General features: G+C 41.9%; 1 protein-coding gene across 1 annotated transcript; it reads right to left on the bottom strand.

Moving 5' to 3' along the window:
• Window positions 1-10812: 10812 nt before the first annotated feature.
• LOC311125133 (NACHT, LRR and PYD domains-containing protein 3-like) lies at window positions 10813-40005 on the bottom strand. The gene is made up of 14 exons (XM_084199196.1): window positions 39537-40005; window positions 38837-38953; window positions 31879-31995; window positions 31461-31545; window positions 31103-31331; window positions 28879-30676; window positions 28419-28592; window positions 26621-26624; window positions 25661-25677; window positions 25031-25199; window positions 21318-21328; window positions 12166-12339; window positions 11931-11977; window positions 10813-11484 (listed from the first exon to the last, which is right to left on the bottom strand). Exons 1-14 carry the CDS (start codon window positions 39914-39916, stop codon window positions 10928-10930), a joined length of 3879 nt encoding a protein of 1292 aa, XP_084055322.1. The 5' UTR covers window positions 39917-40005; the 3' UTR covers window positions 10813-10927.
• Between the last annotated feature and the right edge of the window lie 31200 nt (window positions 40006-71205).

The raw sequence follows: 71205 nt of genomic DNA, 5'->3' as shown, positions 1-71205 counted from the left end.
AGAATGTAAATTCATTACTTAAAAATCATACAATGTGATTTTCTGGATTTTTGATTCCGTGTCTCACAGTTGAAATGTACCTATAATAAAAATTACAGACCTCTACATGCTTTGTAAGTAGGAAAACCTGCAAAATCGGCAGTGTATCAAATACTTGTTCTAAAAAAAGTATTTAGTCAGCCACCAATTGTGCAAGTTCTCCCACTTAAAAAGATGAGAGAGGCCTGTAATTTTCATCATAGGTACACGTCAACTATGACAGACAAATTGAGAAAAAGAAATCCAGAAAATCACATTGTAGGATTTTTAATGAATTTATTTGCAAATTATGGTGGAAAATAAGTATTTGGTCACCTACAAACAAGCAAGATTTCTGGCTCTCACAGACCTGTAACTTCTTCTTTAAGAGGCTCCTCTGTCCTCCACTCGTTACCTGTATTAATGGCACCTGTTTGAACTTGTTATCAGTATAAAAGACACCTGTCCACAACCTCAAACAGTCACACTCCAAACTCCACTATGGCCAAGACCAAAGAGCTGTCAAAGGACACCAGAAACAAAATTGTAGACCTGCAACAGGCTGGGAAGACTGAATCTGCAATAGGTAAGCAGCTTGGTTTGAAGAAATCAACTGTGGGAGCAATTATTAGGAAATGGAAGACATACAAGACCACTGATAATCTCCCTCGATCTGGGGCTCCACGCAAGATCTCACCCCGTGGGGTCAAAATGATCACAAGATTGGTGAGCAAAAATCCCAGAACCACACGGGGGGACCTAGTGAATGACCTGCAGAGAGCTGGGACCAAAGTAACAAAGCCTACCATCAGTAACACACTACGCCGCCAGGGACTCAAATGCTGCAGTGACAGACGTGTCCCCCTGCGTAAGCCAGTACATGTCCAGGCCCGTCTGAAGTTTGCTAGAGTGCATTTGGATGATCCAGAAGAGGATTGGGAGAATGTCATATGGTCAGATGAAACCAAAATAGAACTTTTTGGTAAAAACTCAACTCGTCGTGTTTGGAGGACAAAGAATGCTGAGTTGCATCCAAAGAACACTATACCTACTGTGAATTATGGGGGTGGAAACATCATGCTTTGGGGCTGTTTTTCTGCAAAGGGACCAGGACGACTGATCCGTGTAAAGGAAAGAATGAATGGGGCCATGTATCGTGAGATTTTGAGTGAAAACCTCCTTCCATCAGCAAGGGCATTGAAGATGAAACGTGGCTGGGTCTTTCAGCATGACAATGATCCCAAACACGCCGCCCGGGCAACGAAGGAGTGGCTTTGTAAGAAGCATTTCAAGGTCCTGGAGTGGCCTAGCCAGTCTCCAGATCTCAACCCCATAGAAAATCTTTAGAGGGAGTTGAAAGTCCGTGTTGCCCAGCGACAGCCCCAAAACATCACTGCTCTAGAGGAGATCTGCATGGAGGAATGGGCCAAAATACCAGCAACAGTGTGTGAAAACCTTGTGAAGACTTACAGAAAACGTTTGACCTGTGTCATTGCCAACAAAGGGTATATAACAAAGTATTGAGAAACTTTTGTTATTGACCAAATACTTATTTTCCACAATAATTTGCAAATAAATTCATAAAAAATCCTACAATGTGATTTTCAGGAAAAAAAATTCTCATTTTGTCTGTCATAGTTGACGTGTACCTATGATGAAAATGACAGGCCTCTCTCATCTTTTTAAGTGGGAGAACTTGCACAATTGGTGGCTGACTAAATACTTTTTTCCCCACTGTATCTGACATATCGGTATTCTGCAAAGGCTTATACTCCAGGTTCTGTCCTCGAATTATCACTGGCATCATCTTCTTACTTGTGCTCCCTTGTCTTGGCCTCAATGTATACCTCTTCTCCAATTCTTGGGATCCTTTTTTCAGCAGTTTTTTTCTTCTGTATCTTCAGCTTCTTGAGTTGTTCTTCCAGTTCTCTTACTTCTTCTAAATTATTGGCCTTATCCAAGCATGATATGCATCGATCTATATCTTTTTGTATTTCTTCTGTGCTAGTCATTGTAGGATAAAATCCTCTTGAATATGAAGCACCTTTAATCTCCAAATCTTTATCGCTGTCTTCATCTTCACTTTCATCAGAACTCGAATCTCTTGTACTCTTCTTCTTCCAACTTCCATCACCCCTTCTTTCCGCTCTGGCCAACCTCCATCTGATCACAGGGTCATATCCACCCATGATATCTTCTGAATCTTTCTGATCATCATCATCATCATCTTCAAGTTCAATTCTCCTGAACCTCACTCCACCCTTAGTTTCCAGACATCTCGTTTTCTTCTTACTTTTGGAGTTTGGATTCATCTTTGTGGTCGTTTCGGCTTGTCCTCTCTCTATTATTCGTTCATCTTCATCTCTGATGCAATAATCACCCTCCTGAATGATCACTGGAAGCTGAGGATAGACGTCCTTAAACTCTACTTCTTCCTCGTAAGGTGGGGGTCTTTTTGCTGAATCCGTATGTGAGAAAGGTGTATTGACTTCTGCCATTAGTTTTTCTGTCACCTTCACCTCTTTTGCCATTTTCTCTATACCTCTGTCTCTTTTATCTTTTGTATCTTTTATCAGTTTTTGTCCTTCATTTTCAAACAGCTTAAGAACACCCAGCTCTCTTTGTCTCTTTTCTTTAAGTTGTTCCCCTTTTTTCCCCTTCTTTTGATCTGCCTTATATGTGGCCACAAGCACTTTCATTATCACGATGACGTCTGGGTTAAGAGTCCCTTCCACTGGCCACGGTTGTTCAATGTCAGGCCAACGTTTATTCCATTTTCCAGATAACCTTGCAATACCATTAACTAGAGGATTACTATTTTGTACTACATCAACAGGAGTAATTACTTTCGTAGTTTTTATGTCCTTTTTCCCCATTGTAACAACTCTTTTATATTCCTTTATTGTGAATCATTTTATTATTATTATTATTTTAAACCAATTAATTTGTAAACCAAAAAATACTTAAACTATGTAGCTTATGTTTCCCTCCTTTTTTTATTTTTATTAAATCAATTAATTAATTTATCAATACATCTATTTATTTTTATTAATTTATTAATGTATTAATTAATGTTTATTTTACCAAATTATTGATTAGTGGCAATCTTACCACATCCGATTAGGAAAAGTAAAGGAAAGTAGTCAACTTCAGAGCAATCCAAAAAAGAAAGACCTGTAATCCAGCAACACTACAGCACTCACAAACCAATTGCTTAATAATCACCCAATTACCTTAATTTTACAAAATAATGTCAGTGCTGGATAACCAACACAACTCTAATCAAACCAACCCATGCACAAAAAACTCCAATGTGCAATTCTTAATTACATCAATTGATCAGTCTGTTGCCAAGTCCCTGTTAAATTGTCACAACATAAAATATGCTAGGCACACAAAATATCCTCTATGGGAAGGTACGTTTTGTAAATAGAACAGTACTAGCCTTGATTTGACTTAATCCGTTGCAGCACACTCTGTCGCATGATGCACTCGTCAGCACCTCCTCTCTCTCTCTGTCTCCTCCTTCTCGTCTCTCACATGACAGAAGAACAAAGGAAACAGACAACAATTTAGTATTTTATGCATACCTATGTTCACATTCGCGCTAAGACATAAGCAAACAGCTTAACTCAGGAATATTATATATAGCGCAATAACATTTTATTTTATTTATTTATTTATTTATTTTTAATCCGTCAACATATCTCTCATTTATAAATTCAATAGATCTCAATCAAATAGTTTCATAGTTAAGCAACAGCCACTTATCAAACAGAATACTTTATCTGTGTGTATTCAAAATCTCCCCACTTTTCACATCCCTGCTGCACTAAGTCTGCGTGTCACAGCAGCTCAGTGCAGGCAGGGGAGTGGCATATTTGTCTACGTAACTCTAAACTCATAAAATCCCACGCATGCGCAGCTCATTCACCAGTGCAATTTCAGAGCGAGAGGAGCTCTCCCAAGCAGCTCTCTCCAAGCTAAACAACAGAAAGCAGACAGACCAGCTGTCCCTCCGTTATTTCCAACACAGACAAACAGTAACACTTAACAAAACTCACAAACCAACACAGAACATAGAACACAAATCCTACTTCGAAGTTTCTTAACTTTACCACAATCTATTTTCTCTCTCCTCTATCTTCACATCTTTTACTCTAATCTGTAGACTTATTTTCTTATCCATTACATCTAACATCCTCCCAGGGGCTCATAGTTTTTTAACAATTATTAAACGTTCTCTTTTATAGAGACTCATATAAGGTTTTAACCTTAACGTCCTCCCAGGGGCTCATATATAGTTAACAATTATTAACGTTCTCTCTAATGGAGACTCATAAGATTTTAACCTTAACTAACATATTTCCTTACAAAAAACTAAAACCCCTGTTGTCATATCCTTAGTCGACACACAGCAGAGACCTCCCCTTTTACACACACGCATAGGCCCTCTTCCTCTCACACACACACAATTCAAGAGGAATGCATCCGTTCATACAATACACTAAGCATGCTACCGTCGCTCCTTATTTCTCATTGTTCCTTCCTAAATTTCTGCTACCTCGAGTTGCAGATATTCAATGAGAGGTTACTTCGAACACATACCTCGTCAACTATATGTCGAGAGGTAACTTACAATGGAATGTATCTTCCACAAACTCCAGTTCCCAGATCTGACCTTAAAAATCAACCTAGTGAGTTTTCAGGATTTTCGGCCCATCCTAATGATCGCCTCGTTTGAGGGCTTCCTTAAATCAGCGACGTCCTAAAAGTATACTTTTTCCTTATTTCCTGGCCTTATTCCTTCATGCTATCCCTGGACACTCCTTTTAATTTTATTCAAGCCAAATATCCGTGTGCCCAGTGTTAACAATTCTTATAGACACTGTTGTTCCCAACGCAAACAAATTTAGAAATTTAGAACGGATTCTCATCACACAGCAAATAACAGCAAAGCGCACACACAAGTCCTTTGACGGTACATCTCCTCAACGCACACACACACACAAGCACACGAACCGACCAGCGCCCAAAGCTGTGAGAAATCTCACCTTATTTGCCGGCATCTTGAGCGGGAGTCACTTCGTAGCTCATGAATGGAACGCTGAGAAAAGACGCAACACGTCCCAAATCCTCGTCGCCATTCTGTGGTGTCGAGACAACGATGCTGTTATGCTGTGATGACAAGAAATCCGCTGACACTGTCCTTGATTATAATGGTTTATTACATCAAAGATTACAGTATCAATTTACAGATTCCTGCAGACATCTGGAGAACAACTGACCCAATCTCTAATATGTTATTCTCCCCGTCCTTTGTTCAAAAACATGGTATTTATATCCTATGTAACATAATATGGGTGGTTTTAGATAGACCAATCCCTGGCCTTTACACATCCGAATCTCCTCTGTCTTAGGGGGCCCCTATAGTAATACTTTCCAGATGTTTCCGCAAGCAGAGCCAAGTTCTGGAATGTTCAGATACTACAAGAGCAAAAACAAAACCATGATGTCGAAGGAATTGTCCATAGAGCTCCGAGACAGGATTGTGTCAAGACACAGATCTGGGTAAGGGTACCAAAACAACTCTGCTGCACTGAAGGTCCCAAAGATCACAGTGGAAAACATCAATCTTAAATGGAAGACGTTTGGAACCACCAAGACTCTTCCTAGAGCTGGCAGCCTGGCCAAACTGAGCAATCGGGGGAGAAGGGCCTTGGTCAGGGAGGTGACCAAGAACCCGATGGTCACTCTGACAGAGCTCCAGAGTTCCTCTGTGGAGATGAGAGAACCTTCCAGAAGGACAACCATCTCTGCAACACTCCACCAATCAAGCTTTTATGGTAGCCACTCCTCAGTAAAAGGCAATTGACAGCCCACTTGGAGTTTGCCAAAAGGCACCTGAAGGACTCAGGCCATGAGAAACAAGATTCTCTGGTCTGATGAAACCAAGATTGAACTCTTTGGCCAAGCGTCACGTCTGGAGGAAACCTGGCACCATCCCTACGGTGAGGCATGGTGGTGTCAGCATCATGCTGTGGGGATGTTTTTCAGCGGCAAGGACTGGGAGACTAGTCAGGATTGAGGGAAAGATGAACGGAGCAAAGTAGAGAGAGTTCCTTGATGAAAACCTGCTCCAGAGTGCTCAGGACCTCAGACTGGGGCGAAGGGTCACCTTCCAACAAGACAACAACCCTAAGCACACAGCCAAGACAACGCAGGAGTGGCTTCGGGACAAGTCTCTGAATGTCCTTGAGCAGCCCAGCCAGAGCCCCGTACTTGAAGCCAATCGAACATCTCTGGAGAGACCTGACAATAGCTGTGCAGAACGCTCCCCATCCAACCTGACAAGAGCTTGAAAGGATCTGCAGAGAAGAGTGGGAGAAACTCCACCTGTCACCAGAGACCGTCCTAGAGACATTAATGACAGTCAGGTGTGTCCTATTACTCATTATGATTTCCCTGTTGAGAGGTGTGTTTTCTGTTGTCCTTTGCAGAAGCTTGAATTGTTGTGTGCTTTTGTCTCCTGAGTGAGTTTTCGAGACTTAGTGTTAGTTGTTTTCCTGTGATCCTCCTGTTACCGTTTCTTAGTAAAGTTGTATTTATCCTTAACCACTGATTCCTCATCTGGTGTCTTCTCTGCTCCTGGGTCCAACCACGTCACAGCAAGCTTCTGCCTCCAACATGGGCCCAGCAGAGATCACCCAGATCATGAATGTTATTACCCACCAAGGAGCACTGCAAGAACAACTCTCCCAAATATCAGAGACCCTCCGGGCACTTAACGACTTCCTCAAGTCCAACCCCAACACAGGAGGAGCCAATGCCCAAGTCTCATCGCCCAGTACTACAGGCATCGCCGTAGTTCCTCCAGTGAACCTGCACCGGGAAACGAAGATCCCAGCCGAGACACAATACTGTTAAAATATATATCAGAACAAATAGCAGCAGGAATGGTTATACAGCTGGAGACACAATACTGTTAAAATATATATCAGAACAAATAGCAGCAGGAATGGTTGTACAGCTAGAGACACAATACTGTTACAATATATATTCGAATATTATGGAAACCAGTTATTGCAGGTAAATACAATTAAAATAATAAAATCAATAAGGTACACATTTGCACTAAAATGATGACGAACGGGCAATATGTTGGGTAAACAACCCACTACAGTAGTTATTTTATGGTTTCAGTTGCAGATAACCAGCTGTCAATTGTTGTTTGGCTACATATGTATATGCATAAAGGAGCCAAACGGCACCTTGATTACATTGATCACACAGAGGAGAGGTTATGATTTGTATTAAATGATGTTTTCTAGGTGGAAGGTATACCCTGTGTATGAGATTCAAATGTATCAACTGGTGATTAGGATTGTTAGATGAACCCACTAAGTTCCTGATGAACTCAACTGGTGAGCCTCTTTAGCAGCTAGTTCCATGGACACACTGATTTCAATGTCCTTTGCCAAGGTCAGATGACTTTCAGTCAACAGTCTCTTTTGTGTAGCTTCACTCCGTAGCCCAGATACTAGTCTGTCTCTAATGATGTCATTTAGAACAGCATTAAACTCAGTGTTCTGATAGTTTCTTTAATGCAGCAGCAAACATTGTTACTGATTCTCCCTCTTCCTGATGTCTCCTGTGGAACCTGAACCGTTCAGCATTAACTAGTGGTTCTGGTGAAAAATGTCCTTTAAGTATCTCCACAATATCCACATACGTCTTATTACCTGTTCTGTCTGACTTCTTCTAGATTCAGACTTACTCATCACCAATCTGTTGTTATGTCTCGTGGGTTTCATAACCACGTCTGTATAACAATTCAATAATGATGAGACAGGAAACAGGAATCAGTTCAACCATTTATCTGGAACGTGATCATCTCAACACATACAAACCCCCATGATGCTCTGCGGCACAACCCCAATATACAACAAATACATAAATAAGTAAATGGACACTAAACAAAACTCATAGAGGAATTTAAATGTTCAGTTGTAGAAAGTAGGGCCATGGGATAGGGTCAGAAAGGTCAGTATGTTTGATAACTGACATAACAAGCATAAGGTCCATTATAACACAGTGAAGTAGAGGTGGGAGCTAAAAGCAGACATGGACAGTGAGACTGTGTGAGGAGGTCAGGGGTGAAACACTAGATCAGGACAGGTAGAAATGGCAGGGCTGGAAATAGACACAGAGACACATTCTGATCATGGCTCAGACCTGACCTGAGACACCCAAACAGAAGATGCCATAGCAAAGTCCTGTCCAGTAGGCTATATGGGATTTCCTTTCATCAAAATCCAACACATGGAAATGAGGCATCTGTCAATAAAAAGTTACTTTAGAGCTTTAGTGAAAGGATGGAATGACTTAGTGTGACTAACATCATATCAAACATTTAGAACTGCTCTTTTTTATTATACTGAACAAAAATATAAACGCAACATGCAACAATTTCAAAGATTTTACTGAGTTACAGTTCATATAAGAAAATCAGTCAACTGAAATAAATTAATTAGGCCCTAATCAATGGATTTCACGAATGGGAATACAGATATGCATCTGTTGGTCGCAGATTCCTTTAAAAAAAAGGTAGGGGAGTGGATCAGAAAACCAGTCAGTATCTGGTGTCACCACCATTTGCTTCATGCAGCGCGACACGTCTCCTTCGCATAGAGTTGATCAGGCTGTTGATTGTGTCCTGTGGAATGTTGTCCCACTCCTCTTCAATGGTTGTGCAAAGTTGCTGGATATTGGCGGGAACTGGAACACGCTGTCGTACACGTCTATCCAGAGCATCCCAAACATGCTCAATGTGTGACATGTCTGGTGAGTACTCAGGCCATGGAATAACAGGGTTTTTTCAGCTTCCAGGAATTGTGTACAGATCCTTGCGACATCGGGCCGTGCATTATCATGCTGAAACATGAGGTGATGGCGGCGGATGAATGGCACGACTATGGGATCTCATCAAGTATCTCTGTGCATTCAAATTGCCATCGATAAAATGCACTTGTGTTCGTTGTCCGTAGCTTATGCCTGCCCATTCCATAACCTCACCGCCACCATGGGGCACTCTGTTCACAACGTTCACATCAGCAAACCCCCCGCCCACATGACACCATACACGTGGTCTGCGGTTTTTGTCTGGTTGGATGTACTGCCAAATTCTCTAAAACAACGTTCAAGGCGGCTTAGAGAAATGAACATTAAATTCTCTGGCAACAGCTCTGTTGGACATTCATATGGCCACCCAGACTATTTACATTGACACCCCACCCCCCCTCCATTTGTTTTTACACTGCTGCTACTCGCTGTTTATTATCTATGCATAGTCACTTTACCCCTACCTACATGTACGTTACCTCGACTAACCTGTACCCCCGCACATTGACTCGGTACCGGTACCCCCTGTATATAGCCTCATTATTGTTATTTTATTGTGTGACTATTTATTATTTGGTAAATATTTTCTTAACTCTTTCTTGAACTGCATTGTTGGTTAAGGGCTTGTAAGTAAGCATTTCACGGTAAGGTCTACACCTGTTGTATTTGGCGCATGTGACAAATAACATTTGATTTCATTTCATTTGACACACACACACTGGACACACAGACACACTGGACACACAGGACACACACACTGGACACACACACACACACACAGACACACTGGACACACAGACACACACACTGGACACACACACACACACACACACTGGACACACACACACACTGGACACACACACACACACACTGGAGAGTGTGTGTTTGTGTCTGTGTCCAGTGTGTGTGTATGTGTATGTCTGTGTGTGTGTGTGTGTGTGTGTCCAGCGTGTGTGTGTGTGTGTGTTCAGTGTGTGTGTGTGTGTGTGTGTGTGTGTCCAGTGTGTGTGTGTTCAGTGTGTGTATCCAGTGTGCGTGTGTGTGTCCAGTGTGTGTGTGTGTGTGTCCAGTGTGTGTGTGTTCAGTGTGTGTATCCAGTGTGCGTGTGTGTGTACAGTGTGTGTGTGTGTGTCCAGTGTGTGTGTGTGTTCGGTGTGTGTATCCAGTGTGCGTGTGTATGTCCAGTGTGTGTGTGTGTCCAGTGTGTGTGTGTGTCCAGTGTGTGTGTGTCCAGTGTTTGTGTGTGCGTGTGTGTCCAGTGTGTGTTTGTGTGTCCAGTTTTCGTATGTGTGTGTGTGTCCAGTGTGTGTGTGTGTGTGTGTGTGTGTGTGTGTGTGTCCAGTGTGTGTGTGTGAGTGTGTGTCCAGTGTGTGTGAGTCTGTGTCCAGTGTGTGTGTGTGTGTGTCCAGTGTGTGTGTGTCTGTGTGTGTGTGTGTGTGTGTGTGTGTGTGTTTGTGTGTTTCCAGTGTGTGTTGAGTGTGTGTCCTGTGTGTGTGTGTGTGTCCAGTGTGTGTGTGTGTGTCCAGTTTGTGTTTGTGTGTGTCAAGTGTGTGTGTGTGTGTCCAGTGTGTGTGTGTGTGTGTCCAGTGTGTGTATGTTTCCAGTGTGTCCAGTGTGTGTGTGTGAGTGTGTGTCCAGTGTGTGTGTGTGTGAGTGTGTGTCCAGTGTGTGTGTCCAGTGTGTGTGTGTGTCCAGTGTGTGTGTGTGTGTGTGTGTGTGTCCAGTGTGTGTGTGTGTGTGTGTGTCCAGTGTGTGTCCAGTGTGTGTAGGTGTGTGTCCAGTGTGTGTAGGTGTCCAGTGTGTGTGTGTGTGTCCAGTGTGTGTCCAGTGTGTATGTGTGTGGTGCATCTGAACCGTTCTCACAGGGCGCAGGATCACGGAAAGAGACAGACACAGAGTTACCATGGTTATTAGTTACAGGAATAAACTGGCCCAAACTGGTGTGTTACTCCATGTATTTAAATGTCATATTCTGATCAAACATAAAACACATGATTAGAGGTAAACATCATGTTGTGTTTGACACAGGGACCACCTGACACAGGGACACTGAGGTGTCATCATACCAAAACCTAAACCCTGGATAGAGGGGCTCAGTGAATGTGGAGTGGAATGTGTTCAGGTGGGTCAGTGTGTCAGAGGAGACTCTGTAGAAGGACAGAGTGCCGGCTGGCCAGTCCAGATACACTCCTACTCTGTGGGAGCTGGAGGAGGAGACATCTATGGTAGTGGACTTATTATTGTGCCTGGCTCCGTAACTGTAGTCAGAGCAGATCAGACTCCAGGACTTGTCATTGTATCCAAGCCCACAGTCATCACCCCCTCCTCTCCTGCTGATTCCTTTATATGCCACTCCTATATCAGCCCATCCCCCACTCCACTCTACCTCCCAGTAACAGCGCCCAGTCAGACCCTCTCTACACAGCACCTGTCCACAGCCCTCAAATCTCTCTGGGTGATCAGGATACGGCTGCTCCTCTCTCCTACATGTCACCTTTCTGTTCTCCTCAGACAGAGAGAGGTGTCTGTTTGCTGTGTTTGGGTCCAGTGTGAGATCACAGGCATCTGATGGAGGAAACCAGACACAATATTAAAAATCATCATCATTCACATTAGAATGTTAACTCACTTTTCACTAATTCATTTAATGTAGATGTTTCTAGGTATCAAAAGGAGAAGTTAAGGTATCTTGAGACTTGCTGAATGATCATATGTTATACTGTATGGTAATGTAAAACACACTTATTCCCATTAATTACACACACACTCACACCTGTATGCATGAACACACACACTCACATTTCTTATGTAACAGGAACACGCCACATACACAGACACACACATTGTCAAAGCAACTCTTTGTAAACTTTGGTGTCCCTGATTTGTGCTTCTGTAGAACTACAGCTGATATTTAATATGACCAAGTAAGTAATGATGGTGGTCTTTGACTTTGACTTCACTTGAATTAAGACTTATTCTTAGTCATATTCTTCACAGCAGTCAACACTCACATTTTCTAAGTCCAGGTTTCATTGTGTACTCTCCACCATGTTCCACACTGTAGCAGTAAGCAGAAGAACAGACAGTCATTGAGTCATACACGTGAACTCACACACACACACACACACACACAAACACACACACACACATATAACTTTGTCCAAGGGGTGATAAGAATGTTTGTCTTAACTAGCCTGATAACTCCAACATGTCTGATATGAACATTGACATAAACCCTCTACATACTTGAGTTTCTCCAGTCTGCAGTGTGGATCCTCCAGTCCAGCAGAGAGCAGTCTGACTCCTGAGTCTCCTGGGTGATTGTAGCTCAGGTCCAGCTCTCTCAGGTGTGAGGGGTTTGACTTCAGAGCTGAGACCAGAGAAGCACAGCCTTCCTCTTTGACTAGACACCATGACAGCCTGCAAAGAGTAAAATCATATTAAAATCACACTGCTATTCTTTGGTGGTGAAAATAGTGGCAATACTTTTTTTTACACATTTTCAGTTATATCAGTGTCCTGAAACCTGGCATATCTATTCATAAATGTATGTATCATTATTAAAAATGACAAATTATCAAAGTACTGCTTGTAGAGAGAAAAATATATAGTACAAATATTTGAGTAGACTGACCAGAGCAGTTTAAAAAGCAGTATCAGTCAAAAGACAGACAGTGAGGTATCAGATTTAGATTGTATTGAGTATACAGTCCACACCATCTCTATTTTGACAGTGAAGATAACATTTTAAATGTGGCTCTATACTCCAGCATTTTGGATTTGAGATCATATGAGGTGACAGAATATAATGTCACCTTTTATTTTAGGGTATTTTCATACATATCTGTTTCACTGTTTAAAACAATTAAAGCACTTCATGTATGTAGTCCCCCCATTTGATGGAAGTATTCTGACCAATTCACTTATTATGCATTAAAATAGTCAATGTTTAGTATTTGGTCCCATGTTGCTCATAATGACTACATCAACCTTGTTTTGGTTGTGTTTTGGGTTATGTTTTGCCCAATAGTAACTGAATGGTGGATGACGACTGGATTCATCTTCTGTCTAAGTGAGCATATAACATGTTTCTATGTTTAATGATGCAACGATTCATAAAAAATCATGAATGAATCATGAATAATAATGAGTGAGAAAGTTAGAGGCTACAACAAAACATGCTAACCTCTCACCATTACCAATAACAGAGGGGGTATGATCCTTGTGCCTCTGTAACGTTCTCATTCATCATCATTCACGATTCATTCATGATTATTCATAATCATGGTAGCATCCAAATGAATGTAGAAGTGTTCAGAAACATCTTCTATTCTTACTGACAATACAAGTAAAGCGACTCCAAAATGAAGCAGGAGATTATTCACCATTCAGTTACTATTGGGAAAATCTAAAACACAACCAAAACAAACTGCAAATGCAAACAACAAGTTTGTAGATTCACAAGCTTGATGTAATCACTACAGGCAAGGAATATGGGACCAAATACTACACTTTTGACTACTTTAATACACTATAAGTTAATTTGTCCTAATAAGTATGAGCTCTTCAAATGGGAGAACTAGATATATGAAGTGCTTTCATTTCTAAACGGTAAAACAGATATGTATGAAAATACCCTCAAATAATAGGTGACATTATGTACTGTAGCCTAATATGAAACAATCTCCAATCAAAAATGCTGGAGCATAGAGCCAAATGTAAAACTGTAAGCTTCACTGTCCAAACACATATGGTGTGGACTATGTGTACCTGGTAAACACATGTGGATCTGGTGAACAGTTATCACTTGTTGACCAACTACAGGAATACTGACCTCAGAGTCTCCAGTTTACAGTGGGGATTCCCCAGTCCAGCAGAGAGCAGCTTCACTCCTGAATCCTTCAGGTCATTGTTACTCAGATCCAGCTCTCTCAGGTGTGAGGGGTTTGACTTCAGAGCTGAGGCCAGAGAAGCACAGCCTTCCTCTGTGACTAGACAGCCTGACAGCCTGCAAAAAGTAAGATCATTTCAAAACCACACTGCTATTCTTTGGTGGTGAAAATAGTGGCAGTATATTTTTTCCACATTTTCAGATATATCAGTGTGCTGAAACATGCCATATATATTCATAAATGGATTTATCATGATTACAAATGACAAATTATCAAAGTATTGCTTGTAGATAGAAAAATGTATAGTACAAATATTTGAGTAGACTGACCAGAGCAGTCTAAAAAGCAGTATCAGTCAAAAGACAGACAGTGAGGTATCAGATTTAGATTGTATTGAGTATACAGTCCACACCATAACTATTTTGACAGTGAAGGCAACATTTTAAATGTTGCTCTATAATCCAGCATTTTCAACTTGAGATCAAATGTTTAATATGAGGTGAAATTGATGCATTTGCAGTTTGTTTTGATTGTGTTTTGGGTTATGTTTTGCACAATACTAACTGAACGGTGGATGATGACTGGAGTCATTTTCTTTCTAAGTGAGTAGATAACATGTTTCTAAACACTACTAAATTAATCCTGATGGTGCCATGATTGAGAAAGATCATGAATGAATCATGAATAATAATGAGTGAGAAAGTTACAGAGGCTACAATATAAGATGCTAACCTCTCACCATTACCCTCAAATAAAAGGTCACATTCTGAACTGTCGCCTCATATGAAACAATCTCAAATCCAAAATGCTGGAGCACAGCGCCAAATTTAAAACTGTAAGCTTCACTGTCCAAACACATGGTGTGGACTATGTGTGCCTGGTAAACACATGTGGATCTGGTGAACAGTTATCACTTGTTGACCAACTACAGGAATACTGACCTCAGAGTCTCCAGTTTACAGTGGGGATTCCCCAATCCAGCAGAGAGCAGCTTCACTCCTGAATCCTTCAGGTCATTGTTACTCAGATCCAGCTCTCTCAGGTGTGAGGGGTTTGACTTCAGAGCTGAGACCAGAGAAGCACAGCCTTCCTCTGTGACTAGACAGCCTGACAGCCTGCAAAGAGTAAAATAATTTCAAATTACACTGGCAGTATATTTTTTCCACATTTTCAGATATATCAGTGTGCTGAAACCTGCCATATACAGTGGGGGAAAAAAGTATTTAGTCAGCCACCAATTGTGCAAGTTCTCCCACTTAAAAAGATGAGAGAGGCCTGTAATTTTCATCATAGGTACACGTCAACTATGACAGACAAAATGAGACCATCTGACCATATGACATTCTCCCAATCCTCTTCTGGATCATCCAAATGCACTCTAGCAAACATCAGACGGGCCTGGACATGTACTGGCTTAAGCAGGGGGACACGTCTGGCACTGCAGGATTTGAGTCCCTGGCGGCGTAGTGTGTAGTACTTTGGTTCCAGCTCTCTGCAGGTCATTCACTAGGTCCCCCCATGTGGTTCTGGGATTTTTGCTCACCGTTCCTGTGATCATTTTGACCCCACGGGGTGAGATCTTGCGTGGAGCCCCAGATCGAGGGAGATTATCAGTGGTCTTGTATGTCTTCCATTTCCTAATAATTGCTCCCACAGTTGATTTCTTCAAACCAAGCTGCTTACCTATTGCAGATTCAGTCTTCTCAGCCTGGTGCAGGTCTACAATTTTGTTTCTGGTGTCCTTTGACAGCTCTTTGGTCTTGGCCATAGTGGAGTTTGGAGTGTGACTGTTTGAGGTTGTGGACAAGTGTCTTTTATACTGATAACAAGTTCAAACAGGTGCCATTAATACAGGTAATGAGTGGAGGACAGAGAAGCCTCTTAAAGAAGAAGTTACAGGTCTGTGAGAGCCAGAAATCTTGCTTGTTTGTAGGTGACCAAATACTTATTTTCCACCATAATTTGCTAATAAATTCATTAAAAATCCTACAATGTGATTTTCTGGATTTTTTTTTCTCATTTTGTCTGTCATAGTTGACGTGTACCTATGATGAAAATTACAGGCCTCTCTCATCTTTTTAAGTGGGAGAACTTGCACAATTGGTGGCTGACTAAATACTTTTTTCCCCCACTGTATATTCATAAATGGACTTATCATTATTAAAAAGGACAAATTATAAAAGTATTGCTTGTAGAGAGAAAAATGTAAAGCACAAATATTTGAGTAGACTGACCAGACCAGTTTAACCTCTTAAGTATCGGACCCTTTTTTTCCAATTTTCGCCTAAAATGACATACCCAAATCTAACTGCCTGTAGCTCAGGACCTGAAGCAAGGATATGCATATTCTTGATACCATTTGAAAGGAAACACTTTGAAGTTTGTGGAAATGTGAAATTAATGTAGGACAATATAACACATTAGACATGCGTTGTCTAATATTTTGTTTTGTTCCATCATCTTTGAAATGCAAGAGAAAGGCCACAACATAATATTGCAGTTTAGGCGCAATTTAGATTCTGGCCACTAGATGGAAGCAGTGTGTAACATTTCAGATTTATCCAGTGAAGCATTGCAATACTGGACTACATTTACCTTACATTTTAGTCATTTAGCAGACGCTCTTATCCAGAGCGACTTACAGTTAGTGAGTGCATACATTATTTTATTTTTTTCATACTGGCCCCACGTGGGAATTGAACCCACAACCCTGGCATTGCAAACGCCATGCTCTACCAACTGAGCTACATCCCTGCCAGCCATTCCCTCCCCTACATGGGTCTCCCGGTTGCAGCCGGCTACGACAGAACCTGGATTCAAACCAGGATCTCTAGTGGCACAGCTAGCACTGCGATGCAGTGCCTTAGACCACTGCGCCACTCGGGAGGCAGACTATTTTGTATCAAGTCTGCCCAAATGTGCCGAATTGGTCAATTGATACATTTTCAAGTACATAACTATAGAGAACATACAAAAATGATAAGGTAATACAAAATGTAAGTTTACACACTCCCAGGAATGTCATACATGATGGATCATTAGCTTATACACTAACTTTCACACATCTGGCGCTGACGAAGATGGCGGCCTCGCGACTAGCTCTTAGGAGACTTTGCAGTATTTTGTTTTTTTATGTATTATTTTTTACATTATTAGCTCAGAAAGTGTTTTGTATCATTACATACAGCCGGGGAAAACTATTGGATATCAGAGTGGCGGTAACTCACCAGCATTACAACCAGGAATACGACTTTCCCTAACGGAAACCTTAACGGAAACATGGCTCTCTTGGGATATTCTGTCGAAATCGGTGCAGCCAGAGGAGTTCTCAATTCATCGCGCATACAGGAATAAATATCTCTCCGGGAAGCAGAAGGGCGGAGGTGTGTTTTTCATGAATAATGACTCATGGTGTAATTGTAGTAAAATACAGGAACTTGAGTCCTTTTGTTCACCTGACCTAGAATATCTCACAATCAAATGCCGACCGTATTATCTCCCAAGATAATTTTATTCGGTGAAAGTCACAGCCGTGTATATCCCCCCTCAAGCCGATACCACGACGGCCCTCAAAGAACTTCACTGGACTTTATGCAAACTGGAAACCACATATCCGGAGGCTGCATTTATTGTAGCCGGGGATTTTAACAAAGCAAATTTGAGGACTAGGCTGCCAAAGTTCTATCAAAATATTGACTGTTGTACTCGCGCTGCCAAAATCCTTGACCATTGCTATTCGAACTTCCGGGATGGTTATAAGGCCCTCCCCCGCCCTCCATTCGGCAAATCTGACCACCACTTTGCTCCTCCCGTCCTATAGGCAGAAACTCAAACAGGAAATACCCGTGCTAAGGACTATTCAACGCTCGTCTGACCAATCGGAATCCACGCTTCAAGATTGTTTTGATCACGCGGACTGGGATATGTTCCGGGTAGCTTCCGAAAATAATTTTTGACGAATACACTGAACCGGTGACTGAGTTTATCAGGAAGTGTATAGGTGATGTTGTGCCCACTGTGACTATCAAAACCTACCCTAACCAGAAACCGTGGATAGATGGCAGCATTCGCGCCAATCTGAAAGCGCGAACCACCACATTCAACCATGGCAAGGTGACTGGGAATATGGCAGAATACAAACAGTGTAGCTACTCACTCCGCAATTAAACTGGCAAAACATCAGTATAGAAACAAAGTGGAGTCGCAATTCAACGGCTCAGACACGAGATGTATGTGGCAGGGTCTACAAACAATCACGGACTACAAAAGGAAAACCAGCCACATCGCCGACACCGACGTCTCGGTCCAGACAAGCTAAACACCTTCTTCGCCCGCTTTGAGGATAACACAGTGCCACTGACGAGGCCCACTACCAAGGACTGTGGCCTCTCCTTCTCCGTGGCCGACGTGATTAAGACATTTAAGCATGTTAACCCCCGCAAGGCTGCCGGCCCAGAAGTCATCCCTAGCCGTGTCCTCAGAGCATGCGCAGACCAGCTGGCTGGTGTGTTTATGGACATATTCAATCTCTCCCTTTCCCAGTCTGCTGTTCCCACATGCTTCAAGATGGCCACCATTGTTCCTGTACCCAAGAAAGCAAAGGTAACTGAACTAAATGACTATCGCCCTGTAGCACTCACCTCTGTCATCATGAAGTGCTTTGAGAGACTAGTCAAGGATCATATCACCTTACCTGTCACCCTAGACCCACTTCAATTTGCTTACCGCCCCAATAGATCCACAGACGATGCAATCGCCATCACACTGCACACTGCCCTATCCCATCTGGACAAGAGGAATACCTATGTAAGAATGCTGTTCATTGACTATAGCTCAGCATTCAACACCATAGTACCCTCCAAGCTCATCATCAAGCTTGAGGCCCTGGGTCTGAACCCTGCCCTGTGCAACTGGGTCCTGGACTTCCTGACGGGCTGCCCCCAGTTGGTGAAGGTAGGAAACAACATCTCCACTTCGCTGATCCTCAACACTGGGGCCCCACAAGGGTGCGTGCTCAGCTCCCTCCTGTACTCCCTGTTCACCCATGACTGCGTGGCCAAGCACCCCTCCAACTCAATCATCAAGTTTGCAGACGACACAACAGTAGTAGGCTTGATTACCAACAATGACGAGACCGCCTACAGGGAGGAGGTGAGGGCTCTGGGAGTGTGGTGCCAGGAAAATAACCTCTCACTCAATGTCAACAAAACAAAGGAGATGATCGTGGACTTTAGGAAACAGCAGAGGGTGCACCCCCCTATCCACATCGACGGGACCGCAGTGGAGAAGGTGGAAAGCTTCAAGTTCCTTTGCGTACACATCACCGACAAACTGAAATGGTCCACCCACGCAGACAGTGTGGTGAAGAAGGCGCAACAGAGCCTCTTCAACCTCAGGAGTCTGAAGAAATTTGGCTTGGCACCTAAAACCCTCACAAGCTTTTACAGATGCACAATTAAGAGCATCCTGTCGGGCTGTATCATCACCTGGTACGGCAACTGCACCGCCCACAACCGCAGGGCTCTCCAGAGGGTGGTGTGGTCTGCCGAACGCATTATCGGGGGCAAACCACCCGCCCTCCATGACACATACAGCACCCAATGTCACAGGAAGGCCAAGAAGATCATCAAGGACATCAACCACCCAAACCACTGCCTGTTCACCCCGCTATCATCCAGAAGGCAAAGTCAGTACAGGTGCATCAAAGCTGGGACCAAGAGAATGAAAAACAGCTTCTATCTCAAGGACATCAGACTGTTAAATAGCCATCACTAGCACAGAGAGGCTGCTGCCCACATACAGACACATTAGAGGCTGCTGCTGCCTATTGAAATTACTGGCCACTTTAAGAAATGGAACACTATTCACTTTAATAATGTTTACAGTCACTTTAATAATGTTTACATATCTTGCACTACTCATCTCATATGTATATACTGCATCTTATTCTATAATATTCTACTGTATTTTAGTCCATGCCGCTCTGTCATTGCTTGTCCCTATATGTATATTTTCTTAAATTCCATTCCTTACTAGTTTTGTGTGTATTAGGTATATGTTGTGAAATTGTTAGATATTACTGCACTGTCGGAGCTAGAAGCACAAGCATTTCAACACACCCGCTATAACATCTGCTAAACACGTGTATGTGACAAATACAATTTGATTTGATTTGATCTAGATGGCCGGTCGGGGTGGGTGTGGAGCCAGAGACAGCAGGGGTTCAAACTGTAGAACCCAGTTCCTACATTTGAATATAAAATGGATTTTCTCAAACAAGACTATGCTACATTTTATCTCTGGGACACTTAGGATGACAAATCAGAGCAAGATTACTGAATGTAAGTACATTATTTACCTTCAGAAGTGAATGTATCAAACCACTTTCCATGATAAATTATTTTGTTGTTGTTCACTCTCCTCAAACAATAGCATGGTATTTTCTCACTGTAATAGCTACTGTAAATTGGACAGTGCAGTTAGATTAACAGGAATTTAAGCTTTCTGCCCATATAAGACATGTCTATGTCCTGGAAAGTTTGCTGTTACTTACAACAGTCATGATAATCACTTTAGTGCACGTTATCTCAACCGTCCCGTATACGGGACACTGATCCCGTAGAGGTTAAAAAGCAGTATCAGTCAAAAAACAGACAGTGAGGTATTTGATTTAGATTGTATTGAGTCTACAGTTCACAATATATATTTTGACAGTGAAGCCAACATGTTAAATTTGGCTCTATACTCCAGCATTTTAGATTTGAGATCAAATGTTTCATATGAGTTGACATTGATGCATTTGCAGTTTGTTTGGTTGTGTTTTGGGTTATGTTTTGCCCGATAGTAACTGAATGGTGGATGATGACTGGAGTAATTTTCCTTCTAAATGAGTAGATATCATGTTTCTAAACACTACTGAATATATCCTGATGATGCCATGATTAAGAAAATCATGAATGAATGATCAATAATAATGAGTGAGAAAGTTACAGAGGCTACAACAAAACATGTTACCATTACCAATAACAGGAGAGGTTGGCATTTTAGGGGTATGATCTTTATTTCTTTTTAACTTTTTCAATCATCATTATTCACAATTCACAATTTATTTATAAATGGTGAAACAGATATGTATGAATACCCTCAAATAAAAGGTGAGATTATATACTGTCACCTAATATGAAACATTCTATATTAAATCCAAAATGCTGGAGCATAGTGCCAAATTTAAAACTGTAAGCTTCACTGTCCAAACACACATGGTGTGGACTATGTGTGCCTGGTAAACACATGTGGATCTGGTGAACAGTTCTCACTTGTTGACCAACTACAGGAATACTGACCTCAGAGTCTCCAGTTTACAGTGGGGATCCCCCATTCCAGCAGGGAGAAGCTTCACTCCTAAATCCTTCAGGTCATTGTTACTCAGATCCAGCTCTCTCAGGTGTGAGGGGTTTGAACTGAGAGCTGAGGCTAACACTTCACAGGATGTGTCTGTGAGTTTACAGCCAGTAAGTCTGCCAACACAGAAGAAATACAATGACAGACAGGTTGTATTAAAATGTTACGCTTAGCTTTCCCTGTTTACACTGTTCCCGTGCACAAATAATGTGTGGGGTTGGACCTCAGAGCTGAGACCAGAGAAGCACAGTCTTCCTCTGTGACTAGACAGCCTGACAGCCTACAAAGAGTAAAATCATTTCAAATTACACTGTTATTCGTTGGTGGTGAAAATACAGTTCCAGTATATTTTTTCCAAATTTTCAGATACAGTTGAAGTCGGAAGTTTACATATACTTAGGTTGGAGTCATTAAAACTTGTTTTTCAACCACTCCACACATTTCTTGTTAACAAACTATAGTTTTGGCAAGTCGGTTAGGACATCAACTTTGTGCATGACACAAGTAATTTTTCCAACAATTGTTTACAGACAGATTATTTCACTTATAATTCACTGTATCACAATTCCAGTGGGTCAGAAGTTTACATACACTAAGTTGACTGTGCCTTTAAACAGCTTGGAAAATTCCAGAAAATGATGTCATGGCTTTAGAAGATTCTGATAGGCTAATTTACATTTTTGAGTCAATTGGAGGTGTACCTGTGGATGTATGTCACGCCCTGGCTCTGGGGACGCTTGTATGTTGAGCCAGGGTGTGAGTGTTGGGTCCTCCAAATGGACAATGACCCCAAGCATACTTCCAAAGTTGTGGCAAAATGGCTTAAGGACAACAAAGTCAAGGTATTGGAGTGGCCATAACAAAGCCCTGACCTCAATCATACAGAAAATGTGTGGGCAGAACTGAAAAAGCGTGTGCGAGCAAGGAGGCCTACAAACCTGACTCAGTTACATCCAAAATGCTTGAGCATAGCGCCAAATTTAAAACTGTAAGCTTCACTGTCCAAACACATATGGTTTGGACTATGTGTGCCTGGTAAACACATGTGGATCTAGTGAACAGTTCTCACTTGTTGACCAACTACAGGAATACTGACCTCAGAGTCTCCAGTTTACAGCGGGGATTCCCCAGTACAGCAGAGAGCAACTTCACTCCTGAATCCTTCAGGTCATTGTTACTCAGATCCAGCTCTCTCAGGTCCACAGTGTTTGTGGGATCTTGTTCCGTGTAGGTTTGTGTTTTGCACTAAGGACGTCACGTATCGATTTGTTATTTTGTTCGTGTGATTACTCTAATAAATATAAGTATGTTCACTTTCCACGCTGCACCTTGGTCCTCTGTATCCGACGATCGGGACAGAAGATCCCACCAAGACAGGACCAAGCAGCGTGAAGAGGAGAGAGGATGGACTTGGGATCAGTTGAGTAGGAGTCTCGACTGGGCCAAGCCAAGTGAAGAGCAGAGAGGTTGGACTATGGAGCAGTGGATTAAGAGTCTCGACTGGGCCAAGCCAAGTGAAGAGCAGAGAGGTTGGACTTTGGAGCAGTGGGGTGAGAGTCTGGTGAGAACTAGGGAGGCCTGGTCCACGGGGAGGAGAGACATCCAGAAATTTTTTAGGGGGGGGGCTCACGCCGTGGACGACGGGGCAGCAGGAGGCCGCGATAGAGCGGTCCAGCGGGTTGGCAGAGGAGGCCGCCAGGTTACGGGGGCCACTGGTCACAAAGGGGAAGGAAAGTGTAGAGGCACGGCGAGAGGTACTGGGGTGTGTTACCAGTCCGGTCCGGCCCGTTCCTGATCCCCGCGTAGGGCCAGTGGTGTGTGTCCCCAGTACGGTCCGGCCTGTTCCTGTCCCTCGCACCGAACCTATGGTGCGCGTCGCCAGCCCAGTCCGGCCTGTTCCTGCTCCCCGCACCAAGCCTATAGTGCGCGTCGCCAGCCCGGCCCGGCCTGTTCCTGCTCCCCGCACCAAGTCAGTAGTGCGCGTCGCCAGCCCGGCCTGGTCCATTCCTGCTCTCCGCACCAAGTCAGTGGTTGCGCTTCGTCAGCCCGGTCCGGCCCGCTCCTGCTCCCCGCACCAAGCCTATGGTGCGCGTCGCCAGCCCGGCTCGGCCTGTTCCTGTTCCACCGGTGCCTGGTCCGGCACCGGTCAGCTGCTCCACGCCGGAGCTAGAGCAATCTGCTCCACCAGTGTTCAGTCCAGCTCCGGCCAGCAGGGCCAGACCGGACCAGGGGTACTGTGGGGGGTTAGAGAGGGAGTGGGGATCATGCCCGGAGCCGGATCCGCCGCCAAGGCGGAGTGCCCACCCGGTCCCTCCCCTGTGGTGTTCTGTTGGTGCGGTCGGAGTCCGCGCCTTTGGGGGGGGGTCCTGTCACGCCCTGGCTCTGGGGACGCTTGTATGTTGAGCCAGGGTGTGAGTGTTCTTTGTGTTGTTCTAGTTTTGTGTTTCTAGGATGTAGTTCTAGTTATTGTGTTTCTATGTTGGCCAGAGTGGTTCTCAATCAGAGGCAACGAGTGTCAGCTGTTGCTGGTTGTCTCTGATTGGGAACCATATTTAAACAGTCTGTTTTTCCACAGTGTTTGTGGGATCTTGTTCCGTGTAGGTTTGCGTATGTTACCGAGGACTTCACGTATCGTTTTGTTGTTTTTGTTCGTGTGGTGAACTATAAATAAAGTATGTTCGCATTCCACGCTGCGCATTGGTCTACTCCTTTTGACGGTCGTGACAATGTATTTCAAGGCCTATCTTCAAATTCAGTGCCTCTTTGCTTGACATCATGGGAAAATCAAAAGAAATCAGCCAAGACCTCAGAAAAAAAATGGTAGACCTCCATAAGTCTGGTTCATCTTTGGGAGCAATTTCCAAATGCCTGAAGGTACCACGTTCATCTGTACAAACAATAGTACGCAAGTATAAACACCATGGGACCACGCAGCCGTCATACCGCTCAGGGAGGAGACGCGTTCTGTCTCCTCGAGATGAACATACTTTGGTGCAAATCAATCCCAGAACAACCGCAAAGGACCTTGTGAAGATGCTGGAGGAAACAGGTACAAAAGGATCTATATCCACAGTAAAGCGAGTCCTATATCAACATAACCCTGAAAGGCCGCTCAGCAAGGAAGAAGCCACTGCTCAAAAACTGCCATAAAAAAGCCAGACTACGGTTTGCAACTGCACATGGGGACAAAGATCGTACTTTTTGGAGAAATGTCCTCTGGTCTGATGAAACAGAAATATAACTGTTTGGCCATAATGACCATCGTTATGTTTGGAGGAAAAAGGGGGATGCTTGCAAGCCAAAGAACACCATCCCAACCGTGAAGCACAGGGGTGGCAGCATCATGCTGTGGGGGTGCTTTGCTGCAGGAGGGTCTGGTGCACTTCACAAAATAGATGGCATCATGAGGAAGGAAAATTATGTGGATATATTGAAGCAACATCTCAAGACATCAGTCAGGAAGTTAAAGCTTGGTCGCAAATGGGTCCTCCAAATGGACAATGACCCCAAGCATACTTCCAAAGTTGTGGCAAAATGGCTTAAGGACAACAAAGTCAAGGTATTGGAGTGGCCATCACAAAGCCCTGACCTCAATCATACAGAAAATGTGTGGGCAGAACTGAAAAAGCGTGTGCGAGCAAGGAGGCCTACAAACCTGACTCAGTTACATCCAAAATGCTGGAGCATAGCACCAAATTTAAAACTGTAAGCTTCACTGTTCAAACACATATGGTTTGGACTATGTGTGCCTGGCAAACACATGTGGATCTGGTGAACAGTTATCACTTGTTGACCAACTACAGGAATACTGACCTCAGAGTCTCCAGTTTACAGTGGGGATTCCCCAGTCCAGCAGAGAGCAACTTCACTCCTGAATCCTTCAGGTCATTGTTACTCAGATCCAGCTCTCTCAGGTGTGAGGGGTTTGAACTGAGAGCTGAGGCCAACAGTTCACAGGATGTGTCTGTGAGTTCACAGCCAGTGAGTCTGCCAACACAGAAGAAATACAATTACAGACAGGTTGTATTAAAATGTTACGCTTTCCCTGTTTACACTGTTACCGTGCACAAATAAAGTGTGGGGTTTGACCTCAGAGCTGAGACCAGAGAATGTTCTCTGTAGCTCAGCTGGTAGAGCACAGCGCTTGTAATGCCAAGGTAGTGGGTTCAATCCCTGGGACCACCCATACAAAAAAAGAAAAAAAAAGAATGTATGCACGCATGACTGTAAGTCGCTTTGGATAAAAGCATCTGCTAAATGGCAAATTATATTATAAGCACAGCCTTCCTCTGTGACTAGACCATGACAGGCTGCAAAGGGTAAAATCATTTCAAATTACACTGCTATTCTTTGGTGGTGAAAATACAACGGAAATATTTTCAGATATACCAATGACCTGAAACCTGCCATATCTATTCATAAATGAATGTATCATTATTAAAAATGACAAATTATCGAAGTATTGCTTATAGAGAGAAAAATATATAGTACAAATATTTGAGTAGACTGACCAGACCAGTTTAAAAACCAGTATCAGTCAAAAAACAGACAGTGGGGTATCAGATTTAGATTGTATTGAGTATACAGTCCACACCATATCTATTTTGGCTGTGAAGCCAACATTTTAAATGTGGCTCTATAATCCAGCATTTTAGATTTGAGATCAAATGTTTCATATGATGTGACATTGATGCATTTGCAGTATATTTTGGTTGTGTTTTGGGTTATGTTTTGCCCAATAATAACTGAATGGTGGATGATGACTGGAATAATTGTATTTCTAAGTGAGTAGATAACATGTTTCTAAACACAACTAAATTAATAAATATGCCAAGATTAAGAAAATCATGAATGAATGATGAATAATAATGAGTGAGAAAGTTACAGAGGCTACAACAAAACATGTTACCATTACCAATAACAGGAGAGGTTGGCATTTTAGGGGTATGATCTTTATTTATTTTTAACTTTTTCAATCATCATTATTCACAATTCACAATTTATTTATAAATGGTGAAACAGATATGTATGAATACCCTCAAATAAAAGGTGAGATTCTGTACTGTCGCCTAATATGAAACATTCTATATTAAATCCAAAATGCTGGAGCATAGCGCCAAATTTAAAACTGTTAGCTTCACTGTCCAAACACATATGGTGTGGACTATGTGTTCCTGGTAAACACATGTGGATCTGGTGAACAGTTATCACTTGTTGACCAACTACAGGAATACTGACCTCAGAGTCTCCAGTTTACAGTGGGGATTCCCCAGTCCAGCAGAGAGCAGCTTCACTCCTGAATCCTTCAGGTCATTGTTACTCAGGTCCAGCTCTCTCAGGTGTGAGGGGTTTGACTTCAGAGCTGAGACCAGAGAAGCACAGCCTTCCTCTGTGACTCCACAGCCTGACAGCCTGACAGAGAGATCATCATGATTTCACAAACACACTATTAATTTAACACCAGTAGTGTAGAAGGACAATGGCAGATGCATTTGGTTTATTCTCTTAAACAACATATAGATTCATCTTCTGTCTCCTAGAATTGTATGGTCATAATGTTATACTAATGTGAAAATCAATTCATTGATTAAATGTGTCCTGAAACCTTCCATATCTATTCATAAATAGATGTTTCATTATTAGAAATGACAAATTATGAAAGTATTGCCTGCAGAGAGAAACATGTATAGTACAAATATTTGAGTAGACTGACCAGAGCAGTTTAAAAAACAGTATCAGTCAAAAGACAGACAGTGAGGTATCAGATTTAGATTGTATTGAGTATACAGTCCACACCATATCTATTTTGACAGTGAAGCTAACATTTTAAATGTGGCTCTATACTCCAGCATTTTGGTATTGAGATCAAATGTTTCATATGAGGTGACAGTATATAATGTCACCTTTTATTTGAGGGTATTTTAATACATATCTGTTTCACATTTTGAAATGAAAGCACTTTATGTATCTAGTCCCCCTATTTGAAGAAGTCATAAGTATTCTGACCAATTCACTTATAGTGTATTAAAGTAGTTAAAAGTTGAGTATTTCGTCTGATATTCCTTGAACACAATGACTACATCAAGCTTCTGACTCAAACTCGTTGGTTGCATTTGCAGTTTGTTTTGGTTGTGTTTTGGGTTATGTTTTGCCCGATAGTAACTGAATGGTGGATGATGACTGGAGTAATTTTCTGTCTAAGTGAGTAGATAACATGTTTCTAAACACTACTGAATTAATCCTGATGATGACATGATTAAGAAATCATGAATGAATCATGAATCATAATGAATGAGAAAGTTACAGAGGCTACAACAAAACATGCTAACCTCTCACCATTACCAATAACAGAGGGGGTATGATCCTTGTTCCTCTGTAACTTTCTCATTCATCATCATTCACGATTCATTCATGATTATTCATAATCATGGTAGCATCCACATGAATGTAGAAGTGTTCAGAAACATCTTCTATTCTTAATGACAATACAAGTGAAGTGACTCCAAAATGACAGGACATTATTCACCATTCAGTTTCTATTGGGAAAAACATCATCCAAAACACAACCAAGACAAACTGCAAATGCATTCAACCAGTTTGTAGAATCACAAGCTTGATGTAATCACTGCAGGCATGGAATATTGGACCAAACACTTTTTTATTGTATTTTTATTTTATTTAACTAGGCAAGTCAGTTAAGAACAAATTCTTATTTACAATGACAGCCTACACCGGCCAAACCCGGACGACGCTGGGCCAATTGTGCGCCACCCAATGGGACTCCCAATCACGGCCGGTTGTGATACAGCCTGGAATCAAACCAGGGGGTCTGTAGTGACGCCTCAAGCACTGAGATGCAGTGCCTTAGACCGCTGCGCCACTCGGGAGCCCAATAAACTTTTGACTAATTGAAATTGTCCAAATAATTACGACTTAAAATGGGAGAACTAGATACGTAAAGTGCTTTCATTTCTAAACGGTAAAAAATATATATTTATGAATACCTTTAAATAAAAGGTGACATTCTGTACTGTTGCCTAATATGAAACATTCTATCTCAAATCCAAAATGCTGGAGCATAGCACCAAATGTAAAACTGTAAGCTTCACTGTCCAAACACATATGGTGTGGACTATGTGTGCCTGGTAAACACATGTGGATCTGGTGAACAGTTCTCACTTGTTGACCAACTACAGGAATACTGACCTCAGAGTCTCCAGTTTACAGTGGGGATTCCCCAGTCCAGCAGAGAGCAGCTTCACTCCTGAATCCTTCAGGTCATTGTTACTCAGATCCAGCTCTCTCAGGTGTGAGGGGTTTGACTTCAGAGCTGAGACCAGAGAAGCACAGCCTTCCTCTGTGACTCCACAGCCTGACAGCCTGACAGAGAGATCATCATGATTTCACAAACACACTGTTAATTTAACACCAGTAGTGTAGAAGGACAATGGCAGATGCATTTAGTTTATTCTCTTAAACAACATATAGATTCATCTTCCGTCTCCTAGAATTGTATGGTCATATTGTTATACTAATGTGAACATCAATGCATTTATTCAATATGTTTTTCAATAGAATATTACATACATATTATAATACATATTTTACTCTAAACTTAATATTTATTCCTGATGATTAGTACTTAAATGTCATTTTATGTACTCACAGAGCAGCTCTGGAGGCTTTGACCACTGGCAGCAGCCTCAGAAGACCTTCCTCTGATCTGGAGTATTTCTTCAGGTCAAACACATCCAGCTCCTTTTCTGAAGTCAGCAACACAAAGACCAGAGCTGACCACTGTGCAGGTGACAGTTTGGCTTCTGAGAGACTTCCTGATCTCAGGTAGCTTTGGATCTCCTCCACTAGAGAATGGTCATTCAGTTCGTTCAGACAGTGGAACAGATTGATGCACCTCTCTGGAGAGGGATTCTCCCTGATCTTCTCCTTGATGTACTTGACTGTTTCTTCATGGCTCTGTGAGCTGCTTCTTGTCTTTGTCAGTAGACCTCGTAAGTGCTTCTGATTGGACTCCAGTGAGAGGCCCAGAAGGAAGCGGAGGAACAGGTCCAGGTTTCCCGTCTCACTTTGTAAGGCTTTATCCACAGCACTCTTGTAGAAAGTAACTTCAGGCTTGTCTCTGAACAGTACAAAAAAGTTCCTGGTTGATTGAGGTTTTGACATTAGATTCTCATTGTTGTTGATGAATGAGAGGAACACATATACAGCAGCCAGAAACTCCTGAATGCTCAGATGCACGAAGCAGTACACCTTGTCCTGGTACAGCCCACATTCCTCTTTAAAGATCTGAGTGCACAATCCTGAGTACACTGAGGCTTCATTGACATCAATGCCAGCCTCTTTCAGGTCTTTTTCATAGAAAATCAGATTGCCATTCATAAGCTGTTGAAAAGCCAGTTTTCCCAGTGACAGAATGCTCTCTTTATTCCAGTGTGGACCTGTCTCTTCTTTCCCAAGATACTTTTCATTCTTCTGTTTGGTATGAAACTCCACAAGGTGTGAGTACATCTCAGTCAGAGTCTTGGGCATCTCTTCTGTCTTGTCTGTACTCAACATGTGTTCAAGGACTGTTGCAGAAATCCAACAGAAGACTGGAATGTGGCACATGATGTGGAGGCTCCTTGATGTCTTTATGTGTGAGATGATTCTTCTGGCCAGGTCCTCATCACTGAATCTCTTCCTGAAGTACTCCTCCTTCTGTGGGTCATTGAACCCTCGTACCTCTGTTACCTGGTCAACACACCCTGAAGGGATCGTATTGGCTGCTGCAGGTCGGGTAGTTATCCGGAGGAGAGCAGAGGGAAGCAGATTTCCCTTGATGAGATTTGTCAGCAGAACATCCACTGAGGTTGACTCTGTGACGTCACAACAAATCTTGTTCTTCTGGAAGTCTAGGGGCAGTCGGCACTCATCCAGACCATCAAAGATGAACAGAACTTTGTACTTGTCGTAGTTGGAGATTCTTGATTCTTTGGTTTCCATTGAGAAGTGATTGAGAAGTTTAATCAAAGTGTGTTTATCCCCGTTCATCAAATTCAGCTCCCGAAAAGGGAATGAAAATACAAATTGGACATCCTGATTTGCTTTTCCTTCAGCCCAGTCCAGAATGAACTTCTGCACAGAGACTGTTTTTCCAATGCCAGCGACTCCCTTTGTCAGCACAGTTCTGATAAGTTTGTCTTGTCCAGTTAAGGGTTTGAAGATGTCGTTACATTTGATTGCAGTCTCTGGTCTTGCTTGTTTCCTGGTTGTTGTCTCAATCTGTCTCAGCTCATGTTCATTATTGACCTCTCCTGTTCCACCCTCTGTGATGTAGAGCTCTGTGTAGATCTTATTGAGAAGTGTTGGGTTTCCTTGTTTAGCAATCCCCTCAAATACACACTGAAACTTCTTCTTTAGATTAGATTTGAGTTCACGTTGAAGAATCACAGCACGCTCATCTGAATCTAGAAACAACACAGAGGATATTAATATTACATCTGTTTTAATGCCTACAGTATTGTAAGACTGTCTTATAAAGTTTAAATTGTAATCATGTATTCTCTTAACTGTTTGTATAAATGTGTAAATGTTTTCATAATGCATTACACACTGGTGTGACTGATTTATATCATTATTGGTATTATTGATGGTATTAATAATGTTCTCTCTCTCTCTCTCTCTCTCTCTCTCTCTCTCTCTCTCTCTCTCTCTCTCTCTGTCTAAATTAATCACCAACCCACATCCCTGCTGCTAGTTGATGAGGTCACTAGGTGTTGTGTTAAGGCTGCTACAATATCATTTAGTTACACAGCTACTTTAGCTGTACTTTAGCTACAACTTTTAAATGTTTGTTATAAAACAGCATTCAACATGAGGCAGACAGCTCTTACTTTTCTCCAGTGTGTCAGCAAGCTCCTTCTGGTTCATTTTCCTCAGGACGTGCAGTGTGATCTTCAGAGCCCCCTCTCTGGCACTGCTCTCCTGCTTCTCATCTTCAGCATCCACCACTTCCTTATCCTTCTTCTGACTCTCAAAGCCTTCTGGGAGTTCTGGACTAAGAATCCTCTTGAACATCTTCAGCTCATTCTTCACAAATGTCATAATATTCTCTTCAAGCAACTGAAATAAATAAAGTCAATAAGTTAAGCAAGAGACAAAATGCTTTCTCATTAACACATTAATGAATGATTGACAGATCAACTTTACTTGAGGTAAACAAAAACAAATGTACATAACAGGACCACATACACTGAATATGGAGGCCAGGTCTGTTTGATGACTCTGGGAAGACTGACCACTGAGAATCTCTGACTCTGATATCTCCTGTTGGTTTCTGGGGACAAAACATGAGATTACATTTCCTCATCCAGGGAGTGCACACACACACACACACACACACACACACACACACACACACACACACACACACACACACACACACACACACACACACACACACACACACACACACACACACTCACACACACACACACACAGGGAGGGAATGTAGTGTTTGTTTAATATTGTTTCAGGACTATGAAAATGGAAAAAAGGTTTAGCCTATGGATTATGAAAACAACAAAAAGAAATGGGAAAATGGGAGAGGAGAAATGACTAGAGACAGTGTTGTTTAACTCACTGACCATGACCCATGAGTTCTTCTTACCTTTGTTCAGTAGAAAAGTCTTCCTCTCTGAAGTTTATAGGTTGACCCATAGACCAGTCACTCTTCATGGACACACAGCTGGGTACAGGGGAGGCTGGTCTCTCCTGCTTGATTGGGCTTCAACACAACAGAGACAAACATTACATCTCTCATATACTCTGAGCTCAGATTGGAAAACAAGAGTTTCATTCCAAAACGCTATATATCCATTTTCAGAAATGTTCGTAAATTAGCTTTTATGGTTTAAAGAAATTATGAAAGAGATAGGTGTGTTTTTTCACTATCTAATCATGGCATGGGATTGTTCAATGACAGACATATATTTGTTTAAAATCTATCACTTGATGGTTTCATTTCAGAGAGACAAATAATAATGTTTTTTTTGCAAAATGCTATATATCTGCCTCACTCTCAGAGAAATAAGTAGTACTGCTAGGTTTTACACAGTCAAATGTGCCGACCGGCTCGATTCGGTCTTATGTAGCAAAATTTGAAATTGTGTTTTTACATTGGATAAAAGTAAAGACTCAGATAGAAAAAAGTATATCATACACTACAGTTGAGGAACAATGGGAAAGTAATTCTGCTTTGAAAGATGATAAACTTGTAACCTCAATTTTGAGAAAATGACCTTTGAATGTTTTGGTTCACCTACTGGAGAGCTCTTCTTTATCTACAGTGGTATTACTTTGGCAGATAATGTCACCCATCTAAATAAATAGTATATATATATAGTTAACTAAATGTATGGTGTTTTTGGTTTATGTCAGTTTCATTGTTTGTTATACTATAAATGGTTATGTTATGGTTTTAAGTGGTAAAATGATCTAGAAAATGTCATATTTTGCAATTCTGTGTAATTACTACTTTAGTAAGGATATACTTTATTCAGTACTACTTCAGTTACTAAATAATTCCAATAGATGGCAGCATAAGACCATGAATGACATTTCAGAAGGTTAGTTTAGTTTTCTCCCTGGATACACCACCACTTCCCCTCACAGGAAAACTACTGCACACGCTTTTTACTGTCCCTTTCCACACTGCTAACGCAAGAGGAACGACTGAAAAAGCATTTAACAGATTACTGTGAAATAATATAATGATGATTCATGTTTATTATTAGCTTTTTATGCTCATGTTTTGAAATTATACTTCATTACTATAACGATTATCAATAAGCCTGAACATTAATTTAGTCTATTCCGAGGTTGTTTAATCGTAATATTAGATATTTAAAAATGCATGTATACTAGGGTTGAGGTTGGAGCATCTGACTAGTGATTATTTACCAGGGGTTCAACACCTGCTATAGTCACTATTTAATTGCTTTTCCAAAAGCATCACAGGCCTAATACGAGATATATAGCTAACTAAAGTAATGAGTGACCATTTTAGAAAATCATGGGACATATAGTATTTGGTTGCATCCTATTTTATGTCAATCATATTGCTGCTTGTAGCCTATAACTGATGCTTCGTGGTCTTATGCTGCCATCTATTGGAAATATTCAGCTATTAATTCACGTACAGACATTGGTGAGGCAGCTGAGAAATAAAGTGTATTAGATCAGTCTCAATCCTGCCCCACGCCAATTGCTGGACTTTCACACAGAGGTCACTACATTCTTATCCAGAGCGATTTACAGTTACTGAATACATATTGTTTTTTATTTTTTCTATACTGGCCCCCCGTGGGAATCAAACCCACAACCCTGGCGTTGCGAAAGCCATGCTCTATCAACTGAGCTACATCCCTGCCGGCCATTCCCTCCCCTACCCTGGACCAATTGTGCGCCGCCCATGAGTCTCCCGGTCGCAGCCGGCTAATGTCCTGTCATTTTGGAGTAACTTCACTTGTATTGTCAGTAAGAATAGAAGATGTTTCTGAACACTGGAATTGAACAAGGATCTCTAGCGGCACAGTTAGCACTGCGCCACTCAGGAGCTTAGTGTTCTAGGCTACCCTACCCTAGAATTAGGGGTTACGGCTAAAATAGGTTATAAGTAGGGTAAGAGTTTCTGTATAGCACTTTGTGACATCTGCTGGTGTAAAAAGGGCTTTATTAATACCTTTGATTGATTGTTAGGTTTAGGGTTTTTATGGCAAAAAACTGTATGGGTTTATGGCACTCTTGCATCTCCCTTTGGCCATCTGTGGGTACTACATAACTCATTCATTACATTTTTTACATTTACATTTTACATATTTAGCAGACGCTCTTATCCAAAGCGACTTACAGTTAGTGAGTGCATACATTTTCATACTGGCCCCCCGTGGGAAACGAACCCACAACCCTGGCGTTGCAAGCGCCATGCTCTACCAACTGAGCTATATGACACTTGCTAGGCTCATAATCTGAGGTAGCAACTGCGTCAGATCTACAAATCCATTAGCTAGACCACCCGATTAGACAACAATCACCCCATTATACCCATTTGGTTTGCAACTCAGTGAACCTGCGCAGCATTCGGTCAATTTGATGCCTACGAAGGAAGAGTTCGATGCATATCAAATTACCCAGCAGCCACTTAGAAACAACAAGTCGTAAAAAAAAAATGTTATTTCTTAATTAAAAAATGTCTTCTGGCTGTTTAAATCTGCCACATCTTGAAAAAGAGGACAGGGACATGCGTTTTGTTTAGATTGTACACTTTTTTCTTAAAACAAATATGGTTAATTTTGACCAGAAAATGTTTAATGTTTGATGGCTTTGCGCCAGACATCACCTCTTAGACTGTGGCTCACCACAACATGTACTCAGGTTAACATTGAGCGCGCTCACCAAGTAGCTGTAACCTTGTTAACAATTAGTTACCTGAGGTAAACCTACAGGGTTAACGCTCACCAAGTATCCATAACCTTGTAAATAATACGTTACATTTACATTACATTCACGTCATTTAGCAGACGCTCTTATCCAGAGCGACTTACAAATTGGTGCATTCACCCTATAGCCAGTGGGTTACCTGAGGTAAACCTGCAGTAGAACTAATAGGAGCTGGCAGGGTGAAAAATGCCCAAACATAAGGCCTGTTTTTTCGCGATTACTTCATAACCAGGGATAGAAGGTAATATTATGAAACTGGGCTCCATGGCGGATGCAATGAACTAATTTTATCAGAAATAAACGTTGTAAAAAATGTATCTTGAGGCGCCCCGAAAATAATATTCAAAAGGTTCAGTCCTTGGACACAGAGGGGTTGAACACTAAAGTTACCGTCCATCTAGTGAAGAGGAGAACCGGACAGAGGGATGGTAGGTAGCCAGCATCCGTCAACGAGAGAGGGAGAAGCCCTCCACCGTATTTAACAGGTGGAAGAAACAACCCGGGAGCTCCATCGGTCCACAAGAAATGCAGGCAGTCGGTGATGATGTAGTGGTAGCTAGGATAACTAGGATGCTGATGGTAGAGTAGCTAGCTTAGCTAGCTGTACCGACTAGCTTGGCTAACTAGCAGGTCGTTCGTCTGTCCCTCGAGGATGATGACGAATCCGGTGAACCACAAGATGAAACAAGGATAGCGAGTGAAAAGGATCTGGCTACACTCATACTGTCACTGACCATTGTCACGACCCGGTGCGAGAAACAGTCACTAATAATTGTCAGAACCCAGAAGATGAGGCAGACACAGCTGTACTGGCGATGGTAGTTTAATTAAAGAACAAAATCTTCAGGCAAAGAAACTAAATCCACAATGTCCAAAAATAAAGCCAAGAGGCACAAAGAGGAAAACCTCCAAAAAACAAAAGAAACTCCACAAAGTGGTAAAAACAGCAGGGAAAAAACAAACCTCAAAAGACTACTCAAACAAAACACAAGAACTAAACCAGAGAACCTCTGGAAAATCCCACCAGAGAAATATCTATATAAAACAAGGCTTGGGCTGGGGCTGGGTGCTAACTACAAACACTGAGCAAGGAACTGAGGAACACACAGGGTTTAAATACTAACAAGGGAATGACCTACAGGTGCAAACAATGATTAGAGCAAGAAAAACAAAAGGTACAAAAAGGTGCAATGGGGACATCTAGTGACCAAAACCCGAACAGTCATGGCCAAAACCTGACAGACCATTACGCAAAAAAGCTAATTGAACAATAAACTTCGGTGTCTCAACACTGTAACGAACTCCGTCGTTATTTCCCAACATCACCTCAGCCCACTCTGCGCGTAACTGGACAATATGCTTGGCGCCAAACCTTACGTGGACGCGGACAGTTCTGTACGTGGACGCGGACAGTTCCAGAACGCGGACATGAGCACTGCCACACAATAAACTAAACCAGGTCTTTAAAGTCAGGTACATTAGTAATATTCATTTTTTATTATGTAAAACAAAAATTAATCGTTTTTGAAAACAATATTTTGAGATCTGGGCCCGTATCCACAAAGAGTCTCAGAGTAGAAAATTGGTCCTCTCTCTCCCAGACAGACTCATTTTAGACCACTAACCCCTAAACAGAGATACAGCATGTTGGTTGTGGTTAACACAGTGACAACTAATTCTTGAATGTACATCTGCCTCACTCTCAGAGAAATAAGTAGTACTGCTAGGTTGTACACAGTCAAATGTAACAAATAACAAAAAAATTTATAAAGAACTGTACACATGATACATTTGTAACATCAATATTAAAAATTGTTTATAAAAATAAATCCAGTAGTATGAGATCTGTATGTAAAACATTTAGCAGATGTTTTTGTCCAGGGCCTGGTATCCCAAAAGCATCTTAAGGCTAAGTTAATCGTTAGAACCTTCGTAGGAGCATTGTTAAATCTCTGAGCTGTTTCCCAAAACCATCGTTATTAACGTTGCACTTGAAAACGCTCATAACCTAACACCTGCCTCAGACCACTTGTAGAACAGCCAAGTGCATCGTTAGATGCTTTTTTGCCCTCCCGCGTCACTTTATACACAGAATATCTCCGCTAAACATAGAATCACATGGTTTATCCGTCTCTCTGTGACCGCAGATAAATTCAGAACAAAGTTGACTACAAATACAAAGTTGCAAATGTCTTTGCAATTGATGCAAACAAGCGACGTATAAAATGATGCTTAGTTCAAATTGACAGATTAATTTATTTAACTAATTTTGAGGTAGGAAGTGCTTCTGTTACCAAGTAACCTGCTGGAATAGGCTACTGAGAATGGGGTCATAATTTCAATCAATGAATCAAATATTAATAATATGGATATGAACTGATTAGGACAATGCTTGTCAACAACAGCCAGGTAATTTCTTTTTTTACCTGTTGCCTAATATCTATCTCTCTCTCTCTCTCTCTCTCTCTCTCTCTCTCTCTCTCTCTCTCTCTCTCTCTCTCTCTCTCTCTCTCTCTCTCTCTCTCACACACACACACACACACACACACACACACACACACCTGCTGTCTCAACCTCTGAATGATCGACTATGAAAAGGCAACTGACATTTACTCCTGAGGTGCTGACCTGTTGCAACCTCTATAACCACTGTGATTATTATTTGACCCTGCTGGTCATCTATGAACATTTGAACATCTTGAAGAATGATCTGGCCTTAATGGCCATGTACTGTTATAATCTCCCCCCAGCACAGCCAGAAGAGGACTGGCCTCCCCTCAGAGCCTGGTTCCTCTCTAGGTTTCTTCCTAGGTTCCTGCTTTTCTAGGGAGTTTTTCCTAGCCACAGTGCTTCAACATCCGAACATGCGCTGTTCGGCACGAGACGACCGTTAGAGCAAATGACCTTCAAATCAAATTGTATTTCTCACATGCGCTGAATACAACAGGTGCACACTTTACCGTGAAATGCTTACTAACGAGCCCTTTCCCAACAATGCAGTTAAAACGTAAGAAAAATTAGCTAAATAAAAAAAGGAAATAGTAACATAATGATATAACAATAATGAGGCTATAAGGAGTACCAGTACTGAGTCAATGTGCAGGGGTACCAGGTAGTTGAGGTAATAACTAGACTATATACAAGGAGTACCACTACTGAGTCAATGTGCAGGGGTACCAGGTAGTTGAGGTAATAACTAGACTATATACAAGGAGTACCAGTACTGAGTCAATGTGCAGGGTACCAGGTAGTTGAGGTAATAACTAGACTATATACAAGGAGTACCACTACTGAGTCAATGTGCAGGGGTACCAGGTAGTTGAGGTAATAACTAGACTATATACAAGGAGTACCAGTACTGAGTCAATGTGCAGGGTACCAGGTAGTTGAGGTAATAACTAGACTATATACAAGGAGTCGCAGTACTGAGTCAATGTGCAGGGGTACCAGGTAGTTGAGGAGATAACTAGACTATATACAAGGAGTACCAGTACTGAGTCAATGTGCAGGGTACCAGGTAGTTGAGGTAATAACTAGACTATATACAAGGAGTACCAGTACTGAGTCAATGTGCAGGGTACCAGGTAGTTGAGGTAATAACTAGACTATATACAAGGAGTACCAGTACTGAGTCAATGTGCAGGGGTACCAGGTAGTTGAGGAGATAACTAGACTATATACAAGGAGTACCAGTACTGAGTCAATGTGCAGGGTACCAGGTAGTTGAAGTAATAACTAGACTATATACAAGGAGTACCAGTACTGAGTCAACGTGCAGGGGTACCAGGTAGTTGAGGTAATATGTACATGTAGGTAGGGGTAAAAGTGACTAGGCAATCAGGATAGAGATTACATCTCCTCATCCAGGGAGTGCACACACACACACTCACTGACACACACACACACACACACACACACACACACACACACACACACACACACACACACACACACACAGGGAATGTTGTGTTTGTTTGATAATGTTTCAGGACTATGAAAATGAAAAAAAAGTATTAGTCTATGGATTATGAAAACAACAAAAATAAATGGGAAAATGGGAAAATGGGAGAAATGACTAGAGACAGTGTTGTTTAACTCACTGACCATGACCCATGAGTTCTTCTTACCTTTGTTCATTAGAAAAGTCTCCCTCTCTGAAGTTTATAGGTTTATCCATAGACCAGTCACTCTTCATGGACACACAGCTGGGTACAGGGGAGGCTGGTCTCTCCTGCTTGATTGGACTTCAACACAACAGAGACAAACATTACATCTCTCATCTACTCTGAGTTCAGATGGGGAAACATAAGAGTTTCATTCCAAAACGCTATATATCCATTTTCAGAAATGTTGGTCCATTAGCTTTTATTGTTTAAATAAATTATTAAACCACTACAAGGCTTTATAAAGGTGTCTAACGTGTGTAATTTCCACTTTAAAATGTCAGACTTGATTTTCCCTGATGAAAAATGTATGAACCCCTACAGAAAATATCCCTTAATTATAATCCACCTAAAAATGCACATTTGCTATTGCTCCATGATTATGTTCCTGCTGTGAGAAACTGGGTCAAATTAAGATATGGCATCTGTAAATGCATTCATCTTAAGGTAGCTAGGTGAGACGACCACGTATCACAGTCAAATATACAGGATACGAACATTACATTCCAGCTAAACAATGGTTTTAAATCACATCTCAAATCTACAATAGTTATATTGAAGGTACCCATTAGTAATAATTTCTGATGAAAAAACACAAATGTGATTTTCTTTCTCCTATATAGCATTTTGGAATATCAATTCTTAAACAATATTTTCAGCTCACCTCTTAGTTTTGGTGTCATGTCCCCCAAAGAGACTCATTTTAGAGGCAGGGCCCCCCTCCTCTCTCTCCCCAGAGAGACTCATTTTAGAGGCAGGGCCCCCCTCCTCTCTCTCCCCAGAGAGACTCATTTTAGAGGCAGGGCCCCCCTCCTCTCTCTCCCCAGAGAGACTCATTTTAGAGGCAGGGACCCCCTCCTCTCTCTCCCCAGAGAGACTCATTTTAGAGGCAGGGCCCCCCTCCTCTCTCTCCCCAGAGAGACTCATTTTAGAGGCAGGGCCCCCCTCCTCTCTCTCCCCAGAGAGACTCCTTTTAGAGCACTGACCCCTAAACAGAGATCCAGCATGTTGGTTGCGGTTAACACAGTGTTCTCTTTTATTCATTATCTCTCAGCAATAAAACATTAAGTAACAGACACATCCAAACAGTCAGGTGATTTAATGCAATGACTTTTTCTAGCCCAATGACTACTCAAAACCCACCCACAAGGCCTGAAAACTATCCCCATAAATGTGCCCCTGATAGGCCTACGTCTTATTCCAGTAGCCTGGGCAAGATGTAGGCAAGATGTAAGCTGAATGATTTAGCAGCTTGCTTAGTTCAAATTGACAGATTCATTTATTTAACATGAATAGCAAGACGATGTTGAGGTAGGAAGTGCTTCTGTTGCCCAGTAGCCTGCTGGAATAGGCTACTGAGAATGGGGTCGTAATTTCAATCTCTGAAATGAAAATTAATAATATGGATATGAACTGAATAGTTCCATGCTTGTCAACAACAGCCAGGTAATTTCTTTACCTGTAGCCTAATCTGGCTGACTGTTACCCTCGCTCTCTCTCCCTCTCCGTCTCTCTCTCTCTCGCTCTCTCTCGCTCTCTCTCGCTCTCTCTCTCTCGCTCTCTCTCTCTCGCTCTCTCTCTCTCGCTCTCACCTGCTGTCTCAACCTCTGAATGCTCGACTATGAAAAGCCAACTGACATTTACTCCGGAGATGCTGACCTGTTGCACCCTCTATAACCACTGTGATTATTATTTGACCCTGCTGGTCGTCTATGAACATTTAAATATTTTGAAGAACGATCTGGCCTTAATGGCCATGTACTGTTATAATCTCCCCCCAGCACAGCCAGAAGAGGACTGGCCACCCCTCAGAGCCTGGTTCCTCTCTAGGTTTCTTCCTAGGTTCCTGCCTTTCTAGGGAGTTTTTCCTAGCCACAGTGCTTCAACATCCGAACATGCGCTGTTCGGCACGAGACGACCGTTAGAGCCAATGACCTTCAAATCAAATTGTATTTCTCACATGCGCTGAATACAACAGGTGTACACTTTACCGTGAAATGATTACTAACGAGCCCTTTCCCAACAATGCAGTTAAAAACAAAGAAAAAGTAAATAGTAACACAATGAAATAATAATAATGAGGCTATAAGGAGTACCAGTACTGAGTCAATGTGCAGGGTACCAGGTAGTTGAGGTAATAACTAGACTATATACAAGGAGTACCAGTACTGAGTCAATGTGCAGGGGTACCAGGTAGTTGAGGTAATAACTAGACAATATACAAGGAGTACCAGTACTGAGTCAATGTCCAGGGGTACCAGGTAGTTGCGGTAATAACTAGACTATATACAAGGAGTACCAGTACTGAGTCAATGTGCAGGGGTACCAGGTAGTTGAGGTAATATGTACATATAGGTAGGTGTAAAAGTGACTCGGCAATCAGGACGGCCTCTCTTTTAAATTGCATATTCAACAACTTACAAAAAAATTTAAGCTGAAATTGGGATTTTATTTTAGGAATAAGGCCTGTTTTTCTTTTGAAGCCAGAAGGAGGCTAGTATCAGCTACATTTATGCCTTTACTAGATTATGGGGATATTTTATATATGAATGCTTCCGCTCAGTGTTTGAGATCAATTGACACTCTTTATCATGGTACTTTGAGATTTATTTTAAACTGCAAAACCCTTACGCACCACTGTACTTTGTATACCAGGGTTGGCTGGCCTTCTCTAGTCACTCGTAGGCTCAGTCACTGGTATACTTTTATTTACAAAGCCATTTTGGGTTTACTACCTTTTTATTTGGCCATTTCTATTGTTCAGAAATGTGGTGGGTACTCTCTTCGTTCACTGGACTTTATCCTGCTAACTGTTCCAAATGTCCGAACTGAATTTGGTAAAAGGTCTTTTATGTACTCTGCGCCATCGTCTTGGAACACCTTACAAAATAATTTTAAACTGGAAGAACTTGTCCCGATTGGTGTTTTTAAATCTCTGATGAAGGATTTTGAGGCGGATTCCCTGACCTGTCAATGTTTTTAATTTGCTGTTTTTGATATTGTTATACTCTTGTGAATTCATGAATGGTTTTTTACTAGATTACTTGTAGTTTTCTTGAAAAAGAGATTTTAAATCTCAATGAGCCCTTCCTGGTTAAATAAAGGTTAAATAAAAAAAAATAAAAAATAGAGATTACATCTCCTCATCCAGGGAGTGCACACACACACACACACACACACACACACACACAGGGAGGGAATGTTGTGTTAGTTTAATATTGTTTCAGGACTATGAAAATTGAAAAAAGTATTAGTCTATGGATTATGAAAACAACAAAAATAAATGGTAAAATGGGAGAGGAGAAATGACTGGAGACAGTGTTGTTTAACTCAATGACCATGACCCATGAGTTCTTCTTACCTAAATTTTAGAGGTGGAGCCATAGACCGGTAACTCTTCATTGACACACAGCTGGGTACAGGGGAGGCTGGTCTCTCCTGCTTGATTGGGCTTCAACACAACAGAGTCAAACATTACATCTCTCATCTACTCTGAGCTCAGATGGGGAAACAAGAGTTTCATTCCAAAACGCTATATATCCCTTTTCAGAAATGTTAGTCAATTAGCTTTTATTGCTTAAAGACATTATTAAACCACTACAAGGCTTTACAAAGGTGTCTGAAGTGTAATTTCCACTTACAAATGTCAGACTTGATTTGCCCTGATGAAAAATGTATGAACCCCTAAAGAAAAGATCCCTTATTTATAATCCACATAAAAATGCACAGTTGCTATTGCTGCAGGATTATATTCCTGCTGTGAGAAACTGGGTCAAATTAAGATATGGCATCTGTAAATGCATTAATCTTAAGGTAGCTAGGTGAGACAACCACGTATCACAGTCAAATATACAGGATACGAACATTACATTCCAACTAAACAATGGTTTTAAATCACATCTAAAATCTAATCTCCTATATAGCGTTTTTGAATATAAATTCTTAAACAATATTGTCAGCTCACCTTTTAGTTTTGGTGTCATGTTCCCCAGAGAGACTCATTTTAGAGGCAGGGACCCCCTCCTCTCTCTCCCCAGAGAGACTCATTTTAGAGGCAGGGCCCCCCTCCTCTCTCTCCCCAGAGAGACTCATTTTAGAGCACTGACCCCTAAACAGAGATGCAGCATGTTGGTTGTGGTTAACACAGTGACAACTAATTATTGAATGTCAATTGTTCTCTTTTATTCATGATCTCTTAGAAATAAAACAGTTTACTAACAGACACATCCAAACAGTCAGGTGATTTAATGCAATGACCTTTTCTAGCCCAATGACTACGCAAAACCCACCCACAAGGCCTGAAAACTAGGCCAAAACATAGCCCCTGATAGGCCAACATCTTATTTCAGATAGCCTCCAGTAGCCTGGGCAAGATGTAGGCAAGATGTAAGCTGAATGATTTAGCAGCTTGCTTAGTTCAAATTGACAGATTCATTTATTTAACATGAACAGCAAGACGATGTTGAGGTAGGAAGTGCTTCTGTTGCCCAGTAGCCTGCTGGAATAGGCTACTGAGGATGGGGTCGTAATTTCAATCAATGAATAAAATATTAATAATATGGATATGAACTGAATAGGTCCATGCTTGTCAACAACAGCCAGGTTATTTTTATACCTGTAGCCTAATCTGGCTGACTGTTACCTTCAATCTAATGCATTCTAACATCTGATCAGCAATTGAGATAGAACTGTGACCATGGTGACACTTGATAACTTCCAATTGAATTAACTAAACACGGCCATTATTAATTGCATAATAACACAAGGCTACAACAACAATAAACTGAAGTTAAAGGCTATTTATTACATCTGTTTGCCTGCTCCAGGTTGGCTACACAAGTGGCACAAAATGATTTGCAACGACTCCAGTCATTTCAACATATTTATAGTATAAAACGGCAGGCTACAGTAGCCTAGACAGGCATAACAATGAATAGGCTACTTGATGGCCAACAGGTCTATCATTCTCCACATGTAATGTCTGTTTCATTGTGGAGGTTTTTCTCATAACAGAAGCACATGATGGAGTTCCATAACTTCCATTTCAAATTTCCACTCGAGACCCAAGAACTGAGCATGTGTAAAAACCTTCGCATGATATGGTTTTCCATAAGCAAAGTCGACATTAGATTTCAGTTTAAACCACCTCCGACAGAATGTATCTAACGTGCTCTAGAGAGCCTAAAGTAATTTTCCTGTGATTTGTCACCTTATTTCTTGATGCGCATCAGTTCTACAGTGTTAATATGTTTTATGGAATAAGGGTTGTAAAATAGGTGTCTCCATAATGACAATGATAATAGCCTACCTGATAACACATAGACCTACTGATTAGTTTCCACTTTGAAAACTGCTGTCTGCCAGCAACTAAGCACAAGTAGCAGTTCTACTAACTAGTAATATCTCATTCCAGGTATTCATTCTCTTACTCTGTCCATTAGAATAGACTATTGTTCAGATTATTGTTCAGAAATACTTACTTTATTTTTCAGTTCTCTCCATATAGTGTTTTCTGCTCTGTCATCTCCAAATGGATCCTGTACTTTCAGTTTCAGCTCAGCCGCCTCCCCACCCTGATAATCAAGTGTTTTATTGGTATCTTCCACTAGATGGCAGTAAACCCCTGCTGTACCAGCCACCACGTTTACATGCACACCAATATCCCGTTATTATTCGTGATACTTCAGTATTCTGTTTTTGAGTTGATGCATGTTCACATCTTATCCCTGTTACAGATGTTTCTGAGGTCTGCTCAGGCTCAGTTTCACATATCATATGTGATGATGTTTTCATCTGATTGTCAAAGAAATCACTTCAAAAAGTAGGCCACCTGTTCAGTTTGATCCACGGTAATAATGTATTTAGCTGATTCTCTGTACAGGACCGTATAGCCTACTGGCTACTTTCACCCCTAATTTAGACACGTTTCTGCTTATAATTAGCCACATTTGGTCAGCCATTTGTTTGTCAACTATAGTTTGATACATGCAGCTTCTCTTCTGTTATAACGTGTTGCCCCAGAAGACTAAATAAATAACTAATAGTGTTCAGCAGAATAATGTCATACATTGACAGAATGAATGCATTAATAATCTAGTTAAAACTGCTAAAGTTCAGCGTTTCGTTTAGATACCGGGAGAAAACGCAATAACTCCAAAACAGTGGAAAGATTGGTACTATGCAAAATGTCCAAATGTCATCGGTTTGAACGGTTTAATAACGTTGATAAGGTTGAAAATACTGTTTGCATAATAGTGTCAAAGATAACACCTTACAGTCTCATTCACATTATCTCAAGAGATACTGAAATGAATAACATTTATCCACCCCTGTTCCCCAGACAAAATGAACATTTGTTGTATCATATAAATGCAAGAAATCCATAATTCTGCAGGAGTTAATATTATATTAGGTTACAGGCCTACAGTCAGTGTCCAGATTTCAGTTACTATTCCATTTAACCCATATGAAAATGCATCAAATTCCCTTTCAGGATCCATATTTTGGTATTTTTAAGGTAAATGATGAAGACCGCTGTCTATTGAAATGTTGGTCATCAGGTTATTACATTATTTCATCTGAGCTCATAGAGTGAGACTCTCCTTTTCTTTTACAAGTGTTCTACTCTGTTAGCCAACACCTCTCCTAAACAGGTGTTCTACTCTGCTACCCAGCACCTCTCTACTCTGTTAGCCAGCACCTCTCCTAAACAGGTGTTCTCCTCTGTTATCCAGCACCTCTCCTAAACAGGTGTTCTACTCTGCTACCCAGCACCTCTCATAAACAGGTGTTCTACTCTGTTAGCCAGCACCTCTCCTAAACAGGTGTTCTACTCTGTTAGCCAGCACCTCTCATAAACAGGTGTTTTCCTCTGCTACCCAGCACTTCTCCTAAACAGGTGTTCTCCTCTGCTTCCCAGTACCTCTCCTAAACAGGTGTTCTACTCTGTTAGCCAGCACCTCTCCTAAACAGGTGTTCTCCTCTGTTAGCCAGCACCTCTCCTAAACAGGTGTTCTCCTCTGTTAGCCAGCACCTCTCCTAAACAGGTGTTCTACTCTGTTACCCAGCACCTCTCCTAAACAGGTGTTCTCCTCTGCTAGCCAGCACCTCTCCTAAACAGGTGTTCTCCTCTGTTAGCCAGCACCTCTCGTAAACAGGTGTTCTACTCTGCTAGCCAGCACCTCTCCTAAGCAGGTGTTCTACTCTGCTACCCAGCACCTCTCCTAAACAGGTGTTCTACTCTGTTAGCCAGCACCTCCCCTAAACAGGTGTTCTACTCTGTTAGCCTGCACCTCTCCTAAACAGGTGTTCTACTCTGCTACCCAGCACCTGTCCTAAACAGGTGTGCGTTTCTTTTGCCTCCAGTTTAAGGTAAAGGACACCTGACTTTATATTTAAAGCCTTTTGGAATCCACATTTTACACTAAAGAAGAACTGATATTTCCTGGGGCCAGAAAAGGCTCTGCATGGTAGGAATGGCCCAGCAGCACTCCAACACTAGTTTGGTGAATTCCAAATGTTCCCTTTATTCTAGATTATTAACCTGAAATACTCACTTTACTTTCAAACTGCGTTGCAGTTTAGAGATTAAACTATGAGCTGCTCTGTCATCTCATAATGGCCCCTGTACAGATACTTTGTTATTTTCAGTTTCAACTGGAGTCATGGCCTCACCCATTTATATACCAATAGTAACCAGAGGGTGGCGCTAACAGTCAGTTGCATGTGATTGCAGTAACTCCTGACATTGTGCCAGATCTTGCTTAATTTTTTTTAATAGTCCTTCTTCAAGACATCTCTTACATTATTTTAGCTAAACTTATAATTTACTCGAAACCAGGTTTAGTTGTGTTTTTTTCTCTCCAAAAAACGATTTACTGTAGGCCTATAATAATTGTTAACAGTCCTCAAATAAACTGTCTTAAAATATTTGATGATTAGATGAATCAGGTGTGTAAGTCCTGGGCAAGAACAAAAGGATTGAGAAACCCTGAGATAAACATCAAACCATATCATTGAAAAGCTCCTGCACCATCTTCACCAGACGTTTTGCTGATAACAAAACCCAAGAATGAAACCCAAGACCTGAGCATGTGTAAAAACCTTCCCATGATATGGTTTTCCATAAGCAAAGTCGACATTAGAATGCAGTTTAAACCACCTCCGACAGAATGTATCTAACGTGCTCTAGAGCGCCTAAAGTAGTTTTCCTGTGATTTGTCACCTTATTTCTTGATGTGCATCAGTTCTACAGCGTTAATATGTTTCATGGAATAAGGGTTGTAAAATAGGTGTCTCCTTAATGACAATCTAAAAAACATGTATAATAGTCTACCTTATATCTCATTCCAGGTATTCATTCTCTTACTCTGTCCATTAGAATAGATTATTGTTCAGAAATACTTACTTTATTTTTCAGTTCTCTCCATATAGTGTTTTCTGCTCTGTCATCTCCAAATGGATCCTGTACAGCTCAGCCGCCTCCCCACCCTGATAATAAAGTGTTTTATTAGTATCTTCCACTAGAGGGCAGTAAACCCCTGCTGTACCAGCAACCACGTTGACATGCACACCAATATCCCGTTATTATTCAGGATACTTCAGTATTCTGTTTTTGAGATGATGCATGTACACATCTTATCCCTGTTACAGATGTTTCTGAGGTCTGCTCAGGCTCAGTTTCACATATCATGTGTGATTATGTTTTCATCTGATTGTCAAACAAATCACTTCAAAAAGTAGGCCACCTGTGCAGTTTCCTCCAGTCAGCCAGATCCAGTGCAAAATGTCCAAATGTAATCGGTTTGAACGGTTTAATAAGGTTGATAAGGTTGAAAATACTGTTTGCATAATAGTGTCAAAAATAACACCTTACAGTCTCATTTACATTATCTCAAGAGATACTGAAATGAATAACATTTATCCACCCCTGTTCCCCAGACAAAATTAACATTTGTTGTATCATTTAAATGCAAGAAATCCATAATTCTGCAGGAGTTCATATTATATTAGGTTACAGGCCTACAGTCAGTGTCCAGATTTCAGTTACTATTCCATTTAACCCATATGAAAATGCATCGAATTCCCTTTCAGGATCCATATTTTGGTATTTTTAAGGTAAATGATGAAGACTGCTGTCTATCGAAACATTGGTTATCAGGTTATTACATTATTTCATCTGAGCTCATAGAGTGAGACTCTCCTTTTCTTTTACAAGTGTTCTCCTCTGTTAGCCAGCACCTCTCCTAAACAGGTGTTCTACTCTGCTACCCAGCACCTCTCCTAAACAGGTGTTCTACTCTGTTAGCCAGCACCTCTCCTAAACAGGTGTTCTCCTCTGTTAGCCAGCACCTCTCCTAAACAGGTGTTCTCCTCTGTTACCCAGCACCTCTCCTAAACAGGTGTTCTACTCTGTTACCCAGCACCTCTCCTAAACAGGTGTTCTACTCTGTTAGCCAGCACCTCTCCTAAACAGGTGTTCTACTCTGCTACCCAGCACCTCTCCTAAACAGGTGTTCTCCTCTGCTACCCAGCACCTCTCCTAAACAGGTGTTCTACTCTGCTACCCAGCACCTCTCCTAAACAGGTGTTCTACTCTGTTAGCCAGCACCTCTCCTAAACAGGTGTTCTACTCTGTTAGCCAGCACCTCTCATAAACAGGTGTTTTCCTCTGCTACCCAGCACCTCTCCTAAACAGGTGTTCTACTCTGTTAGCCAGCACCTCTCGTAAACAGGTGTTCTACTCTGTTAGCCAGCACCTCTCCTAAACAGGTGTTCTCCTCTGCTACCCAGCACCTCTCCTAAACAGGTGTTCTACTCTGTTAGCCAGCACCTCTCCTAAACAGGTGTTCTACTCTGCTTCCCAGCACCTCTCCTAAACAGGTGTTCTACTCTGTTAGCCAGCACCTCTCCTAAACAGGTGTTCTACTCTGTTAGCCAGCACCTCTCCTAAACAGGTGTTCTACTCTGCTAGCCAGCACCTCTCCTAAACAGGTGTTCTCCTCTGTTACCCAGCACCTCTCCTAAACAGGTGTTCTACTCTGCTAGCCAGCACCTCTCCTAAACAGGTGTTCTCCTCTGTTAGCCAGCACCTCTCCTAAACAGGTGTTCTACTCTGATACCCAGCACCTCTCCTAAACAGGTGTTCTACTCTGTTAGCCAGTACCTCTCCTAAACAGGTGTTCTACTCTGCTACCCAGCACCTCTCCTAAACAGGTGTTCTACTCTGTTAGCCAGCACCTCTCCTAAACAGGTTTCTACTCTGCTACCCAGCACCTCTCCTAAACAGGTGTGCGTTTCTTTCGCCTCCAGTTTAAGGTAAAGGACACCTGACTTTATATTTAAAGCCTTTTGGAATCCACATTTTACACTAAATAATAAGTGATATTTCCTAGGGTCAGAAAAGGCTCTGCATGGTAGGAATGGCCCAGCAGCACTCCAACACTAGTTTGGTGAATTCCAAATGTTCCCTTCATTCTAGATTATTAACCTGAAATACTCACTTTACTTTGAAACTGCGTTGCAGTTTAGAGATTAAACTATGAGCTGCTCTGTCATCTCAAAATGGCCCCTGTACAGAATCTTTGTTATTTTCAGTTTCAACTGCAGTCATGGCCTCACCCCATATTATACCAATAGTAACCAGAGGGTGGCGCTAACAGTCAGTTGCATGTGATTGCAGTAACTCCTGACATTGTGCTAAATCTTGATTCAATTTTTTTATAGTGCTTCTTCAAGACATCTCTTACATTATTTTAGCTAAACTTATAATTTACAGATTTAGCTGTTTTTTTCTCTCCAAAAAACGATTTACTGTAGGCCTATAATAATTGTTAACAGTCCTCAAATAAACTGTCATAACATATCTGATGATTAGTTGAATCAGGTGTGTAGGTCCTGTGCAAGAACAAAAGGATTTAGAAACCCTGAGATAAACATCAAACCATATCATTTAAAAGCTCCTCCACCATCTTTACCAGACGTTTCACTGATAACAAAACCCAAGAACAAAACCTAAGACCTGAGCATGAGTAAAAACCTTTGCATGATATGGTTTTCCATAAGCAAAGTCGACATTAGAATGCAGTTTAAACCACCTCCGACAGAATGTATGTAACGTGCTCTAGAGCGCCTAAAGTAGTTTTCCTGTGATTTGTCACCTTATTTCTTGATGTGCATCAGTTCTACAGCGTTAATATGTTTTATGGAATAAGGGTTGTAAAATAGGTGTCTCCATAATGACAATGATAATAGCCTACCTGATAACACATAGACCTACTGATTAGTTTCCACTTTGAAAACTGCTGTCTGCCAGCAACTAAGCACAAGTAGCAGTTCTACTAACTAGTAATATCTCATTCCAGGTATTCATTCTCTTACTCTGTCCTTTAGAATAGATTATTGTTCAGATTATTGTTCAGAAATACTTACTTTATTTTTCAGTTCTCTCCATATAGGGTTTTCTGCTCTGTCATCTCCAAATGGATGCTGTACTTTCAGTTTCAGCTCAGCCGTCTCCTCACCCTGATAATAAAGTGATTACTGGCGGTGCTTGTGGAAGGGTGGGTAGGCTCTGCACACGGAGCTAACTGGAGCTCGGCAGCATCATCACTGTTGGGCTTGCCGGCGGCCTCGCTGGTTTGATGATGCTGCTGCTGCTCATCACTCTCCTTTGGCTTTGTTTGGCTACTTTTTGTACCATTGTCTGAAGAAGCCTATTGTGGTGAAACGTCAGGAGTACGTTTTTTTTAGTTGAAACTTTTAAATGAGCCACATGGATGCTAACTGGGTACTCAGGTAAAACTAGACAAATACACCTTTTTATTTTGGTATTTTGGGGACCAAATAAATGTATACCAACAGTGGACAATTCCCAGCAAAAGCATGGAGCTACAACTCTCTAGTGGAGAATAGAGGGAGTTTTCCCCTTGGAGAATCCAGAGTGGCTCACTGAAGAAAAACATATTGGAGAATAACAACAATCTCAATCTGAAGCTTTAAAAAATGCATTTCTTCCTCCTGCCCCACCTATTGTCCCTTTATGAATATTAGTTGGCATCTAATTGAAGAACATACTGCTTTATAGATCCCAGCCTGACAAACAATTGTTTGGGCCTTACTTTGAGCACTTTGCACTGTGCCTCCATTGAGTCTCCACGTGTCAAGCAGTACAGAGAAACGCCCTCTAGATGACAGCAGAGGCCTGCTCTTGGATCTACCCTGTCTAACCACCAGTTTAGTGACCTTGTTCCATCAATATGTCCATGCTACTTCACAACCGATTTGAGGTCTTGACCTGCAATGTCCCATTGGGCTCAACCAAGCCGAGAGTGAGGTTCTAGAAAGAGGACTGACTTTCATACCAACTCCTAAACAGGTGGACTGCAGGGAGCTCCGGAGGAATCTACACTTCCATCATAGAAGATTGAAGTTATTAGATCATTTTGATTATGAAACAGATTTTCCTCATATACTATTTCCAAACCCCTCACATTGGGAACCTCAGTTGGAGTCAGTGTCAGAAACTATACAGACTGTTATACGTAGGGATGTGGCTTCCTTTTCACAATTCAGAACCCGACCTGTATATCAGCTTAACCTTACACATTTCACAACTCAAAATTTGGTGCATAACTTTATTGACAGAGATTTTGAGAAATAACAACCAGGAAAGATAAATCATAGAAATATATGTGTCACGCCCTGACTCAGGGGACGCTTATATGTTGAGTCAGGGTGTGTATATTCCTTGTTGTGTATGTTCTATGTTGTACGATCTAGTATGTATGGTTCTATGTTGGTCGGTGTGGTTCCCAATCAGAGGCAGCTGTCGTTCGTTGTCTCTGATTGGGAACCATACTTAGGCAGCCTATTGGCACTAGTGGGTTGTTGGATCTTGTTCTGTATGAGGTATGTTGTTTGTGTCTACCTTGGACTTCACGTTTCGTTTCGTTTGTTGTTTATTCGTTATAATAAACATGTCTGCGCCTGTCCTTCAACGAACGTGACAATATGTTTATTTTACATATTACAATAATTGTATAGCCTAGATTTAATTTACAAACAGACACATTCACTACATTTGTTCCATTATTAACTTAATTACTTATTATTTTCAGTAAACTCTTATTCTATAACCTTTATTGTTTTAACATTTACACTGCTAGTTTTACACATTATATATACACTAACGTTCAAAAGTTTGGGCTCACTTAGAAATGTCCTTGTTTTCGAAAGAAAGAAAAGCATTTTTTCTGTCCATTAAAATGACATCAAATTGATCAGAAATACAGTGTAGACATTGTTCATGTTGTAAATGGCTATTGTAGCTGGAAATGGCTTATTTCTAATGGAATATCTACATAGGCGTACAGAGGCCCATTATCAGCAACCATCAATCCTGTGTTCTAATGGCACGTTGTGTTTGCTAATCCAAGTTTATCATTTTAAAAGGATAATTGATCATTAGAAAACCATTTTGCAATTATGTTAGCACAGCTGAAAACTGTTGTGCTGATTAAAGAAGCAATAAAACTGGCCTTCTTGACACTAGTTGAGTGTCTGGAGCATCAGCAATTCTGGGTTCGATTACAGGCTCAAAATGGCCAGAAACAAATAACTTTCTTCTGAAACTCATCAGTCTATTCTTGTTCTGAGAAATGAAGGCTATTCCATGCGAGAAATTGCCAAGAAACTGAAGATCTCGTACAACGCTGTGTACTACTCCCTTCACAGAACAGCGCAAACTGGCTCTAACCAGAATAGAAAGAGGAGTGGGACGCCCCGGTGCACAACTGAGCAAGAGGACAAAATACATTAGAGTGTCTAGTTTGAAAAACAGACGCCTCACAGGTCCTCAACTGGCAGCTTCATTAAATAGTACCCGCAAAACACTAGTCTCAACGTCAACAGTGAAGAGGCGACTCCGGGATGCTGACCTTCTACGCAGAGTTGCAAAGAAAAAGCCATATCTCAGACTGGCCAATAAAAAGAAAAGATTAAGATGGGCAAAAGAACAAAGACACTGGACTTTTTTCTTTGTAACTCTGCCTTGGTCAGCATCCCGGAGTCGCCTCTTCACTGTTGATGTTTAGACTGGTGCTTTGTGGGTATTAGGGGCTTTATTTACTCCACCCAACACAAACACATTTATATATATACAAAAGGGATGTAACCCAAACAAAGAGCGAGGTGTAACCTCTACACAGGACGAGAATGCACAATACTCGGTATGTAAACTGTAATACACGATACTCAGGAGACCAACGGACATGGGACAATAATGGACAAGGACAATGGGGAAAAGAGGGCCCATATATACACATACTAATCAGGGGGAATGGGGAACAGAGGGCCCATATACAGTGGGGAAAAAAAGTATTTAGTCAGCCACCAAATGTGCAAGTTCTCCCACTTAAAAAGATGAGAGAGGCCTGTAATTTTCATCATAGGTAAACGTCAACTATGACAGACAAAATGAGGAAAAAAAATCCAGAAAATCACATTGTAGGATTTTTTATGAATTTATTTGCTGGGCATCACAGACTTTCAACTCCCTCCAAATATTTTCTATGGGGTTGAGATCTGGAGACTGGCTAGGCCACTCCAGGACCTTGAAATGCTTCTTACGAAGCCACTCCTTCGTTGCCCAGGCGGTGTGTTTGGGACCATTGTCATGCTGAAAGACCCAGCCACGTTTCATCTTCAATGCCCTTGCTGATGGAAGGAGGTTTTCACTCAAAATCTCACGTTACATGGCCTCATTCATCTTTCCTTTACATGGATCAGTCGTCCTGGTCCCTTTGCAGAAAAACAGCCCCAAAGCATGATGTTTCCACCCCCATGCTTCACAGTAGGTATGGTGTTCTTTGGATGCAACTCAGCATTCTTTGTCCTCCAAACACGACAAGTTGAGTTTTTACCAAAAAGTTATATTTTGGTTTCATCTGACCATATGACATTCTCCCAATCCTCTTCTGGATTATCCAAATGCACTCTAGCAAACTTCAGACGGGCCTGGACATGTACTGGCTTAAGCAGGGGGACACGTCTGGCACTGCAGGATTTGAGCCCCTGGCGGCATAGTGTGTTACTGATGGTAGGCTTTGTTACTTTGGTCCCAGCTCTCTGCAGGTCATTCACTAGGTCCCCCCGTGTGGTTCTGGGATTTTTGCTCACCGTTCTTGTGATCATTTTGACCCCATGGGGTGAGATCTTGCGTGGAGCCCCAGATCGAGGGAGATTATCAGTGGTCTTGTATGTCTTCCATTTCCTAATAATTGCTCCCACAGTTGATTTCTTCAAACCAAGCTGCTTACCTATTGCAGATTCAGTCTTCCCAGCCTGGTGCAGGTCTACAATTTTGTTTCTGGTGTCCTTTGACAGCTCTTTGGTCTTGGCCATAGTGGAGTTTGGAGTGTGACTGTTTGAGGTTGTGGACAGGTGTCTTTTATACTGATAACAAGTTCAAACAGGTGCCATTAATACAGGTAACGAGTGGAGGACAGAGGAGCCTCTTAAAGAAGAAGTTTCAGGTCTGTGAGAGCCTGAAATCTTGCTTGTTTGTAGGTGACCAAATACTTATTTTCCACCATAAATTGCAAATAAATTCATAAAAAATCCTACAATGTGATTTTCTGGATTTTTTTCTCTCAATTTGTCTGTCATAGTTGACGTGTACGTATGATGAAAATTACAGGCCTCTCTCATCTTTTTAAGTGGGAGAACTTGCACAATTGGTGGCTGACTAAATACTTTTTTTCCCCACTGTATACACATACTAACCAGGGGGAATGGGGAACAGAGGGCCCATATATACACATACTAATCAGGGGGGATGGGGAACAGAGGGCCCATATATACACATACTAATCAGGGGGAATGGGGAACAGAGGGCCCATATATACACATACTAATCAGGGGGAATGGGGAACAGAGGGTAGATATATACACATACTAATCAGTGGGGATGGGGAACAGAGGGGACATATATACACATACTAATCAGGGGGAATGGGGAACAGAGGGCCCATATATACACATACTAACCAGGGGTAATGGGGAACAGAGGGGACATATATACACATACTAATCAGGGGGAATGGGGAACAGAGGGCCCATATATACACATACTAATCAGGGGGAATGGGGAACAGAGGGCCCATATATACACATACTAATCAGGGGGAATGGGGAACAGAGGGCCCATATATACACATACTAATCAGGGGGAATGTGGAACAGAGGGCCCATATATACACATACTAATCAGGGGGAATGGGGAACAGAGGGCCCATATATACACATACTAATCAGGGGGAATGTGGAACAGAGGGCCCATATATACACATACTAATCAGGGGGAATGTGGAACAGAGGGCCCATATATACACATACTAATCAGGGGGAATGGGAAACAGAGGGCCCATATATACACATACTAATCAGGGGGAATGGGGAACAGAGGGCCCATGTATACACATACTAATCAGGGGGAATGGGGAACAGAGGGCCCATATATACACATACTAATCAGGGGGAATGGGGAACAGAGGGCCCATATATACACATACTAATCAGGGGGAATGGGGAACAGAGGGCCCATATATACACATACTAATCAGGGGGAATGGGGAACAGAGGGCCCATATATACACATACTAATCAGGGGGAATGGGGAACAGAGGGCCCATATATACACATACTAATCAGGGGGAATGGGAACCAGGTGTGGTAATGAGACAAGACAGTCCGGGGTTGGTGGTAATGATCCATATCAGTGGCGTCTAGAAAGCCGGTGACGTAGACCTCCGGAGCTGGTGAACGGAATGAGCAGCAGTACCAGGGGGATCCGTGACAGTAACATTCTATTTATGATTGGGATAGTTCAGTAAAAACAACAATATATCTTCCAAATGGCATTTCCCAAAATAAGTGCAGTCGGAAAGTATTCAGACTCCTTTTTCCACATAGTTAAGTTACAGCCTTATTCTAAAATGAATTAAATAAAAAAAAACTCAATATACACACACAATACCCCATAATCATGAAGCGAAAAAACAGGTTTAGAAATGTTTGCAAATGTATAAAAAAAAAAAAAAAACGGAAATGCCTTATTTACATAAGTATTCAGACCCTTTGCTATGAGACTCGGAATTGAGCTCAGGTGCATCCTGTTTCCATTGATCATCCTTGAGATGTCTTTACAACTTGATTGGAGTCCACCTGTCGTAAATTCAATTGATTGGACATGATTTGGAAAGGCACACACACACCTGTCTATATAAGGTCCCACAGTTGACAGTGCATGTCAGAGCAAAAACCAAGCCATGAGGTCGAAGGAATTGTCTGTTGAGCTCCGAGACAGGATTGTGTCGAGGCACAGATCTGGGGAAGGGTACCAAAACATTTCTGCAGCACTGAAGTTCCCCAAGAACACAGTGGCCTTCATCATTCTTAAATGGAAGAAGTTGCACCAAGTGGATGCACCAAGACTCTTCCTAGAGCTGGCCACCCAGCCAAACTGAGCAATCAGGGGAGAAGGGCCTTGGTCAGGGAGTTGACCAAAAACCTGATTGTCACTCTGATAGAGCTCCAGAGTTCCTCTGTGGAGATGGAAGAACCTTCCAGAAGGACAACCATCTCTGCAGCACTCCACCAATCAGGCCTTTATGGTAGAATGGCCAGACGGAAGCCACTCCTCAGTAAAAGGCACATGACACCTGCTTGGAGTTTGCCAAAAGGCACCTAAAGGACTCTCAGACCATAAGAAACAAGATTCTCTGCTCTGATGAAACCAAGATTGAACTATTTGGCCTGAAAGCCATGCGTCAGGTCTGGAGGAAACCTGGCACCATCCCTACGGTGAAGCATGGTGGTGGTAGCATCATGCTGTGGGGATGTTTTTCAGCGGCAGGGACTGGGAGTCTAGTCAGGATCAAGGGAACGATAAACGGAGCAAAGTACAGAGAGATCCATGATGAAAAACTGCTCCAGAGTGCTCAGGACCTCAGACTGGGGTGAAGGTTCACCTTCCAACAGGACAACGACCCTAAGCACACAGCCAGGACAACACAGGAGTGTCTTCAGGACAAGTCTCTGAATGTCCTTGAATGGCCCAGCCAGAGACCGGACTTGAACCCGATGGAACAACTCTGGAGAGACCTGAAAATAGCTGTGCAGCGACGCTCCCCATCCAACCTGACAGAGCTTGAGAGGATCTGCAGAGAAGATAATGGAGCCTCTCCACCTGTATGTTCTGGTTGTGGATAGGGGCCTTGGTACCTGTCCTGTGGAGATGGCCTCAGTGTTGAGCGGATGATCCACTGTAAAAGATCACACAACACTGGAGCAACAGCCACTGCAAGACTGGAAGGTCTTATTGAGGCACCACAGGAATTCCACAAAGAGAATCTACTCCTCCAGGTGATTACATAGAAATACAACAATGTACATTTGTTAATAACCAAAAGGTATTGAAACAAGTATTCACACCCACTCATACGTTATGACGTAGGAAACTATGAATATAAGGAAATGATATTGACTCTGCCAATCTGTGCAGAATAAACGACAATTGGAGCCTTGAATCTAAATAATCCATCCAAATTGACATTGTTCTGTGTGAAACCTCAAATGTATAATTAACAGACATCCTTAAGGACATAATGGATTGTCTCTTTTCAGACCACGGTGAAGCCTCAAGAAGGACACTGACTCAGCTGAAGGCAGCCTTCTCCCACAAAGCAGTGAAGGAATGAGTCCAGGACAATGTCCAGCATGTGTGAGACATGGTGCAGGCGTGGAGATTCATCCATTTGACACATTACTTCATTTTAAATACTGGATTTACACATCCTGTAGTTACACATCCTGTAGTTACACATCCTGTAGTTACACATCCTGTTGCTACACATCCTGTAGTTACACATCCTGTAGTTACACATCCTGTAGTTACATCCTGTAGTTACACATCCTGTAGTTACACATCCTGTAGTTACACATCCTGTAGTTACACATCCTGTAGCTACATATCCTGTAGTTACACATCCTGTTGTTACACATCCTGTAGTTACACATCCTGTAGCTACACATCATTGTAGTTACACATCCTGTTGTTACACATCCTGTAGTTACACATCCTGTAGTTACACATCCTGTTGTTACACATCCTGTAGCTACACATCCTATAGTTACACATCCTGTTGTTACACATCCTGTAGTTACACATCCTGTAGTTACACATCCTGTTGTTACACATCCTGTAGCTACACATCCTGTTGTTACACATCCTGTAGTTACACATCCAGTAGTTACACATCCTATAGTTACACATCCTGTAGTTACACATCCTTTAGTTACACATCCTGTAGTTACACATCCTGTAGCTACACATCCTGTTGTTACACATCCTGTAGTTACACATCCTGTTGTTACACATCCTGTAGTTACACATCCAGTAGTTACACATCCTGTAGTTACACATCCTGTAGTTACACATCCTGTAGCTACACATCCTGTAGTTACACATCCTGTAGTTACACATCCTGTAGTTACACATCCTGTAGTTACACATCCTGTAGCTACATATCCTGTAGTTACACATCCTGTTGTTACACATCCTGTAGTTACACATCCTGTAGCTACACATCCTGTAGTTACACATCCTGTAGTTACACATCCTGTTGTTACACATCCTGTAGTTACACATCCTGTAGTTACACATCCTGTAGTTACACATCCTGTAGATACACATCCTGTAGCTACACATCCTGTTGTTACACATCCTGTAGTTACACATCCTATAGTTACACATCCTGTAGTTACACATCCTGTAGTTACACATCCTGTAGTTACACATCCTGTAGCTACACATCCTGTTGTTACACATCCTGTAGCTACACATCCTGTAGTTACACATCCTGTAGTTACGCATCCTGTAGTTACACATCCTGTAGTTACACATCCTGTAGTTACACATCCTGTAGTTACACATCCAAGATATGGAAAACACTACTTGGAGATATGTGATCATTGATTGTTTATTGTTTCTGCTTCATATAGTTGGCAGCAGGTGCTTATGTCACCCTTCTGGCCACCAAAATCAGTGGAACTTAGAAGGTGGACCAAGTACCTGCTGACCTCCCACAATGCATCAAGACCACCTGGAGTGGCTGGAGTGTGAGGTGGTTGGTTTCTGTTGGATGTCTCCCAAACAGGAGCAGATCAACCTTGCTGCATCTACTGCTGCTGGGGCGTGTCAAGGAAGAAGGGTCTTTCCTCTACTGTACTGGTAACACAGGTATTCATACTACTGTCTATCCAAGAAGAAGGGTCTTTCCTCTACTGTACTGGTAACACAGGTATTCATACTACTGTCTATCCAAGAAGAAGAGTCTTTCCTCTACTGTACTGGTAACACAGGTATTCATACTACTGTCTATCCAAGAAGAAGAGTCTTTCCTCTACTGTACTGGTAACACAGGTATTCATACTACTGTCTATCCAAGAAGAAGGGTCTTTCCTCTACTGTACTGGTAACAAAGCAGCGGAGGCTGGTGACTTGATAAATCAAGGAGGATGGGAGACCAACGGTATAGGCGCGGAACGCACGGAGATGTCAAAGTGTGTTTCAAAAATCGTCAAAGAATAATTATTTTAACCTAAAGCATTTAATAAAGACATTTATAGTACAATATTATGGGGAATGGGAATGAGAGGGATACTTCCACAGTGTTGGGAAGGGATCACAGCAGTGATTGGATGAGGGGGCTACTTCCACAGTGTTGGGAAGGGATCACAGCAGTGATTGGATGAGAGGGCTGCTTCCACAGTGCTGGGAAGGGATCACAGCAGTGATTGGATGAGGGGGCTACTTCCACAGTGTTGGGAAGGGATCACAGCAGTGGTTGAATGAGGGTACGAGGCATGTGTTGAGATGTTCAGAGGCTTGACTTCAGTGCAGGACAGGATTTGACTGGGAAGACAATAAACAACAACACAACACACTACACAGTTAGAGACCAAAGAGCTGAGAAGGAGATAGTCCAAGCAAGGAGTAAAATCATTGATGTGTAATAATGTCATTGTGTTTCTGTATGTGATTGACTCTACATACAGTAACGAGAGAAAATTGATAGGGGTACTCACAGTGCTTGGAGAGGAAACATTTCAATGTGCCAGTGGATGAGCGGACACATGAGACGTGGCTTCAGTTCATGTCAGGACAGAGTTGACAATGGTAGTAGAGTGGAGTGGTCATCACCTCTTAAATCAGGGAACAGGAGGGGACTTAGCTGGAAATACACATAGCAGATACATTCCATTACAGCTGCGCACTCATAGGTTTGAACAACAAGTTTCTCCATGAAGTTAAACACAGAGTTCGCATCTCGCCCACTTGACACATCAAAGTAGCCCAAAAAACATTCCTGAATAACGCCCTGATCATCCACATACCTGATGATAACTGACAACTGGAAGCAGACTGGTGGCACCATAGGTCCCAGAGTAGAGGGGCCATTTACCTCCTGGGGCCCAGAGTACCAGACTGGTGGCACCATAGGTCCCAGAGTAGGGAGGCCATTTACCTCCTGGGGCCCAGAGTACCAGACTGGTGGCACCATAGGTCCCAGAGTAGGGGGGCCATTATACCTCCTGGGGCCCAGAGTACCAGACTGGTGGCACCATAGGTCCCAGAGTAGGGGGGCCATTTACCTCCTGGGGCCCAGAGTACCAGACTGGTGGCACCATAGGTCCCAGAGTAGGGGGGCCATTTACCTCCTGGGGCCCAGAGTACCAGACTGGTGGCACCATAGGTCCCAGAGTAGGGGGGCCATTTACCTCCTGGGGCCCAGAGTACCAGACTGGTGGCACCATAGGTCCCAGAGTAGGGGGGCCATTTACCTCCTGGGGCCCAGAGTACCAGACTGGTGGCACCATAGGTCCCAGAGTAGGGGGGCCATTTACCTCCTGGGGCCCAGAGTACCAGACTGGTGGCACCATAGGTCCCAGAGTAGGGGGGCCATTTACCTCCTGGGGCCCAGAGTACCAGACTGGTGGCACCATAGGTCCCAGAGTAGGGGGGCCATTTACCTCCTGGGGCCCAGAGTACCAGACTGGTGGCACCATAGGTCCCAGAGTAGGGGGGCAATTTTACCTCCTGGGGCCCAGAGTTTATCCTTATCTCTTAACCTAACCAGTAAAACTCTGGACCCTATGTAAAAATGTAATGTAAAAAAAGAAAGAAAGAAAAACCCTGGAATGAGTAGGTGTGTCCAAACTTTTGACTGGTACTGTACTTCAGATATGGCCTACATATCCTAGATGACCAGCCTAAACCTGTTCAGATCAGTTCCCATTGGCTATCAGTAGCAGGACTGATCACCTACAAATCGGTGTTGAGTCTAAATAACAGGGAATGTAGCCTAAGCCCAATATTTTCACAACATTTCCTACGGAGACCATCTGGGCCCGGTTTCCCAAAAAGCATCTTAAGGCTAAGTTTATCAGTAGAACCTTTGTAGGAGCATTGTTAAATCTCCGAGCTGTTTCCCCAAAAACCATCGTTACTAAAGTTCAAGTGCACTTGAAAATGCTCATTATTTACCGACTGCCTCAGACCACTCGTAGAACAGCCAATTGCGTCGTTAGATGCGTTGTTTCACTACTGCGTCTCTTCATGCACAGAAGACCTCCACTAAACATAAAATCAACTTGTTTTATCTGTCTCTCTGTGACCGCCGATAACTTCACAATGAAGTTGGACTACAAATACAACGTTGCGAATGTCTTTGCAATTGTTACAAACAAGCGAAGCATAAAAAAGACGCTTGAAATGAAAAGCGAGATGACTGCATTAAAAGATAAATGGCCTATTTGGAGCGGGCATGTCGGGGGAGAGCACCGACAGCAGCAGCAGCACTTTCAGAGCAACGCTCTCAAACAGCGCGTCCTAATCCAGTGAAGGGGACACGCTACTTGATGACGGATAAATATGAGGAGACAGAACTGCTACTGCCGGTGTGATGAGACAACTCTATCCGGTGGAATACGACGATACGAGGACTTCTTTCAGAGAGCGCTCCGTCAACCAGGCCCCAGTGGGCAGAGCTAGGCATGTTGGACTGGGACACGTTTTAATACCATAAAAAGCCTCTCATTTTACAGTGGGTCCGCCATGTTCTGTGTAGTCTAGTTACGCTAATATATTTGCAGTTAATTTTGTCATAGACTTAATCAGTGAAATATGTTTGAGTAGTAAACAGAGAAACAACAAGGAGTCCCAGACAGTTCACAATAGAACACACCAGAGGAGGGCATCGGTTAATAGGCAACCTACATTATTGGGATCATCTGGGCTCGTTGCCAAAACAGACCATAAAAGGCCTTTACACGCGAAGGTCCGCGGTGGGTCTGTGGAAACTAGCTGATTATATTGGAGACAGGTTTATAGCAGTGAATGGCATCTATTCATTAACTCTCATAGTATTTCTATGTAGAAGCAATATCAGCCAGGGAAACTAATTGTACTCACTTTATGATAGAACATTCAGACTTTTCTGCCTGACTGTGGCGTTATTTACCTGAATTGTTAGGATTTCCTGGTTGATCACAACAAAACTACCTAATTAGTTCAAATAGAGATAGAATTAAATGGTGTTTTCTTTGCAAAGATGGGCCTGGCCAGAATAGAACATTCCGGTTTCTGCCTGAGTGTTACGAACCCCGTGGCTTTAAAAGTCTAGGGTGGATGGAACAGAGTCCCATAACATAACATGCGAATTAGAATATTGACAAGGGACAGTGAGAACAAAATACACAGACAAAACAAACTGTTACGGTCAAACACAATGTTTATTATAAAACACACGGTAAACGGTTTGGGGAAAAAGGACCTGAGCTGGACCCAAGGAATGAAACAATAAAGTCAACAAATCCTAAACTGATCTTGCCTGCCTCAAGAACCGCTAAGCTTACTGTTAACCATATTAAAATACAGTGGGTGGTCCCCTCAGGTCTAACTAGTGTGTTTAGACAAGGTTGTCCTACGGGTAGTGTAGGCCCAAGGGCCACCTGTTAAACCCACCTTTCCCCAGGAACAAACAACATAGGTCCAATATGGACTAGACAGCAAACAACATAGGTTCAATATGGACTAGACAGCAAACAACATAGGTCCAATATGGACTAGACAGCAAACAACATCGGTCCAATATGGACTAGACAGCAAACAACATAGGTCCAATATGGACTAGACAGCAAACAACATAGGTCCAATATGGACTAGACAGCAAACAACATAGGTCCAATATGGACTAGACAGCAAACAACATAGGTCCAATATGGACTAGACAGCAAACAACATAGGTCCAATATGGACTAGACAGCAAACAACATAGGTCCAATATGGACTAGACAGCAAACAACATAGGTCCAATATGGACTAGACAGCAAACAACATAGGTCCAATATGGACTAGACAGCAAACAACATAGGTCCAATATGGACTAGACAGCAAACAACATAGGTCCAATATGGACTAGACAGCAAACAACATAGGTCCAATATGGACTAGAGAGCAAACAACATAGGTCCAATATGGACTAGACAGCAAACAACATAGGTCCAATATGGACTAGACAGCAAACGAGTGAGTATACAAAAAACAAGACACCACAGTTGCCACACTCACAGAGAAAGAGAGTCTCTGTCAGAAAACACAACTGACTGGCTTTTAAAACCAGGGGATTCGATATGGTAATGCAAAACCAGAAACAGGCGGGGCAATACTGAGGAACGTCCACTGATTGGTCCACCTCAGCAATCAGCAGACGAACGGATGTCAGACAGGTGGGACACCCCAACGACCACCAATCAGGAAAACAAGGGACACCTGTGATTAGGGCTGAAGGAGAGGGAAAACAAACACACATACAGGATACCTGTTTCCATAACAACGTCTATCCAAATCTTGTTTAGGTACTAAGTACATTTTATTGGCCATCACACTCTGTGTCCAACCGATTTTAAATCCACGATTAAATAAGAAAACAGAGCTTTGGTGGCGTCCTCATTGATTTCCATAAAGTAGGATTTACGGCTAGAATGTTTATTTGTAGTTTGTCTCTAGGGTTTCTGAACAAAACCAAGTAATTGGCGTTCAAACTAATGGTACGGCTATTTTTACCTTGGTGAAACACATTTTGTACGAAGTATCACACTGACAAGTTTTGATGATGAGTATATTGAGTAAAAGCTTGAGCTATTTCAGGATGTTCACTACCGGCAAAAACCATATCATCCAAAAACAGCAGGAGGTAAGAATTCATCATCAGACAGGATTGCTGGTATTCCTTCAACAAATTAGATTTTTATTTTCTTCAACAACTCATCATACAAAAGTTGATAACATGAATAACACCACACAATATTGTCAGGTTTCTGAGATAATACATGTTCAGAATTCTCTAAAATCCTTTTTACAAAACAAGTTTTGCCGCTATTGGATGGTCCTGCGATTAAGGCTGAAAATGGTAGTTGCAACCTAGGATGAAAACCTTCTACAGCATCCATTGTATCTTCAGGGTTAAGACACACAAGGATTGTAACATAAAGTCAGTAACCAAAGGGTAAGGTGGTCCCGTCAGGTAAAAGGATTGTAACATAAAGTCAGTAACCAAAGGGTAAGGTGGTCCCGTCAGGTAAAAGGATTGGAACATAAAGTCAGTAACCAAAGGGTAAGGTGGTCCCGTCAGGTAAAAGTCATCTCTTGTCACAGACGACCCGGAATCTTTTAGTAAGTGGGGCATTACGTAGATGGAACCCCTTTTAATCACTAACAATCATTTTGTAGGAGTTTCAACATTTCTAAAACACTATTTCGGTCGTTTATAAAACCCTCAACTAAGCGTGTGATTGATTCCAAGTTTACACGCAGGGAATTTTGACAAAAACAAGCCCCAGGGGAGGGTAAACAGCTGCTTTTATCAATTCCCTCCCCTACCCTGGACGACGCTGGGCCAATTGTGCGCCGCCCCATGGGTCTCCCGGTCACGGCCGGCTACGACAGAGCCTGGATTCGAACCAGGATCTCTAGTGGCACAGCTAGCACTGCGATGCAGTGCCTTAGACCACTCCCACATCACCTTCCCTTTCACCCCATAAGCAGCCTGGAAAGAGGACCACTTGTCTTGGAACTCCTGGTACATTTCCCCCAAAGTCTTCTGGGTTAAGACACACATGGCCTGGGGCAGAAAGCAAGATTTACAACCATGGAAGATATTTTTACTTTATACTTCTGTTTATTTTAACAAATACTTTCTTAACACTTTTTTTTCTTAAAGCTGCATTGTTGGTTAAGGGCTTGTAAGTCAGGATTTCACTGTAAGGTCTACACCTGCTGTATTCTTCAAAAAACAAATATTAAAACACTGTTAAAAATTTGAAAAAAAACTTGTTATACATTGAGTGATATAGAATAGTATACTATCGTGCTAGATACAGTCCACACACACACACACACACACACACACACACACACACACACACACACATACATAAGCAAGTCGCTAGGTTATTATTTTTCTATAACTGTGATGTAACTGATAATCCACTAGGTTGAGCCAGTGGTCCACTCTTGATTAGACACTTCACATAAAATAGAAATTTGTTTGGTAAAAACAGCAGGATAAATACATATGTAGGTAGATATATATATATAATATTATACTAACATTCTAGATACACACACACACACACATAATCATTTGACTAGTAATTGTTTTCTATAACTGTGATGTAACTGTACATCCACAAGGTGGAGCCAGTGGTCCACTCTTGAGTAGAGACTTGGTTTGGCATGCATTTTCATGGCTCCGAGACACTTTGAGACACTTCACATAAAATTGAAATTTGTTTGGTAAAAACAGTAGGATAAATACATATGTAGGAAGAGAGAGATATATATAATATTATACTGACATTCTAGACACACACACACACAGACACACACATTCAATTGACTAGTAATATTTTTCTTTAACTGTGATGTAACTGAACCTCCACTAGGTGGAGCCAGTGGTCCACTCTTGATTTGACACTTCACATAAAATAGAAATTTGTTTGGTAAAAACAGCAGGATAAATACATATGTAGGTAGATATATATATATATATATATATATATATATATATATATATATATATATATATATATATATATATATATATATAATATTATACTAACATTCTAGATACACACACACACACACATAATCATTTGACTAGTAATTGTTTTCTATAACTGTGATGTAACTGTACATCCACAAGCTGGAGCCAGTGGTCCACTCTTGAGTAGAGACTTGGTTTGGCATGCATTTTCATGGGTTCTGAGACACCTTGAGACATGTCACATAAAATTGACATTTGTTTGGTATAAACAGTAGGATATATACATATGTAGGTAGAGTCCATTCTCGTTTAAAAAAATCAATAACACAACATCTCATTCATTATATACTATATCATTTTATACAATACATTATTAAAAACATTCATTTATAATATACAACATAAATTATATATATATATATATATATATATGCATAGTTAGATATAAAAGCCTTCATCATAATGAAAATTCAACTCACCTTCAAAATGCTCCATGAGGAATAAATGATTCAAGGAGTCTCTTGAAGATGTATGGCACAGTGGTCTAAGGCACTGCATCGCAGTGCTAGCTGTGCCACTAGAGATCCTGGTTCGAATCCAGGCTCTGTTGTAGCCGGCCGCGACCGGGAGACCCATGGGGCGGCGCACAATTGGTCCAGGGTAGGGGAGGGAATGGCCGGCAGGGATGTAGCTCAGTTGGTAGAGCATGGCGTTTGCAACGCCAGGGTTGTGGGTTCCTTTCCCACGGGGGGTATAAAAAAATAAAATAATAATAATAATAATGTATGCACTCACTAACTGTAAGTCGCTCTGGATAAGAGCGTCTGCTAAATGACTAAAATGTAAAATGTAATGTATGTCTTCAGGCCTTCTGGTCCTCTGGGTCTTTTTTCTTGGTTGACTTAGACATCCCACGGACGCTCTTTTATGGGGTCAAATGGATCTGTTTAGGTCAGCAGTAAAACGGGACATCTTAAAGAATACAATTACCTTTTTTGTTTTTAATTGACTGAGACATCCACTGGACATTCCATCCTCGGACGCTTCGCGGACATTCCAGGACTCACCCCCCCCGAGATCTATTTTGAAAAGGTTAAACAGGTTTTAAAAAAGTAGTTTAAAAGACACTTGGGGGACCCCATGTGTACATTCAGTTCCCTTGTGTGTAAGGGACCCCCTAGATGAGCAAACTGTTGACCATTAAAATATGGATAGCTGAGAACTCTTTCTAAAAGGGTAAACAGGTTTACAAAACAGTTGTTTTAAAGAAACACCACACACGCTCACACAACCCAAAGAACCAGTGGCTCTTGTGTAGAGAGAGAGAGAGAGAGAGAGAGAGAGAGAGAGAGAGAGAGATAGGGGAGGGACGGAGAAGAGAGAGAGAGAGAGAGAGAGAGAGAGAGAGAGAGAGAGAGAGAGAGAGAGAGAGAGAGAGAGATAGATAGGGGAGGGACGGAGAAAGAGAGAGAGAGCTGTAATTCATTGAAGGTAAATACAATTTTCTTTCAAACCTTTTATTTTCTTCTAAAATGTTTCTACAGAAATGGAAGCATTTATATACAAGTTATTAAAGTTCACTAAACAATATTGAATATTAAACTATGACACTAATGTTTACTACTAAACCTTTATATGGATCATAAACATGTTTAAATGTATAATTATTATAATAATCAGCATTTTTCTCCTTTTCAGGGGCCTTTTGTAACCCGACACCCCCATCAGTCTCCAAATCCCCGTCTTCAAGCTGTGAGGGACTCAGACGTTGCCTCTTCCACGCAGGCTCTCCATGGCCTTCAAGGTTTTGCATGTTTTCTTTTCGATGATAGATCAACCTTCTTGCCGATAAGCCCAAGTTCTGTCTTGAGAACAGAAGGGACCATCTTCGTAAATGTTCACGGTGGTGGAAAAACTGTTGCACTTGTTTCATCATATCAAGCACCTTAAACCAATCTCGCCACTTGAAGCTAAAGACAGGCACACAATAGTTGACCTCTGTGCAAGCGTTTAAAAATACATACAAACTAACAGATTTGGTGGCATTTGCGCTATTGAATTCAGAACAACCTAAAACTTACACTTTGGAGTCTGGACTCTACGCTACTGAAGAGATTCGTATGACTTTCAAATCATCTGGCCCACAGACTTCCTCTTCCAGTGCGTACCCAGGCAGGGATGTTCCATTCAGGGCCTTTTAGATCTGACATAGAGCAAGTCTTATCTTAAGACATTACCTCATGCGAAACGCAGGAGAAAAACTCCTGCGGTTTTTGGCTGAAAAAGGTTATTGAGACAGCTGTGTGTGAAAATCTTCACTGTTGAATCGTCCGGTTGGCCTCCACTCATATCAATCCCACCATTAAAAGAATCAGGTGCATCACAAAGAATGGCATCGAGGCCACGGTTTTGTCCTTGTGGCCCAGACATGAAGGACACAACACACCTAGAATTAGTCTAGGAGACGTGTTTTCTGGAGTTTTCTGTGGTTGATCTCTCTTGAGGTTTCTTGTCACTCGTAGTGTTCACAGGACAAGGCTAAGACTTACTTATACTCAGGCAGACCTACCCAGAAATTACTTTTTCATTCTACAAGGGGTCACAAGCTCACTACACAGCAGCTCCATAAGTTCACTACAAAAATTCCCAACTGTTTCACATTTTTCAAACAGTTCAAACTTTAAGTTCAACTAGGTCAGTACACGACACATCAATCACCAGGCCATTACGTTTTATTTCAAACATGTTGTAGAGGGTTCTTTGCACAGTGCTGATATTCTCTTATTCTTAAACAAACTTTAAACTTTAAACTAGAAAATGACACGGCTTCTGAGTATATGTAAAATATCTTTAGTTATGCAATTGCAGGCAGAAGTTAATACAGAGTCAACAGGATTTGTATAGCTTTTCATAAGTTCTGCAAATTGTCCAAAACAATCTCTGCTTTTCATACAAGCACGCCTCTCCCTGGCAGATCAGGAGCCACCTGGGTTTCTTCTTGTGTCTGTGTGGAAGCAACGAGAAATTGAAACAATCCAGGTCTGCCTGTTCCTCCAGTTGATCTCTATCCCATGTCCTTGACTACACGCCCAGACCAGCTGCAGGGAGCTACCAGGTCTACCTGTTCCTCCAGTTGATCTCTATCCCATGTCCTTGACTACACGCCCAGACCAGCTGCAGGGAGCTACCAGGTCTACCTGTTCCTCCAGTTGATCTCTATCCCATGTCCTTGACTACACGCCCAGACCAGCTGCAGGGAGCTAGAGGGAACCATCCTTACCAAAAGCACAGCATTGGTAGTTAAGAAATGTCTCTACTATTGTTAATCATATTCATTGTTAACTATTAATATTTAACAAATCAGGTAAATATGTGCTCTTTCTCTCACAGCATAATAGATCATATATTCCCCATCAATGTGCTTTACTTCAAAGAAACAGCTGCACTATCAAGTTACATAAGCACACCCTAAATAGTGAAGAGAACGTCCGGACAGGATGTCCTTAAAAGGTCATAAACACAGGACACAGGAAAACTCACCAATCACTTTTTGACAGCAACCGTCTACTATATTCTCTCTCACAGGAGTCTGTGAAACAAGACAGTTGGAGATTGAAACATTGTATGTGTATTCCCCTCCCCCAACTGCTCTGTTCACTCAGACAAACAAACCAGACTGCAGTTTCCCACGCAAGAATTGACTTCAAATCCTAAATTACTTGATATCTTTCAGAAATACATAATCCCCCCCCCCCCCCCCTCATAATTCCATAGGTCTATAGGAGTGTCTCAGGTTTTCATTACAACCATTTCTAGTGCATATTGTATATGGTTTCAATATCTTACTATCAGATTTGATAAATAACATTTGTTGTCTGGCTCAGGACTCAAACCAGTGACCTTTCAGTTACTGGACTAATTCTCTAACTTCCACCTCCTAACACTTCTAGCATGGGCTTTCTAGGCAAAGTTCCTTTTCCACTATCCCATGTGTGTAGAAAACATGAGTCTGTCTCATGATCTGGTAATGAGGTAGTCCTGCCTTCAACTTCAAAATCAGTGTCACCCTCAGGTCAAGAAGGCATTACCTCTTGGTCTAATGGTCAAGACACTGTTTTTTCCCATGGGACACCTGGGTACAGATCCCGCCCATGAAATGTGCAAACCTCTCCCAAGGCACCATTCCACTGCTTCCACCAATGTAGTGTTTTTATGCAAACAGCAACGGTGTAATTCCCCTTTCGTCTCAAACCCGGGTCTCCCTGCCCGTAGGCAAACAAATATATTGTAGTGAATTCAGGGGGTAGCCCCAAACGGGTTTTGAACCTGGGTCCATCAACTGTCAAGCCAACACCATAAGCGTGTTAGGTTCTAAATGAACCTAGTAAAACTCAGGGACGTTTAGAAAAGCTCAAACCAAGTTTATTCACCCATTGGATCATACAGCTGCATAAGACAAAGAACATATTCACACAAGCACTGGTATTTAACCCTTTCTCCTATGCTGAGCCCCTCCTTCCACATCTGAACAGCCAATACACCTCTGTTGCTATCCAGAAGATTAGTGATATATGTTCTTCCTCACTTCATCTAACCTGACCTCTGCCCAAATTGCTCACTCCTCCCCAACTCACGGCTGTCATGTTGACTTGTACCAGACTGTGTCTCTTCTCCTCCAATAGGATCCCTGATGACTAACAATAACATATCCTGACAGAATGGAAACATTATACATTCCCCTCTCTCCCTCAGTGACATGAATAAGTATATTTCATGTTTAGAAGTCAGAACACAACAAGCGCTACGCCAAGAGGTCCGAACCTCTCGATGTTGTGGCTAGGTGTTGGATTAAGGTCGCTACATTACCCCCTTCCTTGGGGAGAGCATGCCCCCACACTTCTTTATAGCAAGTCTCTCACGTGTACACGCCTCTTTGATGGCCTCACAGGCACTATCCCACTTCTGACACCAATGTAACGAATTAAGGGATAGCTCCAACCGGGACTCGAACCCGGGTCCAGCGACTATCAAGCCAACACCTTATCCATTACTCCAAGAGATCAGAAGGTGGTAGTTGGTAGGTGTTGGGTTCAGCTTGCTACAGTATATACTTATATAGGGCAATGTGTGATCTGGGAGCGGCAGCACTACCACTAGTGCTCCTGA

This window comes from Coregonus lavaretus (assembly GCF_964263955.1).
Source record: "Coregonus lavaretus genome assembly, contig: HAP1_SCAFFOLD_254, whole genome shotgun sequence".
Lineage (NCBI taxonomy): Eukaryota > Metazoa > Chordata > Actinopteri > Salmoniformes > Salmonidae > Coregonus > Coregonus lavaretus.
The sequence above is the reverse complement of the archived record's forward strand: the minus strand, read 5'-3'. Positions and strand labels throughout refer to the sequence as shown.

What these genes read in the sequence shown, in the direction of transcription:
- LOC311125133 (XM_084199196.1), bottom strand. Translation starts at nt 39,916, where the DNA reads ATGAATAAAAGAGAACACTGTGTTAACCGCAACCAACATGCTGGATCT. An exon ending in GACTTTTCTAATGAACAAAG is followed by an intron (nt 31,996 to 38,836) that starts GTAAGAAGAACT and finishes GTTGTGTTGAAG; the next exon opens with CCCAATCAAGCAGGAGAGAC. An exon ending in ACCTGGCCTCCATATTCAGT is followed by an intron (nt 31,332 to 31,460) that starts GTATGTGGTCCT and finishes TATTTATTTCAG; the next exon opens with TTGCTTGAAGAGAATATTAT.